Source organism: Lottia gigantea (genome assembly GCF_000327385.1).
Source record: "Lottia gigantea unplaced genomic scaffold LOTGIsca_85, whole genome shotgun sequence".
In the NCBI taxonomy this organism is placed as follows: Eukaryota; Metazoa; Mollusca; class Gastropoda; family Lottiidae; genus Lottia; species Lottia gigantea.
Genome location: NW_008710807.1, coordinates 658,403 through 712,294, shown reverse-complemented (window position 1 = coordinate 712,294; position 53,892 = coordinate 658,403). Strand labels below are relative to the sequence as shown.

At 34.9% G+C, this 53,892-nt stretch overlaps 4 protein-coding genes across 4 annotated transcripts; all 4 read right to left on the bottom strand.

The window, feature by feature from the left end:
* Positions 1-25,684: 25,684 nt before the first annotated feature.
* LOTGIDRAFT_236692 (hypothetical protein) lies at positions 25,685-28,136 on the bottom strand (the record flags this gene model as incomplete). The annotated part of the gene is made up of 4 exons (XM_009067731.1): positions 27,984-28,136; positions 27,279-27,419; positions 26,855-26,961; positions 25,685-25,783 (listed from the first exon to the last, which is right to left on the bottom strand). Exons 1-4 carry the CDS (start codon positions 28,054-28,056, stop codon positions 25,685-25,687), a joined length of 420 nt encoding a protein of 139 aa, XP_009065979.1. The 5' UTR covers positions 28,057-28,136.
* Positions 28,137-28,836: 700 nt separating this feature from the next.
* LOTGIDRAFT_169443 (hypothetical protein) lies at positions 28,837-31,533 on the bottom strand (the record flags this gene model as incomplete). The annotated part of the gene is made up of 1 exon (XM_009067730.1): positions 28,837-31,533. The coding sequence occupies one exon, from the start codon at positions 31,531-31,533 to the stop codon at positions 28,837-28,839; it is 2,697 nt and encodes an 898-aa protein (XP_009065978.1).
* Positions 31,534-32,945: 1,412 nt separating this feature from the next.
* Positions 32,946-42,488, bottom strand: LOTGIDRAFT_236691 (hypothetical protein; the record flags this gene model as incomplete). The annotated part of the gene is made up of 6 exons (XM_009067729.1): positions 32,946-33,613; positions 34,479-35,244; positions 37,374-37,790; positions 38,670-39,812; positions 40,507-41,145; positions 42,365-42,488. 6 exons carry the CDS (start codon positions 42,486-42,488, stop codon positions 33,595-33,597), a joined length of 3,108 nt encoding a protein of 1,035 aa, XP_009065977.1. The 3' UTR covers positions 32,946-33,594.
* A 569-nt stretch (positions 42,489-43,057) lies between these two features.
* Positions 43,058-45,563, bottom strand: LOTGIDRAFT_236690 (hypothetical protein; the record flags this gene model as incomplete). Its single annotated transcript, XM_009067728.1, has 2 exons — positions 45,268-45,563; positions 43,058-44,268 (listed from the first exon to the last, which is right to left on the bottom strand). The coding sequence occupies exons 1-2, from the start codon at positions 45,377-45,379 to the stop codon at positions 43,058-43,060; spliced, it is 1,323 nt and encodes a 440-aa protein (XP_009065976.1). The 5' UTR covers positions 45,380-45,563.
* Between the last annotated feature and the right edge of the window lie 8,329 nt (positions 45,564-53,892).

The following is a 53,892-nucleotide window of genomic DNA, read 5'->3' as shown; positions in this document are numbered from 1 at the left end:
TCATTCTCATAATATTTCCAATAATCTTCATAAATCTTCATCATTCTCATAATATTTCCAATAATCTTCATAAATCTTCATCATTCTCATAATATTTCCAATAATCTTTATAAATCTTCATCATTCTCATAATATTTCCAATAATCTTCATAAATCTTCATCATTCTCATAATATTTCCAATAATCTTTATAAATCTTCATCATTCTCATAATATTTCCAATAATCTTCATAAATCTTCATCATTCTCATAATATTTCCAATAATCTTCATAAATCTTCATCATTCTCATAATATTTCCAATAATCTTCATAAATCTTCATCATTCTCATAATATTTCCAAATATTTCCAATAATCTTCATAAATCTTCATCATTCTCATAATATTTCCAATAATCTTCATAAATCTTCATCATTCTCATAATATTTCCAATAATCTTCATAAATCTTCATCATTCTCATAATATTTCCAATAATCTTTATAAATCTTCATCATTCTCATAATATTTCCAATAATCTTCATAAATCTTCATCATTCTCATAATATTTCCAATAATCTTCATAAATCTTCATCATTCTCATAATATTTCCAATAATCTTTCCAATAATCTTCATAAATCTTCATCATTCTCATAATATTTCCAATAATCTTCATAAATCTTCATCATTCTCATAATATTTCCAATAATCTTTCAACCTGTAAGTACATAAAAAAAAAAATTGTTTAGAAAAGGTAAAAAAATTCACTACTGGGGCAGGCTAACTTTCAGTAGTAGAGTGAGTGTTCCTAGTATGACAGGACAGTTTCTACAATAAAGCCCATAGTTTGCCATTCTTTGGGGTCTTGAATATGTAAATAGTCTTCATAACTATTAGAAATGTACGAAATCACATAATTACTTTAAAAATACTTCAAACTAGAAATTTCACTCTTTTTTTTCTATAGATTTCTTTTCTATATATGGTGTAGTACCAAGAAAAGACGATTATCAAGAAAATTGTATTATAGGTAATTTATAAGCTTATACTTTTCTTAATTACTTAATCACACATTATGATTATAATCAAAATTAATTAAATCTTATAATTAACGAGATGATTAATTAGAATAAATAAAATTATGCATGAATTGACTCCTTAATACAAGAAACATAGCAATTACCAAAATATATTAAACTATTTAATGAAACAAATATTGAACACCAGATATATTATTTTTTAATTTCACTTTTAATTGCTCTGAGATGTTTTTTTTTAAAATTATTTAATATATATCTTTATATATTTTTATATATCTCTTTAGACTTCAAATTTCCAGAATTTAATTTTTTCTGACTCTTAAGGAAAATAATCATAGAAATAAAAATAATACTGGGGATAAAAATAATACTGGGGATAAAAATAATACTGGGGATAAAAATAATACTGGGGATAAAAATAATACTGGGGATAAAAATAATACTGGGGATAAAAAAGTGAATAATATCTCTGGTAGAATATAGCCCCCGTCCTCAACCATACAGCTTGGCTTTCGCTAAGATTAGACACTGGAATATCTACCGTCTGATAAAATCCACAGGGACAAACCTAACCATGACACTCTAGTCTTGATTTGAACCCTCTCAAGGAATTGATAAAATGAAGAATGTCAGATTTATATTCCAATATTTGCCGTAGGACTCATGACACTCCTTCGAGGATCATGCAGCAAAGTGGTCCCCTCACCTACTACATGACCACTTCCAGAGTGCCCACGCTGACCGACCATCCAATTTTGTCATTCTAATATTTGCCGTAGGACTCATGACACTCCTTCGAGGATCATGCAGCAAAGTGGTCCCCTCACCTACTACATGACCACTTCCAGAGTGCCCACGCTGACCGACCATCCAATTTAGTAAGTGGCAATACCCAATTCATCCCTACTTTAAGAGGGGGGTTTCCTAAAATAAGACTTTACAATAAGTGTCGTTACCTACAATTTTTAACAACTCCTCTTATCCTAAAGAAGTTGTTTTTACACAGAAAACTTCCTGAAGACTTTCGAAATACACACAAACTTGAAGTTGACTTCATGTTCAGTGACTAAAACATTGTCCACATGAAATCAACCTTTATAAATCTGATGAGCTTTAACCAAATACCAACTTTGTTTTAATTTAGTTTTAAATGAAATTTTTAAGATTCTCAATGAAAGAAATCACTTTTTAATGATTTTGTTGGAAAAACAGAAATAATAGACATTTGGCATTTTGTTAAAAAACATTCATTCTTTACATCTTATATGATACACAGTTCATCAGATTATAGACCACAGTGGGGAATAAGACTTGAATTGGGAAGAGAAAATTTGGCCAGACTTCCCTCAGAGCCTAAAGAAGTCATTTTTTCTCTTCAAGAAGTTGGATAGAGAGAAAGTATCAGATAGATAAAAACACATTCATCCTTAAAGTTCATCAGGAAGTGAAAATAGCCAATAGGAAATCAATAAAGAAGATTTTATTATTCAAATTCTCAATGCTTCATTATTCAAATTGTGAATGTTTATTCAGTTTATTTTCAATGTTTCATTATTCATATATTCAAATTAGTAATATTTTATTATTCATATTCTCAATATTTTATCATTCAAATTAGTAATATTTTATTATTCAAATTAGCAATATTTTATTATTCAAATTCTCAATATTTTATTATTCAAATTAGCATTATTTTATCATTCAAATTAGCAATATTTTATTATTCAAATAAGCAATATTTATCATTCAAATTAGTAATATTTTATTATTCAAATTAGTAATATTTTATTATTCAAATTAGCAATATTTTATTATTCAAATTAGCAATATTTTATTATTCACATTATCAATGTTTTATTATTCAAATTCTCAATGCTTAATTATTCACAACATTTTATTATTCAAATTAGCAATATTTTATTATTCAAATTCTCAATATTTTAATATTGATATTTTCAAGTTTTTATCATTCATATTCTCAATACTTTATCTAAATTTTCAGCAAATTTTTTTTTATTAACTAATATGCTAAATTGTTAAAAATCTTTATTTCAAACTTGTGTTTAAAGAATACACCACTCCTCAATTCCAATTCTTATTTCAGTCAATTTATTTCATCACTTTAGAGCTCACCTAATTCTTAACTTCACATGTATATAAGTTATTATAACAATCCTTCACTATAATATAATAAATTGTACTTACCAATTCTTCAAAAGATGCCAAGTAAAATCTTCAAAGACTTTAACTTCTATTTTATTCATGAAGACCGTTACTGAAAATAAAATACAAAATTTTCAAAATTAAATACAAAATTTTCAAAATAGAATAATAAATGTTCAAAATAAAATACAAATCTCATTTCCATAGTATCAATTAAAATGGAGTAATGAGTCATTGCACTGTAGAATATTCCATGTCAATTTCTCACTCCTGTCCAAAAGTTTTCTTTCTTTGCTCTTATGGTTCAAGTCATACATTGGAAGGTTAATAGCCACTTCCAAATCAAGGGGTCCTGAAGAGGATTGTGTATCAGAAACAACGAAAGAATGCAACTGGGGCAAATCTTAAACCTAAAAGCAACAACCTACAAGTGAATCCAATCTAGAAATCATCAAATGGTTGAGGCAAAAATTAAAGACCTTTCCATTTAATACCTGAGTAAAGAAGTTCATTGGTGCCAAATCTAAACCTAGTGCTTAACATCCTAAAGAAACAACTCTGAACAACAAATCCAAATGGAAATGGTTCAAGCGAAAGTTGAAGAACTTTCCATTTGCCCTAGAAAAGACTTACACCACCCAAAGTAATTTTCAATTTGATTCTGATAAACAAATCAATGTTCCAGGGATGTTTATCTAAAATTCACACCATAAAATTACAAAACTAGCCAAAAACTTACCTAAGTTTTCAACTGAAAACATTGTTCTTCATTTTCCATCAATGTTTGGTCTGCTTTCCTAGCAACAAGAAGTGAACCCTGGGACATCTGCAGACTGAATGAGGCTGTACACTGTTGTTGTCAACCTGACTATAACCCCTGAATTCTACTCACCCTCAAGCTGGGGTTGGTCAAAATATCTTGGTCTCCATACCCACAGTTTCAAAACAAAAACTGACAATAGAGTGAACACTTTTCATCCCTTGGTCATGGTTTTAATCTTTTGTTTAGGATCAAATTAGTAATCAAGACTTGTTCCCATTGTTAAAGTCAGTATTTTGGTGGCTAGGTTGAAATTGAATTGTAGTCAAATTAGAGGTACATTACCACTGAAAATTTTGTTATCCTTAAAATGGCTTGCAATTGAAATATTCACATACAGGGTTTTGTTAACAATTACGTGTATTAAAATTTTAAAACTTTTGAAAACTGAAAGGAGCAAGGGTTTTAAGAAGTTCCTTTCCTACACAGGACCTTTTCTCAATGATTGGACCTCCCCCTCCCCCTCCCTAAAACTCTTTCTATCATTGAGTTTTTATATGTCCAGTGTGTTGATTTCTCCATCTAGATTTCCATCTAATATAAAGAGTCCAGAATGTGATATAGGTCTGTACAAGTATTTTAATCCAGCCAAAAAAAACTTAGGATCTCCAACTTCCAATTTGTAGTAATAACAGTACTTGACAATAAGATCAAAATTTATTAGTATAAATACTAGGTTCAGTTAATAATTATATATATATATCTTTACTTCTGATAAATAGCTCGGCTTAACTTGGTTTAAATTGTTTGAATTTCAATTTGGTACTAGAATTCAGGTCTAAATCAGAGATGTTGATTTGACTTTATTTGCCAGTCTTGTTCCTTGGAATCTTTGATTAGGACTTACGAAATGAGGTATTTCACTCCAGGAATAGCCCTCTATCATCTATCTTGTCACAATAATTAAATATCAGATTTGAAGTTTGAAATGCTGGTTAAAAATTAAAAACAAAGACAAAATGGTAGCAGAACTATACATTTGGCTAAATTACCAAGTCCATAAACGCTGAAAAGCTGGAAGTAAAATGAATGGAGTTTTACATCCAACTTTTCTGCACCATGTGGGCTAATAAAGACGGGCACCGCCATGCAGGGTGCAATGAGGGAAATTTTGCCATTAGCCTGCTCTTTTTCGATTTCCAACTGTCGAGGGATCTTGACGTGCACAGCCTGTAGAACATGGGGCCTCCGTTTATGGTCCCATCCGAAGCTGAAAAGCTGGACAACTTAGCTTCGAGCTATAATTCTGAATAACATCTATATCAATTGTCTCATTTTATATATAATTATAACATGTAAAGCTAAATACAGTCTTGTCTTTGTTAAAGTTTAATAACTTTCCCATTTTGATATCTTAGTCTTCTTTCTTCTTTCCTTAACTCTCTCTATCTTGTCTGATTACTTCGTCTTTCTCCATTTCACCCTGCGGCCATACTTAATAATCATCAACACGATGATCACACGATAAAGAAATATGGTGGGTTGTTCTTAAGAAAGGTTTATGACAAAATTATTAAAAATTAATTTATCAATTTGTTGATGCCTGTGGACCACAAGTGATGCAATTTGATTTAGATAAACATTCCAACAAGCCACCCACAAATTTCCATTAAGTTGTTATAAACTTCGTCAAATCAAATCAAAGCTAAAGATTTGGACAAGACCCAGCTGTTTGATGGGATTCTCATGAATCCAATGGCGATGCAAGCCTCCTTTGGGTACAAAAGCACAAATAAAGGAGCAGACAGACTTCAATGGAGGAGAGACAACTGTTGAGGTTGAGATTCAAAACACTGCATAGGCAGAGGCAGCTCTGTGAGAGCGCACAGGCACCAACGTCCCACGGAGTGTCTGAGAAGATTCTTCTTGAAGGGGCATGATAACTTGGTGTAAAATTAAGTTAAAAAGGAAGCAAGTTTGTGGCCCCGCGGCCAGGGCTCAGACATGTTATACAAAAAACGAAGTTATGAAAGTTCATTTAATGCTGTAAAGTTCGGTTACCTCGTAAGGTAGATTTACTGTCAAACTGTGACTATAGTCTGCTTATTTCCATAGTGATATCTATAAAATACAGGATGAATATAATCATGTTTTTCGCAGATGGTAGAGTTTATCTTGTATATCCTGTCAAAAACTTTGTTGTTAATTTTTAAAGTTATTAATTAGCTTAGAAAGGGTTGCGGACAATTACGTATCAAATTATAAGCCACACCATTAACTGACCGATATCCTATTCCTTTACCCTCAAAAGTTCACCCAAAAGACCACAAATCCAAACTTTAATATGTTTCTTACCTGTACCTTCTTTCCATGTAGATTTCATGTAAGGTTCTATAGCACAGTTTGTGAAAGCGTTAGTTTTTGACGTGATATCATTTGCTTGGTTACGTCGAATAAGTCATCTTCGCTCATAATTCCTACCAACCCAACTGTAAATGGGTACTGATAATCCAGGAAAAATTTCATGCCAAGAAGTTTGGTCAAGGACTTAAATTGTTATCCTTGTAAAATATAGTTGTTTCTTTCTTCAGTCCTTTATTTTTGTTGATTTTTTTTATTTGTCAGTTACATCCCATTTTTAATAATATATGACAAAAATTGAAACCACAAGCCTGTATTTACCCACCATCATTAAAACAAAATCCAGACACCAAGAAATCTCCCATCCCATAATTTTAATTGTTCTATGACGTTCGATGTAGCTATATTTGGGATATAACTGTTTGGTCAACGTACCTACGTAAGAAACAGAAACTGTTAAAGGGCCGTTCTGTTAATTTTTATAGGTCAAGAGTCTTTCTTACGGCAAAAAGCCAAAATTTTGTGTCCACAAAAATGAACGATGTCACAGTAGTTACTCAGAGGATTTGACAAAACATAACAGAAATGAAAAAAAGAGTTTTTCTAAATTTTTATGTGTATCAGAGACACAATGTCATCAATTTGCACCATTCTTAGTCAGACATTTGTTGTTTTTGCATTTCACTGAACTTAATGTTTTATGACGTACAAATAAAAAAGTTGTTAACAATTTAGTATCCTTCATTAGCAGCCGATGCAAAAGTGACGCATATACAGCCCCTTTGTTAGGGTCGGGTCCGTTGGGGCCGTGGTGGCTGGGCCCCAGCAAGCGACAATTAAGCCACAGCTAAACTTTCATCAGTTCAGAAGAGATTGATTCATTTACAGTGTCTTTGTACAAAATCAAAAAGATATAGATTTATGATACGTTTTTGGCACCTCAAAATTGTCAGAAATGAGTTCTCTGGGCATTTAATTCTTCAAATTTTCTGCGTAAAAAATTGGAGTTCCAGAGCCAATCATTCCTGGCGACCAGGCTGATATACAGTTAGGAAATTCTATACTAACATGAAACACAGATGTCGACCAGAATAATAAGAGAAATAAAATAGAAGTCCTGATGTACATGTAAAAAGATAAGAAAAACCTCTTTACAACCTCTTTTAACAATTCAAAGACCAGAGGCTGCCTTGGCATCTGAATCAAATAGAAGCTATAAATGGTCCTGAAACAAATGTTTAAAGTTTAGAAAAAAGTTTTTTCAAATTCTTTCAAAATTACCAATTCAGAGACATAACAACACTTTGTATTTTGCAAGAAGCGCTGGCGTCTGACTGAATTTAGGAGGCAAAATGAAGCCATAAAGGGCCTGCCTGATACACATAAAAAGTTTCACACAATAATGTAATAAACACTTTGTTTTAGCAAAACCGGGAAGAATCAGAATCTAATATAAAATAAGATTGATGAAAAGAAGCGCCATAAAGAGCCCTGATACACATAAATGTTTAGAAAATGTCTTTACAACCCCTTTCACACAATTCCAAATCAAGTGAAATTGCAAGAAAAACAGCCACCTGACAGAAATTAAGGGGAAAATAAAAGTTGTGACCAAATAAACATATCAAGTTGTGAAAACCTCTTTACAATCCCTTTTCCTTTAGCAAAATTGCAAAAAACCACAAGCATCTGAGTCAAATAGAAGGCATAAATCATTTATTTAATGGCCCTGATACACATAAAAAATGAAGAAAACATTTACAATCCCTTTAATCTATCAAATTATTACCTGTTACCTTTTAAAGCTATGAGAAAATCTTCCATTATGTCTATAGTCTGCTCTTATAACGCAAATCTTAATCATGGGATGAAAATTACGAGTCGATCATTTAGCAACATTAGACCAGCTTAATTATTTCATATAATGGAATCTTGGAAATGTTTCCTAAATTGAGGGAACTTGTCATATCATTGTCTCCAAGTTAATTATAAATTTGATGAAAGAAGGTAAACTGATCGTTCGCAGGCCATAATTTCATAAATCCTTTTAATCACTCTCTTTTTCAGAAATTGACAGCAACCGACTTTATGTGTTTTTTCTCCATATAAAAGGCGTAAAGTTTTATCAAAGTCAAACCCAATCAACCCATCTTAGGACCCGAACATTTAAAAGATATTCGTGGGTGACGTCAAATAAAAACGTAGGTTGATATTACCTAGATGTGTTCCGATTGGTTCAAATTCTTATAAAAGAAACCTTGAGTTCTGAGTGGTTTCCTCTCAAATCAATTGTATCATACATAGAGTGTAGAATTGTTGCTATCGACGACAGACGACAGGCAGTACCGGTGACAGTATATAGTAATTGACTCCTACTAACTTGGACTCTGTTTTTAACTTTATTCAACAACTCTTCAGGTAATATCCAATATTATATTTCTACCTTTTTTTTTTCTTTTTTTATGTTTCTTTATTAATCACATTTTGAATTTTTGCCTTTTTTGAGTTTTTCTCTTTTTTTTTTATGGATTTAGCACATTTTCACATATTTCAAACTTCTAAAGTTAATTTGTAATTCAGCACATTTGAATACAAAATCATTTTTTTTTTATTTTAGCACACTTGTTAAACTTGTTATATAATTTAGTAGCATTCATACATTTCAAAGTTCCAAAGCTTATTTGTAATCCATCACATTTTTCGGAACATTTTGAATACAAAATCTTATTTTTTAAGAATTAGAATTTTTCTTTATTTTTGTAACACTTTTTTTTATACATTTGAAAAATTAGATTTTTCATAATTTAAACCATTTTCATAACTTTTTCATTATCTAGAATCATTTTTTAACATTTGAAACATTGAGAACTATTTTAACAGTGAAAATATCTGATAATATTTTTGTAATATTTGAAGAATATAAAGAAACAAATTGATCCTACTAAGTTAAAATTTCATCGTTAAGTAATTTGTTAGGATTAAACTATAACTAAGAGTCCATTGTTGACCAATTCAGTAACGCAAAATATTTAAAAAAAAACAAAAGATTCAGAGTGAATGGAATGCCTTAATATCTATTCATGTTTTAAAAATATTCTATAGATTTAGATATTACTCAACAACAAGTATCAATATCATTCTGTAGAATAAAACTTTAAGTCTTTAAGCCGCAGGATTACCACAAAGAATCACGACTTTTGAACAAAATCTCAAGGCCTTTTATAATTCATTTCAGAGAACACAATTTTAACTTAAATTTATATGAGGAAATTCCATTTTCAAGTCTAAAGTAATTTTATATTTTAAATAATTGGTATAAGCAAGTTATCAATATTTAGTAGGAAAAAGAATTCTGTTTTAAATTAGAAGGAATGGCCAAATGGATAAATTTGAATATCAAACCCAATGTAATTCTATTTATTAAATAATTGTTAAAAATGAAAATGAATGGAGTTTAACATCCAAATAATTGAAATAAGCAAGTTAATAATATTTAGTTATGAGCACGAATAGAATTGAAAGGCATGACCAAACTTATGATCTGATAGCAGGGAATAAGTAGATTAATGAATATAACAATATTTTGAGATATTTACCCAATGAGAATTACTATAGAGGTCAATGGTGATATAATTATATAATTATATGAGATTCATTATTAAAGGCAAAGTTTCATCTACTTTTATTTTTTACATATATAAACCAAGTACTAACGATCTCAACGGCAAAAATAAACCTGAAACAAATTCAAACAACATATTGGCAATACTTTGGTAGAAGCCAATGACTTTTTCACATGAGGAAGTATAAATAAACCAAAACGATCCCAACCGCAAAAGGAAACCTGAAATTCAAACAACATTCTGGCAAAACAATGGAAGCAGCTAATGTTTCTTTCACATGAGGAAGTTTATCAATCATCTTATTCAAAAAGTCTTAAAAGTCAAGCATTTTTGAGGCTGCGATATCAGTTTCTGCTGGAAGCGAACGCTGACTTGTAATCTCAACAACCTTACTTTAATAACTCTAGCTCTTCATTTTAGAGGGTAATTTGAGCCCATGGCAATAATTGACGTTATCTGCAATATTAATGTTAGGAAAACTGAAAAGCTGTTAAATTTGGTTTTTTTAAAATCAAAACAAAACAGAAAGTAATGGCATGGCTCATCAAGGAATAGATAAAAACAAACAAAATCACTAAAAAAAATAGACTTTTCAAGACCTTTAACAATTAGCCACAACAAAGGTAGCTATAATTCAACACTAATTCAATATCTTACTCTGGGCTATTTAGAATAATTTCCAAATCGGATTAGTTAGTCTTCAACGCTTTTAATCATTTCATTAATTCATTTCATGCTGCGTTCTCAAATTCCAACCATTTCCGTCAAATTTCAAAGTGATAATAATTATGTGTCGCTGGAAGCGTTATTTCTGCTGCAGTGTTGAGATGATGTAATGATTGTATTAAAAAATTAACACTAGTATAAATCATTCTAGGGCCAATTAGGTTATTTTTTTTAAGAAATTAATTTTTTATTTTGATTTTTTCAAAAAACTGTTTTGAAAAGTGTAAATCAATTAAACCCTGCACTTTATACTTTAACTGTACTAGAAAGATTAAAATAAAACCTGAAACATGTTGTCATGCTGACAACTGACCTATTTTCAGCCTCCCTCTCGAATGAAGTTGGACAAGTTGGAACATTTACCAATGAGAGGTATCTGTAGCCCCTATCACTTTCAAAAGTTAATTCTGATGTTCTAGAGTTTTGAGGCAAGGCAAGATTAATAAACTTTCCTATATTTAAAAAGCCAACTCTACTGTAAAAACCCCAAAAAATTGTGTTGAAAAATCAAAGATATTGTAGAAAAGTTTCTCAAATTTGTTATGTATTAGGGCAAATTATGGCAAATTTTCAATCAGATATTTATGGTTCCTGTTATTATAGAAATGCTTATCTATATGACTTTACTATTCCAAAAGCTACTTTTAATATGTTCGGGATATCAGGCTAGCTTCCTCACACACAACTTAGTTTCATTGGAATTGCGAGAACCACAGACGTCTGAATAAAAATAAAAATGATGCAAATCGATGCTGATTTAAAATAGCTTTCAATTTTCTTGTCTTTTTTTAACCTTTTTTAGAATAATTTTCATTTCCGCGTGTCTAATCTTAAAATAGGCTGGTAACATTCCGGAACTATCAGATAGATATAGTAATGCAAGGTCGATTACAACATCGGAGGAAGTCGTCTTTGAAATATTCACCAAGTCTTCAAGAAGTTTTTTTAAATAGTTCTAACTCTCATTGATAAAACAGATAAAAAAATTCTGAAATGGGAGAATTAATAATAAATGAGTTTTTAGAGTTATAAAAAGTAATTAAATCAATGGAGAAATCCTATCAATATTTCTGAAAAAGATTTTTTTTTATCCAGAATTTGATGTCAGCAAACTTAAAGGATGCCTTCCATCACTTCAAAGTGGAATTGAAATGAAATTGTACTAAATCTACACTTCCTAGTTAAATGCCATTAAACTTAATGGATGCCTTTTTATCAATATATTTCCATTGTTTTTAAGTTGTCTTTTTATCACTGTTTATTATGCGTACCCCAAGCCCTTTTTAGAGTTAAAAATGTGCACTATACACATTGAACTGATAAGAACTTTTTCTACTATTCTTATATCATCAAACTTAAAGGATGCTTTCCTCAATTTTATTACCAGTAATCTAATTTTTCAAAATTTGGCCAATTGATCTCTTGTCAATTCCATTCTAGACTGTTAGCTTTGTGGATTCTCTGAATGTGATGTCCAGTTCAACAAATCCAGTGGCATTAGGTGTTCTAAAAGAGTAGACATGCCTTTCCAGATAGAAAGGAAGACTCATACACCAGTACATAAACAACATAAAATAAATGAACATGAAACAAGAGCTAAAATGGCTCATTTAGCAATAATCGCTAATTTAGTGATAATGGCTAAAACTACTTTATTACACTGAATATTGCTATTTTCCATTTGTAACTAATTCAAAATCATTTTATAATAGATAATATCTGCATATTGGTCCAATTAATTAGGATTCAAGTCATTTGGCAGTGGAAAAGCTCTGAGAGCTGTAAAAATAAGCAATTAGTCTTTAAAGTAGTATTCCCTCGTAGGTCAGTTGTTCGAAATATTCATGGTCATGAAATCAAGGTCATTAATATTCTTGACAGCGTATAAAGTGCCTAACTAGTGCACTAATAAGCATTAACTAGCCAAAAAACAAATTCAGCAATTGTCATTAGAGTCTAATTATCTGAGTCTACTTCCTGCATTCATCATTATTCAAATTATGTAGTCTTGGATATCTAGACACTTTCAAATACTGTCAAAATCAATAAAGGATGGCTTGTAGTCAATTTTTCAAAATTTCTTAATTTTTTCTGTTCATTTTGAAAGGGACATAAAAGTACATGTATTTGTAGATCAGCAAAATCTGCAAAGTTTTTAACAAAATCTGCAAGTTGTTATCACAATCTAAAAGCTGTTATCACAATCTAAAAGTTGTTATCACAATCTAAAAGCTGTTATCACAATCTAAAAGCTGTTATCACAATCTAAAAGTTGTTATCACAATCTAAAAGCTGTTATCACAATCTAAAAGCTGTTAGCAAAATCTAAAAGCTGTTAGCAAAATCTGCAAGTTGTTAGCAAAAACTACAAGCTGTTAGCAAAATCTGCAAGCTGTTAGCAAAAACTACAAGCTGTAAGCAAAAACTACAAGCTGTTAGCAAAATCTGCATGCTGGTAGCAAAATCTGCATGCTGGTAACAAAATCTGCAAGCTGGTAGCAAAATCTGCAAGTTGGCATCTTTCGTATCTGGTATGTCACCTTTAAGTACCAGACTTAATCGAAATCTATCTGTAATTGAATTCAATATGCTTCTCTAACTATAGTTATATAAGTATTGGTTAATTCTATTGGTAATTCTATCGAACATCATTTTATTTTGAAACAATTTTGATGTCATCAATAAATGAATTACATTGTTCATGTATATTTGGTCTGACATAAGCTCAAGTAAAACGTAGTAAAAATTCTGTAACATAACGTTATAGAGTGCACTATCTGTACTAATGTACCAAACATATAGGTATGTGGATTTTTTTTCTTAGCACGCAAATATCATCTGTCCCGTAACTGACAAAAGGTTTATCCCCAGTGGTGAAGTGTCAGTTTCATTAGAATTTTTTATAATTAAAAATCTCATATGACATCTGAACTTTACCCACGATTCAAGAACTATAACAAAGTATACTTTATCTTGATAGTTAAAACAGTAGATTTCTATATCTCATTAGGTAGAAAACGCAGGGAGGGGGGCAGTAGGGTGTTTATAGGAAATTCTTTCTCCTCGTAAAATAAGAAGAAATTTGAGAATGGGTGGGGAAGGGGTGAACTGAGCTTTGCCCCAGTCTCAATTCTTTGGGGGAGATGCCCATGAGTGTAACACCAACTCTTCTGGAATTTCTAAATTGCTGGTCTGATCTTAATCACAGAATTAAAAAAATAAGCAGTTTGGAGTCTTGAAAGTTACGGTTTAAACATTGACGGACAATAACCATGAACATTTTTAAAACAACATGATATCATATGCCATTTGTTTTTTTTTCACATTGACACAAATAATTTCAAATATCAGTACTTTTCTATGCAGGTAAATTAACCATCCTTCATTACCTGCTCTTATTAATTACAAATATTAATTAAGAAATTAACAGTTCTTCGTTAGCAAAATATTAACGATGCCACCTGTTTGAATAAGAGTAGACAGAATCAATGAATCAATTCTAGACTTATCTTAAAATAGAAATTTTACATGATAAAATGTTAGAAATTCTGCATCAATATCACCAATAATCTAAATCCTTAATTAATTACCTCGTTAGGCTAAAAACAAAAATGTCAGGTCTAATATGGAGGGTCCATGGTTGGAAATATAACTTTAAAGGTCATAGTTTTGCCATTTTCTAAGGTTGATTTCGGTTTTGAATATATTAAAATAGTCTTCAGAAATACTAGAAATGTACGAAAATGTTTTAACCCTACAAATATTCTTCAAACTATAAATTATACCTCCTAGTTATATATTTCTATTTGTTATATGGAAGAGTCTCTTAACTTTCAAACGTCGATAATTCTGCACACACATAGATTTGAATGCTAAAAATTTGCTGGTGACCTGTGAACACTAATACTGGTTCCTGAATCTGAATCTAAGGTACAATTGGTCAAATGGATGGTGAAACTGTCCCTTTAAACTGAAACCATCTGCAATCATAAGACTATATTACATGGTGAAGTTAGTTAATTAAACCTTTATCAGCTAAATTCAATGCTTCTATTTGAACTTATTCGATTCTTACATAATAGTGTTGGGGTGTATTGAGACAAGTGTCAATGAAAGCACTGGCCTAGGCTACACAGCAATAGTGCAATTTTGTGTAACAGTGTGATTCTATTTCTAGCGTATTATAGTAGAAATAGCATACAAATATCTCCTAATATACACTTAAATCTTCCGTGTCATGAATTTTTAATTTTCATGTTGATATCCAGTTTAAAATGTCTGCCTTACATGACAGGGAATTGAATTCTTCAACTATTTTCAGATATTACATGAGAAGTTGAATCTAACGTAATTGATATCTAAATAAGACCTACTTGAAGATTGAAGACATCTTAAAAATGGCATATGATTCAAATAAGGCCTAATTTGAACTAACCAATCATAAATAACCAAAGGTGGCACCCCCCATTCCATCCCAATTATACAGCACTTTATTTCTAACCAACTTGAAACTAAGATTTTTTTAATGTTTTGGCTCCAATATACACCAAATCAGACTTATCCTTAAAAATTCCTTGAGGAGCTGCCAGACCTCAACAATTACCAAACTCAGACCCCCTTCCTCCCTCCCCACCCTGCTGGCGCTGCTGGGCATAACCTGAAATAACCAATCAGATGATTTGTTACAGACAGGGGTAGACAGAAACTGTTAAAGATTGGCTTATAAAATCCTCTATGCAAAGTTAACCCCCCTTTCTAAAATTAGCTGTCCTGATGAGGATAGCATATCAGTAACATGACTCGACAGTATGAGATGAACTCTAGTTAATTTAAATCCAACAGGCTTTACTTGAGTTGGTGAGTTTTTCTAGTCTCTTGAAATGAATAAATTTTTAAGTTAGGGCAATGAATGGCACGGCAAGTCTGAAATATGACTTGATCTTTTATCTTCGCACTCTCTAGACTTCTGTCTAACTGCAGCTAGATATCCCTAAGCACTCCACAATTCACTTATATAACCATAATGACTTCCCTAGATACTGCTTTCAGACCATCCCTATCAAGTCAAATCAAATTTAGTTTCATTTTAAATTTTGATTCCTTTAAAGGGATTGTACAGAGTATTTTTTTTAAACTTTTCATATGTTTTGGTAACACTGACTTGTGTGGTTCCTACAATTCCACTAAAGCTGCCTTTGTGATTTAGTGATGTCATAAAACACATAGTTTAAGTAGAATTGCAAGAACCACAGATGTCTGATTGAAAATTACAGTGGAGAAATATCAATATTAACCTTTCAAATATTGAAATCAATGCAATGTAGTACGTCCAAAAAAAAAGAGGCATTGAGTTTAATATCCTAGAGTTCTCCAACTATTTGCTGTGTGCAATGATGGAAATTGTTGCTTGCTTTCTTCATAAGGGCCTTTGAAATATTTAAACCAATAAGTTGTAATTAGTCAGAATAGGGAAATAGAGTTTAATATCCTACTGTTCTGCAACTAATATTCAACAGAAAGATATGAAACAGTATTAAGTGTACAGTGAACAAATTCGAGAGTATTTTTCTTGTCAAATTACCATTAGCATGACAACAGATGTCAAAAATTTAGTGCAGAAAAACACCCACAAGCTCAATTATCACCAGAATTAGACTTTAACCATCAACATTTCAAACCTTCTCTTTTTCAACTGAGTCAACCGAGATGCAAAAAGTTTGGCTTAAGGCATCAAAAATTCTCTTTTATAAAAAATGGAAAATTAACAAAAGTCAAATTAGTGTAAAACAATAGACTTAAGGCATCAAAATTCTCTTTTAAGAAAAACCAAAAACTAAATGACTATCAAAAATAGACTTAAGAATTCAAACATTTTCTTCAGAGAAAAATGTGAAAACTACCAAAATGGCGAATTTGATGATTTAAAGTATCATTTCCATGACATATTAATCTTTTTATCAATATTAAATTACGAACTAAATAACACAGATCCTTTAAAGTTTATGTCTAAAACATTTTGAAGGATTTTGAAATGTCAATTATAACTCAAGTAGAAATAATCTATAAAACTTTCAAGACAACCTTAATCCATTGAGGATCTTAAAAGTTCAGTGCCGTATCATTCAATCAAAGTATCGCAGCAAAAAAATAGTATCGATGAAAATGTTTTAAAGGGAGATAATTTATGTATACAAACGTTTCCTATCTCATCATCTGCTGCAACTAAATTCTTGGATATAGATCGGAAATTTTGATAATTTCAAATAATTTCCTAATATTCGATTTGAATAATTAACTTTTAATGAAACTCTACCACATAGAATAATGATAAATAAAAAAAATATTTTGTTTTCTATTTGATAATCAGTTTAAAGCAGCTGTACCCTTTAAAATGTTCCTTTAAATAAAATTATCAAAACGGCTTCATTATCCATAAGGACTCGATGGAGTTGACAAAGCCAAATCCTTGATAAACATTATTAGCTATGTGGACTCCCTTAATAACAATTATTACCTATGAAGACACTCTGGAGGAGATGCAATATAATATATGTGTAGGCAGCTATGATGGTTATGGTGGCAGGCAGGGTATGCTTACTCTTCTAGACACCTGATACCACTTTTCATTATGAAATACTTACTCAATTATAATTGATATACTTCCTAATATGAAAATTTATTATATATAACAGATGTGGTACTAGACAAAGTTTACTTACTCTTCTAGACACCTAATATCACTTTTCATTATGAAAGACTTACTCATTTATGATTGATATACTTCCTCATATGAATAGTTCATTAGTTTTAACAATGTACTTTAAAGCAAATTTCTACCAAATAACCATTATTAGTGATATGAGCTCTCTGAAAGAGTACCAGAGTACAAATGATGGTCCCCTTCCCAAACATTCTCTTAGCTCTAATTTAAGCTTTATCAGCTCAAAATTGGACTTTAAGCAAAATATTTTGCATTGAGTACATTTTAATTTGAATAAAATTTGATGTTATGCTCCCAATCATTTGTAAAAATCTCTATTTGCTGATGCTAAGTCATGTTATTGGTAATTAAAAGTCTTGATTGAATTATTCTCAAATTCGAACTCATCCTTGCTTTACTATTTTGACAGATATCTTATACAATAGAGTGTCATTGAGAAAACAAGGTGTTTGAAATATAGTACTTCAAAAAAATCTGATTACACCTTCGCTCTTGAATGATTCTAAATTTGGCCTCATAACAAAAAACAAAAACTCTTTAGCGAAAAAACTTGATTGGTTTGTACAGAGCTAATAGCTACTACTGAAAGCAACGAATGGGAAAAGTTTAATTTGATTTCAGTTGGATTTGAACAATTAGGACAAAAACATGAACGACTGTCAGTTTGAATCAAACCCCATCAATTCAGTTTAGCCTCTTGTCAGTCTTCCAGATATCTTCTTGAACCAACTCAAGTATATGATGCAGGGATGCTGATTTGGATGTATTTGCCAGCCATGTTCAGGGAGGGTTCTAATTCAACTCAAGAATATGGTGTAGGGTATCTTTTTTGAAAAACAGACTTCAAGCAAATTCTTAAAGGCATTGGCAGTAGCATCATCAATCATTTTGCTTTCAGGAGCAAGGATTCTAACCTAAGGACGCCAAATTACTAATTAAACAACTCTTATCACCTAAGACAAGCCTTGTTGTATTAGACGGACTAGAGGGTATTTAGATATTAGTCCTATAACCTATAGTTAATCGCTACCTCATCAATATAAGACAATCAGTTAATAGTCTGCTATCACTATTATTTAGACTAAACGTCACTTTACATTAAGTACGGTATTTAACATTCTCTTAACTGAAGGGATTTAGCCATCTAAATATTGACTTACTCCACTCAGTGAACTTATTGTGTTGGGGCCTCTTCCACGAGGCTCTTTGCATTCTGAGACCCCTCTGTAAGTCAATTCAGTATCTGTTAATGGAAGATTTGAATATTTTCAGTCTGTAGTTAATGCTATTTCACTCATTTATATATTACTGGTCGCTTAGTTTGATAATAATTCTATACTTTGGTACATGGTTAAACCAGTCTCTATGGTAGTTCAGCTGGTCAAAATTTGGCTAACATTAGCAGAATATAACAGAGGCCATCTGTGTCACTTTACAAAATGTAATTCTGATTAACATAACCAATTGATTTAAGAAATCATAAGCTTCCTGTATCCAAGAAAGAAGTTATGAAGTCAGGCTGTATCGCAGTCAGATAGAGTGTCAGAATCTTTATATGGCATCATTGCATTGTAAAGTAACTTCAATGCTAAACATTAATTTTTTTTTTTTAATTTCCTTGTAGTCAAACCTCAATCAATGTATCTTTGTGAAAAGTAATACAGGGAGATAAACTACAGTTAGATATTAAAAACAAAAAATTGAGGATATCATCCCTTTAAGAGTGTCTTATAGTGGTTGTGGATTCTAATCTCAGTCAGTATGTGAAGGTCTGATGACATCATCCCTTAACATTGTCTCAAGATAATTGGGGCACAACTAACCAACTATTATGTTAACTACGGTACTAAATGGAGTCCATCTCCTAAATTGGTCAAACTCTTCAAAACCTAATGCAATATAGTCAAGGTATGGTAGTCTTGTCATACTGAATTACGAAGCTTTCATGGGTATATGTTGGTTTCATTATGATGATATAGTCACTGTTAAATAAGTTATTAGTACGAACACCGTCCATTCTGTACATCTCTCCACCTAGAATTGGCAGGCTCATCATAAGGCATCCTATCTACTTCTATAAATGGCACACGAAGGAGAATTTTACTATCCAAATTTGGTCTCAAACAATAAAGACCTAGAGCCTATTTTCAAAAATTTAAGCAAGATCGAATCCAAATAAATAAAGCTATTTCATTGGACAATAAAACTAAATTTTAGTGATTGACCAATCAAATAGCTCGAAAATTAAATCATCTTAACTTAAGTAACAGAGAATCTGCCTCAAAGTTTCTTTTTGCATTGTACTTTATGTTAAAGGATGACAATCCAAAAAATCCATTAAACTAAGTAATTTTGAAAACATGCTTAGAAGCGTTTTTCAATGATTATTTAGTTTAATGGATATAACCTGTGTTTAAAGTTTTCTATAATTAATGCCTTTAATCATACTTCCTGAAACAAACGTTCCGAACTTGTCTTGAAGTGTACACATGAGAATCAGTTCTGCTTGTCTAACTTCAATAGGACTGAAAACAGGTCAGTTGTCTGAAGATCTCAAAGCATGAAACTCTTGTAACAACAACATATTTTTTTTAGGTTCTGTTTTAATATTTAAAATAATAATTACAAATTACTATAAATTTAATAGTTTAATAGATATATCGTCTCATAATACAGAGATTCTATTTTTAGTCATGGCACTTGGTAAGTCCAACTGATAAATAGATACACTTATTGACCAAGTTTGAGACTATTTCTGTCTGCTGGAAAGTCATTGACATGTGATTTATGAACTTTTATGGTCAAATTTGAGCTGGGCAGATGTTTTGATGTCAATTATCTACCCAATATTGTCTAAATAATCTGGAAAATGGACAAACATGGCGGACATTTATTTGTTATCTATGATTTATAATGGCCGCAGGCTAGTTGTATAATTTAACTCCTTTCTTTTCAAATCAAAAATTCAATTAAAACGGAATGCTAATGTCAGTCTCAATCTTCCAGTATTTTGTACTTTACATGAAATTTATCGACCTCGCTTATCAATAAATAGGTGAGACCATGGTTTACTTTATCCAAACAGCTTTACATGCCAATTGGAATGGCAGTTGATTGTCATTCTCACTCTTTAAGTACAGTATTTTGCATTTTACATGAAGATCCTTTTAGATGGGGTCATGGTTTACTTCAACCAAATAGCTTTGTATGAGGCTGTCAATATTTATCAATTATAATAACATTTTCACCCCTGGGGGTGGAACTAGGGTGCCAGGGGTGTGGTCAACTAGTGTAGAAGAATTTGTTTTGAATTGAGAAAACACCTCACATCGACACATGCTGAAAATGTGGATGAGACAAATTTTTGGAAGGAGAAAGGTCCAGGTGATTGCTCCAGGTTTGTGAAGACTGAACCACTGTTTTAGAGAGTTCACAAAGCTTGAGTTTTTTCAGTTACAGGGCTTGTCAACTTGGCATAGATCAAGTTCTCTGTGTTCTTATTTGATAATCTTCAAGCACATAGCTAATGTTGTTTGGTTTGTCAACTTGGCATCGAACAAGACCTGACTGTAATTACCAATGTTCTGGTACACACAAATTCCTAAAAACCTGATTAGTTCCTTTAAGTACCCAAGGCATTTTAATTATAACATGGTCATTACACATACAGAAACCAGGTCTAGTGTGCTTAACGAACTAGGTCTAGTCAAACAAAGAGAACTGACATAGAAACCCAACAAACCACATAATCACAGAAACAAATCAGAAAAACACAGAAATAGTTCATTGCTGACATCATTTCTGGAAGCATTCACAGCTCATTCGAATAAAACCCTGCAACTATGACAGTTTATTGACCTGATAAGAGCCCAACAAATCTAGCCCTACTTGTTCCTAATTGCTTGTGATTTTGGCTATTGTCATGGTGAAAATTCTCAAAATCTAGCGATCCAAAAATGGGTTTAAACGACTCCCATAAAGTCTGACCTTTTGATTCTGGCCTTACAATATTATATCTGTATATTATGACTGGGAAACAAGTAATGCAAGATTTGTTAAGCTAGGCTGTTAAGAGTTCTAATATACATGCCTATAAAATCTGATCTTAAAGGGATTGTAAAGAAGTTTTCTACATTGTTTATGTTTATCTTGGTCACTGATAGCATCAATTTGTACCATTATAATTTTCTTCAGTCAGACATTTGTGGTTCATTCAATTCCACTAAAAATAAGTGTTTGATGACGTCACTTATCACAAAATATGATTGTATCACATAAAGCACTTCTCTTAAGTTTAAAAATCCTCTTTACAATTACTTTTTTTTTCAAATTCTGGCTGGGCATTTGTTTACTTAAACTCAAACGAGTTCCAATATCTTTGTTCTGAAGACTAACCCAGAAACCCAGTCCTGGCATTGTTCTGTAATTATTCCAGGAACAATATGGCATTGTCCAGAACGAGAAATAAAACTAAAGATAGTTCTTTAAAACAGGATGTCAGTCCTGCTAAGCCTTTCTGCCAACAGCAAAATACACAATATTACCATATATTCTATTCTAAGCTGGGATTTAACTTTGAGATAAGAATGCATTGAAACTTTTTAACAATTGTAGGAAGGGAATGACGAAGCTAGTCCACCTTCTCATTCTAATCCCTGATATTTGTTATTTGACTAGATCAAACAGTCTAGAACTATTGTATAGATGATTATGATGTAAGATCCTCGATTGTATATCTAGGTATTTGGCCAACATAATGACGTAACACACATGGCTGATGATCTTATCCTACGCAACTGTTTTTTTTAAAAAGGTATTACGAATTATAACGTCATGAATTTATGAACATGCGGGGGCCAAGAGAGAAAATCTGTGATTTATGGACATTTTTCAACATAACATTTAGTTTTAAATCTACTTGGACTAACATGTTTCTGTTCTGTTTTATATAACAATAGAACAGGAAATTCCTAGTTTGAGATATTTTTGAAGGGATTATGAGATTTTGATGCAGTTCTTATGTTTTTCAATACTACTTATATATATTCAACGCCTTTAATAAAAAAAACCAATTATAGATAGCAATGTACAGTCACAGTGATTCCACCTGTAATAAAAACCAATATATCATTGGCCAATGGGATAAAGGATTAAGCAAACTTCCTGTTTTAAAGAAGCTACCAAACACTCCCACTCTCAACCTAAATACACTCAAAAATGTTAAGCCGATTAAAGGCTTAGTTCCCGTCTTTATTGTTAAATAGTTACAAAGAATTCTGTTGTACAATGGTCTTTGAATGTTAATAACTAAAGTAAAGATAATTACCAATTATAGACAAATTTAAATTGTTTGAGTTAAATTCCAAATTAAGCTCAAAACAAAACAAATCAACAAAGCAAAATGCCTACAGATATGTTTTCCAATATGTTTGTGCAAAGGAGGTTTTCTAAAATAGCATCGATTTGCACTATTCCAATTTTCAACCTGATGTCCATTGTTTTTGCAATTCCACTATTTAAACTAAGCATTTCATACTTAGTTTAAGTGGAAAAAAGGTCTGACTAAAAATCGTAATGATTCAAATCAATGTTGTATGTATCCCAAATGAAAAAAAAAGTTCTACAGTCTCTTTAACAATAACACTTTTCACATTTATTCAATTTTGTTTTTGTTTTTCTACTTTCAGAATGTCTTCATCATCAGTGTATCAGAATATTCTCTTTGGTCTGCTATTGTTTATTATTGGTATCACCATGGCAACCAGAGCTACGACGAAAAGTGTCCCAGAACGACCTCACGAGAATCGACTGGCGTACATCCTGTCTGGACGTCCGGGACAAATGCCAGTTATTCCTCCACCAAACGTTTATCAAAAATATTCATCCCTTTTTAAGCCGGCTGCGAAAAGATCTGGCAATATGGACGAAAGCTACTGGATCTGGATGCCAGCTCATGGATACATCCCCGTTCTCAAAGAAGAATTAGAAGATGATTCTCTCCAGACTGAAGGCGTCAACAACTTGTTACGTTATGGCCGAAAATAAATTTATAATTTTTAACGAACTTTTGTCATTGATGAGCAATACACGTTAAATAAAAATGTCTTATTTTCTTACACGACTGCTGTATACTTTACCAGTGAACAAAAAGAGATAACCAGATCAGTTTATGCTGCTGTCCTGGCAAAATTTCCCTCATTGCACACTGCACGATATGGCCTACTTTTATTACAATGAAAAACAAAATAAGAATTTTGTACATCTTTAAAAACCCAGTTCAATTTATGCTGTTGTTCTGGCAAAATTTTCATTGATGTACACAGCAAGACTTTGTATATCCTCATTAGCTCTATCTATGTACACAAAAACTACAATATCCAATAAAATATATGCCACTTCTTGCCCTTAAGTAAATGTCAATACACCATAAAATTGTGAGTGCTATACTCGCAAATATACAGTACATGAACAATCTAGTTGTCAAACGTATAAAAACAATTATAACTTCAAATAAAATGTTCGCCCCTCAAGCAAATCTGAAAAAAATATTGGGCAAATGGTGAGCGCGATTATACAGTTAATAGACTTATCTATTGCTCTATGACCTAGGCCAGTGCTTTCATTGAGACTCGTCTTAATACACCATAACAGAATACGAACAACCCAGTTATCAATGAAAAATAAATTAACGTGTTCTATTGAGAAATAGATGCTGTAATACTGATATAAATTCTACGGTACAGACAGCAAGCATGCTAATAACAGTTCAAATTAGTCTCATCTATGATTCTTCCACCTTTTAAACGTGTACACATATACGCACTAATGGACATATTACGATAAATAATGTAGCAAAACAATTTTGAAAACCATTAACATATTTTAAATGGCAAGTTATGTTCTTCATTTTTATAGACAGTGAAGCATTTTTTCAAACTTAAATTTTTTTTGTTACACATGTCATGAGAATACAACATAATTTTTGCTGTCAATGAAAAAAAATTCCTGTTTCAACAGTTTAAATAATACGATAATAAATGACATTTTCACTTAAAATACCCAAAAAATTACAAAGTGATAAAACAATTAATTTTGTGTTTGTTTTTATTATAAAAAATTCAAAGAATGTCTTTATTAGCAGACACTTCAAAATAGAGACAGATATTCCGTCTATAAACAAACAATCAAGGTCAAGGATTACACAATCAAAGTTGTTATTGTTGTTTCAAAAGTGAGGAATATACCTCATATACTTTCAATTACACTACAGCCTTGCAGACATTTGAAAGTGCGATTGATTGCCCTTACTGTATGGCGTTGCCTTCTACAGACATCTAATCGAAAACTCTTTTATTTCTAGGTTAAAATGATTGTAATACAGTGTCATTCATACTATGTCCTCATAACAATACATAGAGACATAAAGGGACTGTGGTTCACTCTATCCCCTGGTTCCCAACCTGCGGTGTTTTCACCCCCTGGGGTTGTGGGACTGGGCTGTAGGGGGTGAAGACAATTGTTGTAAGAGCAGTTTTTTTGGGGGGATATTATATTGTTCCAGTACTTCTGCTGCATGTTTTTGCCACAACCACTGAGCCAACTAGACCTAGTTCAGAGACCTTCCACTATAGGTGCACCAGTGAATAGGTTGGCTTTGCCGTCTTTTGAGGATTTTCCCTACATTGCCATCATACCATAGCGATTGCATGTTGTGTTGAATGGTTGTGAATAATGAAAGAGATTATGAGTACCGAACCCAGTTTATTATGGTGATGGCAATAGCCCCTTTAGAGATGGGATTGGTGCTCATCCCAAACCTAAAATAACTTGCTAATTATCGAAGATGCAGAAACGATTTGTTATTTTGATATGACAATTAAAAGTATTTAAAAAGAACCTGAAACATGTTATTGCTCGGAGTTTAGTGCTAATTCAATTATAATATACCATACTATCATATAAACTGATAAATACCAAGTTGTTGCCATGGTAGCATCAAAAATATATTGTTATTTGTTATCGACTCATTTTTAATCCATTTCCTGTACAAATTTTGCACACTATTTGGGAATGATTATACACAAGATAAAACAGGGTTAATGAGTCTCGGTCTACATAAGAAAGTTTGGTGGCTTTCAATAAGCAGAGATGTAAGTTACCATTGAATTCATTTCCAGAATATGGAAAGTCTTACATATCTGAATAAACCATCTTTCGTCTATTCCAATAGACTGAGGACCAGCTGGTAGACAGGATCCTAATGAACCTTATTTGTTATTCTTGTAAATTCTTTCTTTTTGCAAGAATAGCTGTTCACCATCCCAAATTACCATTGAGAGCATTTAGGATCGATCCTTCCTCCTTATCACAACCCTTGGTGGCTGATATTGTAAAGAAATATGGTTTATTACTCTAGTGAAAGAATATTGTTTTCTCACCTTATATTTACTTTTATAACCTCTCTCCCAATCTTCTACTTTAGCCAATCTCTTTTCTTCCTCTTTCTGAAATGATTAATAATAAAGATACTAATAATTGCTGATGTTTAAAAAATGGTATTAAATATATATTTATATATTCAGTAATGCTTGGAACTGCCCATCATGTTAGGATACAGTATGTATCGAGATTAGCGCTGGGTATCACCAATTATGCCACGATACGAAACGTATCTCAATACATTAGTCACGAATCGTGACTCACAATACCATTTATTTAGGGATATGGGGTAATGGGATTAAATTTGACTCTTAATCTTAGAAGTTTCAATATATTTTAATTTATAACTATGTAACTGTGATATTTGGTAATGTACTTGATAGGAGTGGTTAATATCCACTGCCTTATAAATAGTTTCCATAAATTAAATGGCTAGTTAGCAAGTTTAAAATACTTTTTTAGCAAAGGAAACATGACTTTTTCTTGTTGATCAATTGTAATTGAATATATACAGAATTTTAAAGGATATTAGTTCTATTTCAGCAGGTGTGCTGGATATTCTTTTTACTGACCAATTACGGAGTTACTGAGAACATTTAAAACATAGATTAATTTCTTACAAGGTTTATTTCTGGCTACAATTAGTATTAGTATCTGCCAATCTGATTGGATCAATGCAAGAAAAATACCAGATGGTGTTTAGCGATGTCCAAAATGGGTGCTAATATAATTTATAGCCAAGAAATAACAAACCAAAAAAATAAATAGATAACTTTGGTCAACAACTTTTACTTAATCACAAGCTAAATTTGGCATCAAAAATTTCTTGGTTATATTTTAGGGTGAAACAAAATCTTAAAAAACGACAGTAAATGTCAGTAAATGGTTCATTTATGCTTCATGTCTTATTGTCCAAATGTAAAGAAGATGAAGATCTCATAACTGAATAGAGCACAAAAGGCTGTGTGGGATAATTGTAAGACATCACAGCCCCTAAAATCAACGATCATATGTAGTATTTTGAGAATTTAATCAATTGCCTACTTTTTTTTGTTCTTCTGCAAACACAGCAGCTTCTTGATTGAATTTATCCTGCAATTTCTTTCTGGCTCTCTCCATTGCCTCAACTCTTTCTTGTGCTGCATCACTATCTAAAAATACATCACTAAAATTATTGCCTCTTTTTGCAAGAATTACCCTTAGAATGATCTGGTACTAGTCATCCGATTATGAGTATCAAATCATACTACTATATTACTTAAAACCTGGGTTGATCCTAGACAAGTTTTTCTATGTATATCCCATTGGTTATACAGTATAATTTCAAGTATAACGCACAAGCTTATAATGAATAGCCCTTCTTGACAAAAGGTACACTTAAAAGCTTCCGTACACCATAAAGAGGCTTTTTGAAGTTTTATATGGCTTATGAGCGTATGAGGGAAATTCTCGCACAAGGATTTCTTACCATATTTTTTGTATTCATTTCTCTCTTCTCGTTGACTAGTAAATTGCTGTATTTTTGGGTCAAGGAATTTCTGTTTGATGTAGATTAACGCTACTAGTCCAATTAGAATAAACCAACCATATTCTTGTAAAGTTCCAAAAACTGAAAGTAGAATTATGATTGATTTTCCCATGTGTGGTATATATTCAGGCCCCACTAAAGAAAATTTTGCCCCCCTCCCCACCTGAAAAATGTAGATGACCTAAAAATGAGCCCGCCTTAAAAAAATTTGATACCCTGGGCTAGATACGGGCCTGGTAACTGCATTGAGTCTAAAAACTTGGTCAATTATATAATGATCAGAGACTATGACCTTAGCTGTTGAAATTTCAAAAACGAACAGTTTACTAGTTCTTCAATGCTATCTTTGGCATTTCTATAAATGATTAGGTGAGGTGTGGGGCCCAAGTAGGGGTCACTCAATTGTCTAGTTCAAGTTGTCTACCTTGTCATTGACAGGTTAAGTCAGAGGGTTTGATGAGACTGGGGAGGGCTGATTGGAATTAATTTCATTGTGACACCTGGTTCCAAATGATATTCATTCACCATATCGGTCCCTGATGCAAATCTTGAGATGAAAGCTGAAGGCAAAAAGGGTGACGTTTTAAGAATATCAACACGAAACTGAAAGTTGAGATCCACGGAAGTGGGTTCAAAATAATTCACCTGATGAGATCGCCGATTGTACAGATTCTGGGGTCTGATTCTGTATAGGGGGAGCTTGCCCCGTTTCAGCCATTCTTGTTTACAAAAATTCTCACAATCTGCACCCAAATAATCAATTTATTGACAACAAAACAAAATTTAGCACGTCAGCGGAAGTTTATGTATGGAGGGTATTTATTGCCTTAGAAATTAGAGAGTTAACTAAACAAGGGAGGTAACACTACTGAGATTTGTTTCTTCAAAACATATTGGATTTTCTCACTTTTTAGCATGGATATGATGACCATATAGCGCTTAATGTCACTGTTTCTTATCAAATGTGGGATAAATGTTTGCCATTTTCTTATAGATTACTAGAGATAAAGGATTTTGTGCACATCATGTAGTATCGTGTCTTATTCGATGCGACAGTTCATGTCACGGACAGAAAGGACGTGCCCCTCCGCGTAAAATAAAAGACGTTTAACATGTGATGTGAATTTTATTCAATAAAAAAAACAAATTGGATTTCTGAAACCCAAAGTTTAAAATTCTCTTTACAATCCATTACAAGTAACAGGCACAGTGGAATCGTTGTGAAAAAAATACTGATAATATGACCACAACAAAAGTTTGCTGTAGATGCAACATGCGGCAATTAGCGAAAATTCTAATGCCCGTGAGAAAATGTGAGAAATTACCCTAAGCGTAGGCTACGGTGTTAGCGAAATTAGCATCTTATTGGAATTCGGGGTTCGAAATCACATGCCAACTATTAGCTCAATCGAGCTATCGAAAACTTCCCTAAGCGGTTGGGGACAACAAATGTCAAAATAACTATCCGAGGCTGGATAAGTTTTGGACTGTGAATACATCAGCGCTTCCATCGTTCTGGTTTGAAAAGACACACACTTCCATTGATGCTACCAGAAGCTAGGATCGGTTTGGCCGGATGATAGCAGACGGTCGAAACAACGTCTGTATGTCCCCGTAATCGTTCACAATATGTCCCAGTTCGTATGTCAAATATATACGTCAGCTTGTCCTCGGAACCGGAAGCAAGATACTGTCCACAAGGACTGATAGCAATTCCGCATTGGAGAGCTTTGTTTTGATGTCCTTCAAATCTCTGAACACACCGTTTCGTTCTGATATCCCATAGTCGGATGCAATCACTTACAGCTGTGGTTGCGAAAACGTTGTAAGCAGAAGATGGCTGCGATACATAGTTAGACCCTCCATTAAGAGACACTGCGTGAATTGGTCTTGCGTGTGCGTCTTCGACCACAGTAACACTACGACCTTCATTCAAATCAAACACTTCAAAACTGCGATTCGAACCGGCACAGATCGCAACGTAAGAGTAAAACGAGTTCATGGCCGCAAGAGCGGTTAGCGATTGACTCTCGGTTGCCCAGGATTTCACAAGTTTGTATTTGGATTTAGTCAAGTAGCGTTTGATATCGTCTTTAGTTTGGTCCAAGAAGTATTTATACATATAGAACGTGTTACCACTTATCAGCAAGATAAATTTGTCCATGTAATAAAACTGAGCCTGGCGTATTTCTTTACTGAAAGACGGATTATTTTTATTCGTAGTCTCGGACTCCAGAAAGGAGAAATTGTTATTTATAGTCGCCATCTTCATGATCGGTTCGGAAGCAGCATTCCACAAAATCACAGAACGATCATCCGATGACGTCAACAGGAACTTATTATCGTGACTCCAATCCATTGAGTTAACTGCTGCGTCATGACCCTGAAAAACGCTTCCCGCCTTTTTCAAGGGCATAGAAAACGTCATTGCCAATTTGTTGGCGAGGCTACAAGCAAGATGGTTCCCATTTCCAGAGAAACGCAATGAAAGTATCGGAGTTGGGGTTTCAGATAGACTCTCTTGGTGGACAAGTACATCCGGTGGACCACATTTAGTTGGATACTCTTGAACTAGCAAAACAGGATCGCAGGATGTTGATCTCTTCATCAATGTTGTCTGTTTAGGTTTCCCAACATTTGGCTGAAAGAATTTAGCTTTGGGTCCTTGCTGGGCATACCCCGAGGATTTGATCTTATTTTTGAAAGTTGTTGTGTGGTTCGAGTAGGAGTTCCTTCTGTTCGTCGACGATAAAGACATTTGCTTTCTCCGCATCAGAGGATTCACTTTTGTTTTAGATAATGGTTCTAATCTAGAATTCAGAATAGAATTTTCGCGTAAAGGATTTACCGCAATGAAACATAGCTCCATGGTTTTTGATCGCATGTCTCTATCCGGATTCAAATCCGGATTTAACGAAAGTAAATCCATCGCTGTGTCTAGATTCTCCACAGTTTCCTCATCGTGACACATCGTTTCGGACAAAGTCCAGTCAAGCACGTGGATTCGATTCTCAAACAACGTTCCTGCTACGATCCAAACATCGCCAATATTCTTGCCATAAGAAAGGCAGGCATAGTTCAAAGCATTGATAATAACACTATTAGACGCAAAATTTCCCTCACTTCTGATAGATTCGGTCAAATCGACATATTCCAGAGTTTCTAAAGTCTTGGGGTCAATCTGCAGCAAACCGGAAGTTATTGATACCATCAGAATTGTTGGCCTGTTGGATATTACGTCCGTTACGGCGTTTCTCAGAAACTCGGGTTTGTCTGCGTCTGCGTTCGTCTGTGTGTTGGAATACGCATACCAGAGCCCGACTATCCCACAATACGACTCCCCTCCCTCATTTTTGTACTCCATTTGCGGAATGAATTTTTCAGTTTTGTTCCATGTCGCCCGACTGCTGATAGTTTTAGAATCTTTCGGTTTCGTTGCATTTTGTAAAGTTTTAGTTGAATTCATCTTCCGAACGATGCCTTCAATGTCCACCTGATGCAATTTTCGGAAATCATTTCCGTCAGTCAGGTCGTAAGTTCTTACGACTCCGTCTGAAGATCCGACACTAAACGTAGGATCTGCCCAATTCATACACAAACTGACTAGAGAAAAGGACGTAATGACACAGCTTTGATACACAAGAGTTTTGTTTTCGAGGTCCCAAATTTTGAAAGTCCCATCCTCCGAAATGCTGACCACAGTTGAAGAGTAGTGAGGACAGAATTCCGCCCCTATAACTCGACTTAAATGTCCGTCCAAAAGAGCTACAGTTGTTTGTGAATCCGATTTAAGAATATGGACATCGATATCTACACAGACGGCCACCAATGTGTCGTCTGCACTAAACGAACAATGAATAGTTTCGCCGATTGTAGTTGCGATTATCTCCCCTCGTATGGATTTCCTTTCATCGAAATGTCGTTGACATTTCGGAATGTCCCAGACGATAACATAGTCATCAGCACACGAACACAAGAGTCCAGAACCGCAACTATTTCCAAAAGCAAGGGCCGAGATGCTCCGCCGATGACCCTGTAATTCGAGAGGCTTGTGACGATGTTCGAGCTTGTCGAATGACCAAACCCCGACTGTGGTTCGTGTAGTCGGCAGAGCGAAATAATCACTATTTACTGCTGGCACCACTCTGTCGGGATTAAATCCTGGTGCCAGAGAAAATCTCTGAACTAATGACATCCTGAAATATCTATTATCCCCTTCGTTAATCACGAAATTAATAATTTAAGCCGGTAATGTTTACAGTCTATCGACTGGTTGCGATACACGCTGTTAGTGCTGTCACCTATGTAAACAAAAAAGAGTTATCTCCCATCTCATTAGGGCTGAACTTGACTTGTGTAAATTACGACCGTCGTTAAACTTAACGTCAAGGGAGATAATGATTTATATAATTAAATCAAGAGAATTTCACTGCAATATATTATTTCTAGCCAAAATTTGACAACAGATTTCTGCAGATTTCGTCTGACTCTGGTTGATTTTTTTAGATTGACTTTGGTTGAAGATTGACTTTGGTTGAGTTTTGTAGATTGACTTTGGTTGCGTTTTGAGTTAGATTGACTTTGTCTTTGTTGGTTGAGTTTTGTTGATTGACTTTGGTTGAGTTTTGTATATTGACTTTGGTTGAGTTTTATAGATTGTTTTGGTTTGTTTGAGTTTTATAGATTGTTTTGGGTTGAGTTTTATAGATTGTTTTGGGTTGAGTTTTATAGATTGTTTTGGGTTGAGTTTTAAAGATTGATTTGGGTTGAGTTTTATAGATTGTTTTTGGTTGAGTTTTAAAGATTGATTTGGGTTGAGTTTATTAGATTGACTTTGGTTGAGTTTTAAAGATTGATTTGGGTTGAGTTTTAAAGATTGATTTGGGTTGAGTTTTAAAGATTGATTTAGGTTGAGTTTTAAAGATTGATTTGGGTTGAGTTTTAAAGATTGATTTGGGTTGAGTTTTAAAGATTGATTTGGGTTGAGTTTATTAGATTGACTTTGGTTGAGTTTTATAGATTGATTTTAGTTCGGTTTTAAAGGTTGACTTTTGAGGACTTGCTTTGACCATTGACTTTTAGCTCAATAGGCCTACTTCCAAACCATCGTCAATAATAAGCAACATTACAAATAGTCCGAAACTAGTCTCGCCCGATAGATCACCTTTACAATATCAAACTATCACAAACAAGCGTCTAACACCTTGACCTCTTTAGACACCATTCTTGTATCACAGAATTCAGTGGTTTGATTGGATTATATGCTAGAGAAACAGTATAGAGTGGGTATTGCAGTCAAGGTATAAGACGAAGTTGGTAATAGTTTGATATTGTTAAGACGAATAGGGCCTATGAATGATTACCAACATCAGGCTACTATGCTAGTCATAGTCAGCTACTTTCGGACTTGGTTTGACATCAACTCTGTAGAAAAGTAGCCTCGTAATCTACTTTGGACCCCAAATCGCCCAGGCATAAGCATAATTTGCAGAATTTAGTGGAATCTAGGAAACATCAGGTTGAGGGACCACAGAGTTATCAAGATGGGGCAAGAGGTTAAACTAATGGAGACTTTGACCTTTACAAAAAAAAAAACCAAAGTCAATTATTGTTTTAAGGGTTTGGTCAAAGGTCAACATACCGAATTATTTCTGCTTTCTTTTCTTAATCGGAATACAAAAATTGATCTCATAAATATTCATAAGGGTCAAAGGTTAATTGGTAGAAAAATATAATTTCCAAAGTTTCTTATGTACATAATTTAATATACCGACATCGTTATTTTTGATGAATGTCCTTTTTTAAATCCCATTTTTTAGAGTATTATAACACATGACTTCCGAATTGTACCTTTTTTTCAAAAACTGTATCATGATGTATGTGGGGGTTATTTTGTGACGATATTTCAGTTGACTTTTTGAACTTTTTTGAACTAGTTTCAGAACAGAAAACCATGGTCAAAATGGCGACCATGTCATCCCCATTTCCTTTATTAACTTATTACATCTATTATTTCTGAGTAAAAATGTCATATCACCCATGTAAATATATAAATCCATCTATAAATAAACATAATGTCAGCTATAAACATGTCTGAAAACACAGCGACTTCAGTCTGACGTGTGTGACATATTACGTTTAAAAACGACTCTTCAAGCGGACAGCCTGTCTCACGACACATCCTAGATGATTAATGTCATTCTTCGACTGACACATTACTGGATTCAAATACTGCCTGTCCTCGGTCAAGGTTATCTTACGCCGTTACCATACCCCTGAAAAATATAAATTTGAAATTTTAACAATACCATAGGGGACACATTTAAAAGGGGGTCATTACTCAATGAATGCGATATGGATCTTTAAAATTTCCCACCGAATCGGTCATCATAGTCTACCAAACCAGAAGTAGTAGAGTAGGCCTATATGCTCAGAGAAACTCGCCCATTTTTGTGTCTCGGGTCACCACCCCAAATACTCAACTGTTAGTTTTATATCATTAAACTCCCAACCTCACAAAGAAGACAATAATATTATGCCGTCTTTAGTAATAAAATGCCACATTATGTATTCCATAATAAATATTAGCCTAGATTAATCAACTCGAACACCTTTGTCATTATTGACGTCTGCTGACGTCCGTTTCCCGCCAATTTGATTGTAGCTTTGTTTACAAAAGTCAGCTAATAACACATAATACAAGCAGACGCACATACAGCTGCTAAAAGTAAGTCACAGAAGACGCAAAATTTTCTCATGATTGATGTTTTTTTTTCAAAAGCTAAAAAACACGCCTATAAGGCACACTCTTGGACATCTGCCCAACCAAGAGCAAACCTTGGCCAACGATCTCCAGGGGATGGGTGCCGAGGTCTCAATTGGCTGTATCAAACACGATTGGTCAATCAGGAAATACATTATCTCGTACCCAGAGTCAATATAGTGCGACTGTTACGTCATGGGTCAAAATATTTTGAGGAAAAGGGAGATTTTCTCGGGGGTGTGCTGCTACCATTGACAACGACAAACCCAATTGCAAAGTAGCAATAGGTGTTTCTTTAAGTACCTTGGGAAATTATATTTGCGTCCTTCGTAAAGCTACTAAGGGCCAAAGTGGAACAAACTAAAATCGTATCTTACCTTGAATTCGTTTGTTTATTGGATTGTTTTAGATTTGACCAAAATAAGTAGATATCCCATAGTTTACGGAAGATAGCATTCCATTTATTCTTCTCTTCGACTGTTTTAGTAGGTGAGGTGGAGTGGGTCTGAGCTTGTCTTATTTTGGTTAACAATTCTTGAATTTTTCCAGACATGGGCGCCTGGTTTTGGGGTTGTTGCGATCTGGGTGGGGCGTAGCTTTGTCCTGGTGGTGGGTATTGGACAGCTTGTTGAGGGTAGGGGTTATTGGATGGGAATTTAGCAGCCGGGCTTGAGAATGGGTACCCTTGCTGCTGCGGTGGTTGTTGTGGGTAGGCTTGTTGTTGAGGTGGGTATCCATTTGCTTGCTGTGGCTGCTGTGGGTACCCGGTCTGAGGTGGGTATCCCGGTTGTTGGTAGGATTGCTGCTGAGGTTGCTGTGGGGGATACCCAGGTTGTGCTGGTGGCTGAGCTTGATATTGCTGTTGTGGGTACCCGGGCTGCTGTTGCTGTTGTGGGTACATAGCAGCTGCTTGCGGCTGTCCTGGGTAACCAGTGCCTTGTTGAGGTGGGTAAGCACCTTGTTGGGGAACGTACTGCGGCTGCGGTTGACCTGGAGCTCCATAATAAGGCTGCTGTTGTTGTGGTTGTGGTTGTGGTTGTTGTTGTTGTTGTTGTGCAGGATCATAATATTGGGTTTGCGGTGGGTATCCTTGAGGAGTTTGCGGTGGGTATCCAGGATACTGCGCCGGCGCTGGCGGCTGACCTGAAACATTACCAAAATTATTTTAGACTTATCATTATGGAATAAGCTCAATACTTGTTCAATATACATTTCTACAGCCGCTTACGCTTAATTTTGAATATAACAAGAAGAATTCATCTACCTAGAAAACTGGCATTGAATACCATTCAAAAGGTTGTCGCATTTCCAGATTGCATTTGCCATAGATTTAAGAAAATAACTCAAATGCCAACTGTTATGCATATTTATCAAACAGTGGAAGGATTACATATAGGCTTAAATTGAATTCGAACGCTATGTACTAAACTTCTCAATAAGAATTAAAAAAACGTAAATAAATTGAAAGGAGCTTGCGTTCTACGCACTAAGCGCGCCTTAAAAATAGTATGTATTTGCGGAGGATACACACACGTGCTTTCAGCCACGTGATCAATAGTCAATTGATACAACGGGAGATCGCACGTGTATATACAACCGCGGAGAAACCAATAAATATGGGCGTGCAAATTTGATTATGTTCCAGATTAAATAATTAAACATGCATATAGTTTATAAATAGACAATTAGTGTAAATGAAATTAAAAATAAGCTGACATCATGCACCCTCATGCAAAAATTAACACAAAAGGAAACAGAAACACACAGATAACGAGTAACGACTGTTGATTGGATAGCCGCGGCAGCAATTTGCATGTGACGCACGTGGTAGGCACAATGTCCACATAAACGCACCAGAATGATCAGTTCAAGGTAAACTTTTCTAAAAGAAAATAGAGTTCCATTTTTATTCCGTTCTACATTTCAAAATTTGAAACCAAAGTCCAGTTCTCCTGATGGAATAGCCGCAGCAGCAATTGCTTTAATTTGCAGCCGGTGTGAAAACTCAGATGTCTAACGATATATTTGTTAACCTTTTAACACAATAGGCTTTACAGTAGCTTTATTGGCAATAAGAGTCTTAAAATGACAAAAAAGCATACAAATCATCAAAAATGTAACTTAGTCCTAAAATATCTTTAACTGAACTATTTGGGTTGTAACAACGTCTCAAACTATTTGGGTTATATCAAAGTTTTAAACTCTTTGAGAAGTCCTTAAGTCTCGAAAACACAAAGTCTGAAAATATTTGGGTTGTATCAAGGTCTGGAACTATTTTGTTTGTAACAAGGTCTCGAAGTCTCAAAATCTCGAACTATTTGAGTTGTAACAAAGTCCCAAACTGGGTTGTATCAAATTTTTGAATTATTTGAGTAGTCCTTAAGTCTCGAAGAACAAAGTCTGAAACTATTTGGGTTGTATCAAGGTCTGGAACTATTTTGTTTGTAACAAGGTCTCGAACTATCAGGGTCGTAACAAATTCTCAAACTATTTGGGTTGTAACAATATCAATATTTGGATGGCCAAAGTTGTCTCAAACTATCTTGGGAGTTTCAAACTATTTGGGTTGTAACAAAGTCCAACTATTTTGAACAGTAAGAAAGTGTTGGAACTATTAAGGAAGTCAAATTGTTTCAAGCCATATAAGTAGTCCCAGAGTCTCGAACTATTTGAGTTGTAATATAGTATCGAAATATTGAGAAGTCTTAAACTACCCAAGCAATGACAGAATATCTACTTGATGCGCTGAAACTATATTTTAATAGTCTCAAACTATTTGTTTGCCTCGGAAGAATAAAACTCACTTCACTTATCAATCAATAGAATTGTAATTTGTAATTTCAGTCCTATGAAAACAAACGCAATTAGGCATATGCATGAGTGTGAAACGAACGAATTTGGAGGCGCTTGAACAAATACCAATGGCATTAACATTTCACGTATATGTGCATGAGTATTGGCAAAAGTGTTCGCGTGTTTACATGGCATATCTATAGATTGTCCTGGCTTAAACAATAGATAAATAAATATGGTATTACTAAGAAGTCTCTCAATCTATAGAAACAATATAAGAATACTGAATGCATGCTGGAACAATGCATGTAACTTGTAAGTGGATGTTACAACAAAATAACATATTTTTTTCAGAAATATCAGCACCTGTGAATAGATAGAAAAGAATTAGTCCGGAACAGAGCATGCAGGTTCGATGTCATTCCAATAGTCGCATGCAAACCGACAGCCAGTCATGCAAGTCACTAGGATGGTCTTACGTCTATAATAATGCAGTCGTTGACGCTCCAGTTCCCGATATCGTTGTCTCTGAAGCTTCCGTTGACGCTGAAGCGCAAGAGCCTTAGCTTTTCTCTCCTGGGCTTCTGCTTGCATTTTCAAAGCCCGCTGTTGTAAATATCTCTGATAGTTCACTTGGGTAAGGTACAGTCTTTGCGGGGGTGCTGGCACATGCGATTCGATAGAATAATTTATGTGGTTATTTGTTTTTTTGTTCGAATTCGTAGACACAGTCTTTGACTTTTTCACGGCTTTATGAGCAAAAGCTTGCCTCAATTCTTGCAATGTGATTGGTGCTAGAGTGGTCGTTTGTGATGCCGGCGCCCCACCTTCCATTTCCGGCGCCTCGAATTCACCTGCCGCAGCCACCGTCGTTGTAGCAGCTGTAGTAGTAATTGCTATAGAAACGAAGAGTATGAAAACGTTGATGAAAAGGCTGAAAATAAAATGCGCCATAAGCAATGTTTTCGCAACGCTAACGCATGCAATATACAAGCGCATGAAACACTATAACTCGGTAACGATAATTATTTGCTCAGTAAATTTAAAACGAAATGATTTCAAAAATAATAATACAGACGAAGTTGTAATGGGAATGCACAAAAAGCAACATATTGAAGCCTTAAATTAGAATAAAAAGCCCAGAAACTTAAAGAAACAACAGTACCAAAGCTCTAAGCTATGTCTACATACACCACGAAACATAATAACCATGACAAAACGACACTTGATTACAAGAAATATACGATTGAATATATTGATACACGATATAATGAATTGCAGATATTGAAGATTATATATCAGCTTTCATGCATCGTTAGAAGACCAGTTTCGGGCCAATATTGGACAAGTATAGCTCATATCATAACACACCATACTTACTGATTTAAAAAAGCTAAAAGCTAAGAAACTAAGACACACACTGAATGAGTACCATGCTTTGCCATACTTACGAACCTTGGCAAAGGCAAATCATCATGGTCCGAAACAGCTACCTCTATTACAGCCCCTGATAGCTCTAATCGATAACTTTCATAGGGTTGAATAGAGGTAGATGTTTCGGACTAGAGATGGACTTACTAAGCACCCGAAACTGGTCATACAAAATATACTTATAGGAAAAGCAATATATAAAGACGTTACATTCACGTCTCAGCAGCCGAGTTTAGAGCTTGATACGCTTTATAATATATTTATAAGAGAATTATAAAGATATATATTTGTTTCAGCGATAAATTAAGTTTAATATATATCACAGCAAGCGTCGGTTCGCTTACCCTGACCTGGTGGTGGACCCATGTTATTGATGGTCGCTGATTGGGTATTCTGTAGTTGTACTTGTTTTGGTGGCTTATAGAACTGCTGCTGTCTGTTCCCGAGGAAAGGAACGTAAGGGTTTCCCCCTTGCGATCTCCACGGACTAACAGTGGTCGGGGCCGGAGTTGTAGTCCCTGGCGTGGTAATCGGTCCCTCAATTTCTATTTCTCCAGCCATGGTTGTAGTTGGTGAAACGGTAGTAGTTACCGGAGCAGCGACGGGCATCATCATTGCCGGACCCGGATATGGTTGGAAGGCGAACGATCCTGGCATCGGAGGGGGTTCATTTGGTGGAGGTGCATATGGATACGGAGATGGTCCTTGGAAGATTGAGGGGAGACTGGGATTGTGTGGTGAGGGTCCTGGATGTTGTGGTGGTGGTCCAGGATTTGGTGGCGGTGGTCCAGGATTTGATGGTGGTGGTCCAGGAGGGTAACCAGTTGGTGACGGCGGGGCCACGTTTGAAGTAGGAGCCATATTTGCAGTTGGTGGGGGTGGTGCCGGGAATTGACCTGGGACAGGATTAGTCATCATCATAGCGGGGTCAGGGGGAAAGCCCATTCCATGTTGTCCCATCAACGGAGGCGGAGGCGGTGGTAAGAAATCGTAGGCTCCTCCAGGGCCACCCAAGTCAAATGGCGGAGGTGGTGGTGGCAGGAAGTCCATTGGTGGCGGTGGACCAATTCCTCCGAGGTCTGCTGGAGCACCGGTAAGAGCTGGGAAATCACCTGGGGGAAGAGATCCCGGTGGTAGAGCCGCAGGTGGTTGCGGAGGAGGTGGTTGCAAATCTGGCGGGAAATTCAAAGGTGCACCTCCTTGTGGGGGGAAATCCACTGGTGGTCCTCCTCCCGGTGGGAAATTCATCGGTGGTGATCCTGGCGGCGGAAAATCCATTGGTGGTGCTCCTGGTGGCGGAAAATTCAAAGGTGGTCCTCCTCCCGGTGGGTAATCCATAGGTGGTCCTCCTCCCGGAGGGAAACCGGACGGTGGTGCTCCTGGTGGTAGGTAATCTACCGGAGGTGGAGGATAGTCGTAGTATATCGCACTCCCAGCTGGATCAAACGCTGCCTCGTACAATGGTGCTGGTATACCGTTTATTAAATCTTAAAGAACATCCCAAAATTAAAGTCTTAACAAAAGTAAAAACATTTTGCATTATTCAAATGAGTTTTCTTTTCAGAAATATGACCTTCCTTCGTGATTCATAATTTTTAAGATTTTTAAACTAAGATTTTCAGAACGATATGTCGACATTTATTATTTTATGGAACTAAATAAATTTCAGTAGATACCACGGTATTTGCCCAGCATTTCCAATACAGTGAAATGAATGAATGCTTTTTCCACATGCATACATATGCAGTTTATGAAAAGCTCCTCTAGAAACTTATATTTTTATATAGATTCCATACATTTTTAAGTCTAACTATTTTCAACCTATGAGTTTTAATGATTATGAATACCATTTTTACAACGGTAGAGTGCATCTTTATCTAACCATGTACCGTTTTAGGAAAAAGTCACACTGTGTACAGAAATAAGAAAGGGTTCTTCTCAACCCTTTGTCATACCTTGTCATCTTACTGTATCATCAATTGCCCTGCTGAAAATTGGACAATACATAGAGGCCTCCTGGTTTTTTAAGAAAAACCACTTAAAATGTTTCAGTTAACAGTACAAAGAACCCTACCACCATATTAATGTTAATATAACAGGACCACAACACAAGACAGAACAAAACTAGGCTAAAACTACACGAGTGCAGTGCAATTCAAGATGGTCATGCATTTTTCTTACCATAAGGAACGAAAGGGGCCGTAAGATTTGGAGCTGCAGCAGTTGTAGTCGTAATGGGCGCTGGTGTAGTCACAGGTCCCTCTACCTCAACTTCTCCGGCAGGAGCAGCCGCAGTCGTAGTAGTCGGAGCAGGGGTGGTAGTGGTTATTGCTGGGACAGTAGGTGCAGGGTGAGCATGGTATTGACCCGGATAATGTGAATGAACGTGAGCACCTTGTGTATGTTGGTGGTAAGGGGCGCCTGCTTGCTTGTATGTAGAGTAAATGGGACCTGCTGGTGCTGGAGCGTGCTGTGGGTACTGATATTGAGCTGGTGCCTTAGGATTCGTTGGGTATACTGCCGGCTGCTGGACATACACTGTCTGGACTGGAGCCCCCCTCCCAGCTGGCTGAGGGTCGTACACAACTGGAGCAGCATTTTGAGGTGGGTAGGCATTTGGTTGCTGGTAGTTTTGTTGTTGTTGGACTACTGTTTGGCTTGAATAATCATATGGGGCTGCTCCTTGTTGCGCAGGGTACGCAGGGGATCCTGCGCTTGGTTGAGCTGGGTAAGCAGGGGCTGGGTTTTGTTGAGGCTGAGGCTGGGCGTATTCATAAGGGACATAAGCTGGTGTATCAACAGGTTGCTGGTTCCAGGAGGCTATATTTATACATTGAATTTAAAGCATGGTTAGAATAACAAAGTGTTATAATAGGTCTAAAATTAGGTCTAATATTCCCATTAGAACTTCATCAAGATTATTATTTTCTGGTTTTGAGTTCGATCAGTGAGCGGGAGCAAGTAAATATAGTTTTAGAATGTTAATGTTTGATACAATACAACAAAGAAAACGACCTGGTCGATGCCATGAGCTGAAAACAATATTTGGAAAGCAGCAAACATGTACCATACAAAAGATAAAACAGCACAAAAGTTTCCCCTTTAAGGATTGTAAAGAGGTTTTCTAGACTTTGTATGTGTATCGAGGACATTTCTAGCATTTATTTGCTCTCTTATTTATCCCTGATTTTGTTCACTGACGTTAGTTGGAAGAGAAACCGAAAAGGTGCAAATAAAAACAACGTGTCCAAGATACGTATACATAGCCCAATGTTTTCCAATGCTTTTTTCTTTTAAAATAACCACAAAAGCGAAACAGAAGCTTTCATACGAACGACCACAAATATGGATGCAGATAATAAGCCATCAATACAACGATGATAGGGCCAGCTTATGCTTCTGTTCGGAATCAAATCCTACACCTCCTGCATTCGGTGTTGACCTCCTAATCACATTTGGAATTCTAGAAGACCTTTAAGGCTTCTCTAAATTTAAATTGCGAACTAGTAAAATTCAGCCCTAGATACTTCGATTCGAACATCTTCTGTGAGTTCCTTGGTTATCAATACATTTATTCGAAAAGTTCGTCTAATAGCACAACAACTCAAAGCCCCCTTTCGTTCAGTGGGAAACTCACAACCACTTCTGGTGAATTTTGGAACATTTATTACTAGACACTGACTAGGAGTGTATGCCAAATTATACTGAAGGTTTTCTTTATTTAGTATTAATAAGTTCAACTTGAATTATTTCTAGAATGAGCTGCCCACAGAAAAAACACAAAACGAAATATCACGAACTGTATTTTGATCCTATTCTAGATCAGATATTCTAAAATAACTGCCATATTGTTAAGGTCTATAACCAAAAGGGTTCTATCCATTATTTTAGGGCAAGGCTTGTTTTTTAGCAAGGGGTGATCATTGCATAATTATTAAAAAAAATTACTATTGTGTTGTAAATGGTACATACACAATGCACAGGTGCTTTACATGGTCCATCTTAACAATGTCAAGCTGTTACCAACTTCGTGTTATACCTTGACTACAATAGACACTTTTTGTAACACGGAAGTTTGTAAATACAGTGATTTGATTGGATTGTACGTTTGAGAATACAACCAATCGGAGCCCCCGACAGAATGCCTGTAGATAATAAGGCATAATGGTTACTTTCTTTCGGTCGAGGGGTCTGATTGGCTGTATTCGCTGTCGTAAAATCCAACCAAATCGCTGCATCCCTGAGACAAGAACACTACAGTGGCTGTTGTAGTCGAGGTCTAAGACGACGTTCATAATACCTTGAACATTGTGAGATGAACATGGACTAGTGAGAAAAGCAAAATGCCGGGTTTCAGAAATAGCAGAATGCACAAGCATGGGGATACAAGCCGAAGTATGTGTCTATTTACTTGGTGTTTGGAAATATTTTATTATAGTCTTAACGTTATGATGAACAAATTTGGAAGATCGGACTATTATTTAAAAAGTTACAAGAAGACAATCATTCAAAGTCACCAATGACTATTCCCTCTGTTGAAATTAATAAACAACCATAATGATTTTACAATGTTACCGAATTTGATATATCTGAGTACCAAAGGGAGATAATTTCGGAAACGGGCACATACTTCCACTTTAAGGTACTTAATCTAAATCACTAGCGAAGCTTCTGAAGGATTGCCACGATCCCGTGTAAAGTATAAAGGAACTTGTTAAGGATTGGGTAGAAGCTAGAAAAGAAATGTTAAGTACTTGCCTGGTGCTGGAGCAGTAGCTGGGACTCCCTGAGGTTGAGCTTGTGGGTCGTAAGGTTGTTGCTGCCCTGGCACTCTTGGAATTGGTACACTAGGATCCGCATACGTTTGGGTAGGCTGTGCAGGGTTTGCAGGTTGCTGGTATTGAGGATATTGTGATTGGCCTTGCTGTGTCTGGTATTGCTGATTTGGGTCAACGTATGACTGTTGGTATCCGCCAGTTTGTGGCTGACTTTGCTGTGTATATGCTCCTGTCTGCGGTTGCTGATAAGCACCTGGTTGAGCTGGTGGTTGCTGGTATGCACCTGGTTGCGCTGGTGGTTGCTGGTATGCACCCGGTTGAGCTGGTGGTTGTTGATATGCGCCAGGTTGAGCTGGTGGTTGTTGATATGCGCCAGGTTGAGCTGGTGGTTGTTGATATGCGCCAGGTTGAGCTGGTGGTTGTTGATATGCACCCGGTTGAGTTTGCGGTTGTTGGTATGCACCTGGTTGAGCTTGTGGCTGTTGTTCATACGCAGGATAAGATGGCTGACCAAATGCATCGTATCCTTTACCATTTGGATCGTTGAAGCCGGGTGTTTGGACTGGACCAGCAGGAGAATTTAAAGTCATTGGTGGTTGCATACCAGATTGTGGTTGGTTGTATTGTGGGAACTGTGATTGATATTGAGAAGAGAAATGAGGTTCTTGCATTTGTTGCTGTGGTGGATACCCATTTTGTTGGGGTGGGTACTGATTGTGTAGGTCATAGCTCGGCCCAGCCGGTAGGGAGGGACCATTGTTGGGAACCTGCATGGATTGTTGACCAGGCATGGGTTGTTGGTAACCACTCTGAACTGTGTTTTTCGGTGCCGGCTGGTAAGAGATTCTATCAGCTGGGACAGGCCCTGCCATGGTCGGCGGATTATTATTGTTTGAGTTCATCGAATTATAGGGCCCTTGGTATGACCCTGTCTGATAGGGGTCGGGTTGATTGGGATACATTGGTTGATTGCCTCCCGACTGTTGCCCATTCTGAAAAGATGGTTTGTTGGTAGGCTGGGCACTGGGTTGTGGTTGGGCCTGAGCAGTTTTGGACTGGAACAGAGCCTCTTGGTCAGCTGCTGCCGATGGTAGCCTCTGTAAAAACGGATTTGGACGTCGTAGTGCGGTGGGGATTGCGAAATTACCACTGGGTTTCGAAGCTGCTGAAATGAGACAAAAACAGTTATGATTTTCATGTACATCATTAGCAAGAACTAAATGTTTGAGTTAGATTGGATTTGGATTTCAAGTCGTAACGTAACACAAATCATTTCCATGAATAAAATTTCATTAAATCTTTATTTTTGCATATTCTTTCTTAATATTTCCAGTTCGTGAGTGACTTATATGCAATAACAAAGGTCATTTTCATTTTACAAAGAAAAAGAAACTGCTCAACATACATTGTTTGAGTTTATTTCAAAATATTTAAATCAGTAAGTCTATCTGAAATTGTAGAATAAATCTACTTTCGTTTTCGCATAAAAAGTCTGTATATAATTATGATATAAACAAACTTAATGTAAATAATACTATAGTTGTGAGTATATAAAATTACTCTCTCAATAATAAATAAACAGATATATGAATGAATGAATGAATGAATGAATGAATGAATGAATGAAAAAATTGAAAAGATAATTTGAAATTAATTCATTATAAAGTAATGAATAATAGATAAATAACTTGTTTGACCGATGACCTTCTAATTTGTAAATTTGTGTGTCTTATGGCATACTTTCAATGTGCGGCATATTGTACCCTAAGCAATCGCTGATAACTTAATTTTAAGTTATATTTAATTTGAATACGCTGTAACAAATTATTTTTTGATTGTTAATATATATGTCCTTATTAGAAATTATTAGTTTTCGGTAATAGCCAAGAAGATTTTTAATCCGGAAATGGTAACAGTTTTTGTAGTTCCTGCAATTCCATTAGAAATAAGCATTCTTTGACGTCAAAAAGTAAAAGCTGCAAATTAGAATGGTGCAAATCGATGATATCAATGTCCCCGATACACATAAAACGTTTTAAAGCCTATTGCAATTCATTAAACAAACATTAATCACTCTTCCTTTCATTGATCTTAATGACAGTTTTTCTTCCAAATGTAAAGAACACAGCAATGTGCAATGTACATGTTCGCATTAAAAACTTACCACTTTTAGATGATGACGTTGAACTCTTATTTTCAATATTTACTCCGAATTGTCCGTTCACAGTTATTAATAATACTGTTAACACAGTCAAAATTAATCGAAACTTCAACATTTTAAATAATTAAATACTTTGACTAAGATAATATCCACGAAATTTAATGATGTTCGCCGGCGAACATTTCGAAACGTTTTGATCAAACATTCATTTTGTGCGAGCGCGTTAGGCAACCAATAACGATCAACGTTTAATGACTTGACGGTTTGGGATGTTACACTTAGCTTGTCTTTAATCTTTGCCCGTAACTATTGTTATAGACTTCAAAACGTCGCTCATCATGATATATAGGGTCAGAAAAAAATCGAAATGACACCCAAACTTAGATTTACTTTGTCTACCCTCGGATCGTTAGTCTGTTAATTGGGGTCACAAAGATCGTCCGAAATCCAAATACATACGTCGATAAAATAAAAAGGAGATAGGCATGACAAAAAAAATGAAAGTTTTGTCTTTCGTCAGATCGTTAGTCTTTTTAATAGGGGTCACACTTAGATAGTCCAAATCACAAAGAGGCTTACGTTCTTATCCAAGTTACAATTAACGTACATACATCGACAAAATGAATCAGAAAAATCACAATGACCATCACAGAAAGGGAGAAAGAAGCTATAATCAACAACTTAGGTTCACATGGCTCCTGTCTACCAGCTGGTCCTTGACCAAACCTTTTGGAGTAGATCTTTCCCGGATTATCCTTATCCATTCTTACAATTGGGAATAGTGAACAAAAGATGACATATTCAAAGTCACAAGACTTTAAGATGCCAGCCCTGATTAGAAACCACAAACCATTTTTGGGTATTAGAATTGAATCTGTGATCAATATATGGAGAAGAATGTTTCGGACTATGAGATCAATAGCGTCATGATTAATTTTGGCGCGACAATGTATGAAAGATGACGTCTGGCTTTCGATTGATTTGAATTTCCTCCGAACTGACCTTCAAATTGACGTAATAATCATTTGTTCTTTAATGGATAAAATTGTGACATACGAAAAACCCATATATAAAAATAACATACAGATGAATATTAGCAATTGATATAGCGTTTATTCTTATTAGCCTACTGTTATTAGTGACTTGGATGGGAGTTTTACGTCCTACTTTTCAGATCGGATTGGGTTGATGAAGACAGGCAACTTCATGCAGTGTGCAAAATTGATTATCTATGTCAAGGCAGTGGCATTTACCTACTCCATGCTGCCTTTGCGTGAATTACGATCTTGATTGTGCGTTCTGTCAACGATGATCATGAATAAGTTATGTTTACTCATAATTCCAGTCTACCCAGCTGTACATGGGTACGGATAATCCGGGAAAGATCAATGCCAAGGGGTTTGGTCATGAACTAGTTGGTAGAAAGGATCGTTAACTGTGAACCTAAGCTGTTATCCTTGTAAAATATATTTGGTTCGTTGTTTCTCACTAAGCCCGTAACTAGACTTGATTGTTCGGAGGGGCAAGTAATATATCCGGAGAGGCAAGTAATATATCCGGAGGGGCAAGTAATATATCTGTAGGGGCAATAATGTATGATATTTAGTTGCAGTAGTGGAATTGGTCGGTTGTCATATTCTTTTCAGGGGGCAATCCAATTTTCCTTGACTGTAGTATTCTTTCTCTCCTCGTGAGTAAATAGCACTCTTTGAGCCCTAAGCAGTAACAATCTATCCGCCATGAAGTAACAATGTACACAACAGCGATAATGCTTGTCAACATTGATGCATCATGTGTTTACAAGAGCACAGTTTACTCCTAAATTGCACAATTTGAAGTTAGGTTGACACCTTACATGACATATCGTGTAGTTCTATTGTTCCCGTGAGAATTTATAATTTCATTAAAAACCACATCAATTATCTGTATTCCTTTGAAATTTGTAAGTTCTAATTTGCTTTATGTCAAGTCAAAAATCAAGATATTTACGTTGCGTTTCAGTCAGGTTTCTGTGCCGTGTTCGCCAATATCGCCGAGCAATATCAGCTATTGGAACTCTCTGAATGAATTATATGGTCGACCCAATGTCATCGAGAATACAAATTTAATATATAGACACAACTTTATAGAACAACAATCACTGGTTAAAGTTTTATGCAACGTTTCGACGTCGTCCTCAAGAACATAATACGTATTTAAGTTTTCGCATAGTGAAAATCTCTAATTATATTTGTGATGGAAATATCTTAAAATCTAAATTTTCGAGAACTATAAAAATATGTTTATCAAAATATCATGGACATTTACAATTTCAAAACGCATTAAATTATCATATTCATCAGAAATGAAAAGATTAGTTTCTCATTTTCACAAATATTGCATTCTTATGCTACTACCTGCATTTGTGATGGAAACATTTAAAATCAAAATTTGCGAGAACCATAAACATATTTTTATCAAAATGGCATGGACATTTACATTCTCAAAATAACATAAAATCAAAATCTTATCGCAAAATTCAGCATTTAATAAAACATACGTTATTAGCTTAACTTTGATAGTGATATTTAAAATCAAAGTTTGTGAAATCCACAAACACATTTCTATTAAAATATCATGAACATTAATTTACATTCAAAAAGTCATATAAAGTTGATATAATATCACTTAATTTCAAAATAAGATTTAAAATAGATATTCTTACTATTTTTCCTGTTGTTCCAAGCACCGTCAGTAGAAACAAGGATGAATACGAAAAGGAAATGACTCCACATACTGAGAAAACTGGTTAGGAGGCCTGAGCTCCTTTTTCTTAGGATGCGACCGAAAATATTACTTCATGCATAACCAGTCCGATATCATTAATTGTCCCATTAAAAATATAACACCGAAAATAAACCGGTTTCGACGCGATGATCGTGACTATTGTAAGTTATGGTACGTGTCTGAATTTCGACTTGACATGTTTAACCTTCAGGGGCACGGGACTAGAATAATTAAATGCCATTGTTTTTTTTTGAAAAATTATATTCTAATTTTGAATATTGTCACAATGACAGAGCAAATTCAATTCAATCTGAAAAGCAGCTTTCGTAAAAATGGTACCAGATTTACAAGACTTTTCATCTTAATTAGAACATTTAGGTGGTAGAAATACCAATAATACATGGAACAAAATATATTAAATATAATATTATTAATTTGTACCCCGTGGAAGAGATGCTTAGGTTTTTTCAAGGCGTTGTAAACGTGTTTTTCTATACGTTTTATGTGTAGAAGGGACACTGATAGCATCAATTTGTACCATTCCAATTTTCTGTCAGATGTCTTGGGTTCCTGCAATGCCACTATAACTAAGTTTTTTTGTCATCACTATTGCACACGCTGCTTATAATATCCAAGGGAGTTTGCAATATTGACGCTTTTACAATTCCTTTAAAACCAGGCGTTATTTTACGAAAAAACACAAATTAATGATAAAAATGAAGAGACAAAGACGTGATAGATTTTAGGCATTCCAGTCTTTTTCAACTTTTGACATATTATGGTCATTTCGGTAACTGTATTTTTAGTAAAATGATAATTTTGATAATAAATTTATCTTCTAAGTTGATGTATGACAGGCCATTTTGAATAAGGAAATGAAGGCCGGTTAAATCACTTAATAAAATCATTCATGTTTTCATAATATCCCCTGGGGCGAACAAACAGGTTAGGGTCCGCACACAGTTCACGATGTGGGATTAGCGAAAGAGTCGATCACCAAAATTATAAGATCAAAAGGAGAGGATATGCAGTCACTGGTTCTTACAGAGGAGCACTGCCAGAAACTATGTATGGGCTCTGGTGTGTTTGGACAGTTAATATAAATTATCCGTTCAACCAGGAAATACAATTTCTTTTCCGCTTCTCGTAACATTTTTCATCAAAGACACGATATTTCTTTCGCCTACATTTCTTTTTAGGTCTGGGTAATCTTTCTTCTAACTTCTATTGGAATATTCTAACAATTGCTTGTAGCAACCAAACGTGGCTTTGGTGTTCAGAAGAATGAAAATTCAAAAATTCAGCTTTTATGATTAATAAGATAGAACTAAGAGTGCAACCTTGCTGCCTACCAGAGTATGTATTTTATAATCAAGCTCATGTAGCTAATAAGATCAGACTAAGAGTGTAACCTTGCTGTCTACCAGAGTATGTATTTTATAATAAAGTTCATGTAGCTAATAAGATAGGACTAAGAGGGTAACCTTGCTGTCTACCAGAGTATGTATCTTATAATCAAGCTCATGTAGCTAATAAGATCAGACTAAGAGGGTAACCTTGCTGTCTACCAGAGTATGTATCTTATAATCAAGCTCATGTAGCTAATAAGATCAGACTAAGAGGGTAACCTTGCTGTCTACCAGAGTATGTATTTTATAATCAAGCTCATGTAGCTAATAAGATCAGACTAAGAGGGTAACCTTGCTGTCTACCAGAGTATGTATTTTATGATAAAGCTCATGTAGCTAATAAGATAGGACTAAGAGTGTAACCTTGCTGTCTACCAGAGTATATATCTTATAATCAAGCTCATGTAGCTAATAAGATCAGACTAAGAGGGTAACCTTGCTGTCTACCAGAGTATGTATTTTATAATAAAGCTCATGTAGCTAATAAGATAGGACTAAGAAGGTAACCTTGCTGTCTACCAGAGTATGTATCTTATAATCAAGCTCATGTAGCTAATAAGATCAGACTAAGAGGGTAACCTTGCTGTCTACCAGAGTATGTATCTTATAATCAAGCTCATGTAGCTAATAAGATCAGACTAAGAGGGTAACCTTGCTGTCTACTAGAGTATGTATTTTATAATAAAGCTCGTGTAGCTAATAAGATCAGACTAAGAGTGTAGCCTTGCTGTCTACCAGAGTATGTATTTTATGATAAAGCTCATGTAGCTAATAAGATCAGACTAAGAGTGTAACCTTGCTGTCTACCAGAGTATGTATTTTATGATAAAGTTCATGTAGCTAATAAGATAGGACTAAGAGTGTAACCTTGCTGTCTACCAGAGTATGTATTTTATAATAAAGCTCATGTAGCTAATAAGATAGGACTAAGAGTGTAACCTTGCTGCCTACTAGAGTATGTATTTTATAATAAAGCTCATGTAGCTAATAAGATAGGACTAAGAGTGTAACCTTGCTGCCTACTAGAGTATGTATTTTATAATAAAGCTCATGTAGCTAATAAGATAGAACTAAGAGTGTAACCTTGCTGTCTACTAGAGTATGTATTTTATAATAAAGCTCATGTAGCTAATAAGATAGGACTAAGAGTGTAACCTTGCTGCCTACTAGAGTATGTATTTTATAATAAAGCTCATGTAGCTAATAAGATAGGACTAAGAGTGTAACCTTGCTGTCTACCAGAGTATGTATTTTATAATTAAGCTCATGTAGCTAATAAGATCAGACTAAGAGTGTAACCTTGCTGTCTACCAGAGTATGTATTTTATGATAAAGCTCATGTAGCTAATAAGATCAGACTAAGAGGGTAACCTTGCTGTCTACCAGAGTATGTATTTTATGATAAAGCTCATGTAGCTAATAAGATCAGACTAAGAGGGTAACCTTGCTGTCTACCAGAGTATGTATTTTATGATAAAGTTCATGTAGCTAATAAGATATGACTAAGAGGGTAACCTTGCTGTCTACCAGAGTATGTATTTTATAATAAAGTTCATGTAGATAAGACTCAGAGGGTAACCTTTATAATTAAGCTCTGTATTTAATAAAATGTGATTAAAACGGTAACGTTTCCGTATAATCATTTCTTCAAAAAATATTTTATTTCTTATTTCTTATGAAATAGCCAGTACACTGTATTATCTGAAATGCATTATTTAGATAGGGTAGGATTTAGACCTCTATAAAGGTCCAAGCAAAAACGAAATTACGAAAATACATTTGTTTTTTTTATAAGGTTATGAAGTCAGACGTGGCTATAACTTTATGTCAAACTAAATCATAAGGTGACGTATTCATGTCGTTTTCGGCGACTTAAAAGTTGCTAAAGCCACCCACCTCATTATTAACAAAGACATTAACAATTAAAAAAATAAAACATTAACCCTTCGTCGTCACGTTGCCATATATTAATATCCTTGACGCAGATTAACTCTTGAGTTTGCTAAAAAAAAAAAAAATAAAAACCTTGTCGGAGACAGTTTTTATCATGAACGTTTTATGGTATTTCAGGCAGTCTGAAGTTGATCGTGTTTATGTGGAGAAGAAATGGACTTTTACTTGTATGTCATTTCCTGCTTCTGATTGACAGGCAGTGATTCAGTGGCCAATGAGGCAAATAATTATATCGTCACACTATTAGTAGTAATGACCTTAGTCACACTTTGCTGTACATATTAATGCCAATCAAACTCTTCATTTTTTTTATCACCGACAGATCACGACCATACGATTTGTGACATCGTTAGTTTCATTGTCTGTGAATGTGTACATTTTTTTTAGAGGACCTCATAATTTTTCGTATCATTTTTGAAAAGAAAATGAAACAAAAATAGAACCAAGTTCTAAGATTTTCAATCATTTACTTAGGAATTTGACGCAATTTTAGCATTTGATCTCTTTTTAAAAGAATAAATAATCGTCCAGCTCTATAAGTACAAGAGTACTTTTAAAGGTACAGGTTCGCCATCTGTTTACAAAAATAAAGACCCAAATCAACCCACGAAAATGGCGCATCTGTCTCTTTAAAAGCGGAGATGGATGGCACAGGATATTGGCATAAAAAAATATCAGTCGACAAACGTTTAACACAGATAGACATAATAAAACAAAGCTCTCAACTTAAAATATACTCAATAAAATTAAAAATGGTGTCATATTCAAATACACCAACTTTCTTTCACATAAAAGTTTACGATCAGAAGGAATTGTCTGTCGTACAATCCCATTTCAGACGCCATTCATCTGTTCGTCATGTAACGTAAGACAAATAAAAAAGTGCTTCGGATTTGTCACAATTTTTAAGAGAGTACAATCAATGCGATAGACCAGTTGCCGATGCAGACTTTTGGATTGTAGGGGGTGAACTGTATTTTTATTTAAGAAAAATGAAGCCACTCTAAACAGGGAGGGCAGCATTCTGGCAGAACCAATCACGGTGGTATTGATTATTGATTGTGACCAGAGGTAAGGTATTCTAGAAGGTCGGTTTCGGTTTGCTGATCCTTGACAAAACCGACTTTACCAACCACTGGTGATACTTAATGTCATTTCAGAATAATACACTTTATCTGAGGCCAAGCTTTGTGTTTCTGTAGAAATCTTTAAAGGGCATTTGTTAGCCAATTCATGGCTTCAGAGTACACCATCCCAATGTTACCGTCAGATGTATGTGTTTCCTGTTATTATAGAAATGTATATAAATCACAAAATTATCAGCAGCTTTTGCGATTAGTGACGTTATTAAACTCTTACTTTTAGTGGGAATTTTAAGACCAACAGACATCTGATAGAAAATTGGAATGGTGAAAACCGATACGAACAGTCTCCGATACACATATAAAGTTTAGAAAACCTCTTTATATTCCCTTTAAGATAAAAGGAATACCATCTTACCTATAGAGCTAACTGGTGGTTCCTGTAATTTGCTGATGTCCTTAGTCAGGAAGCTGTAAGTTGGCGCCAGGTCTGAGAGTGTGGAAGATGGTAAAGAAGGTCGTCGACTACCCCCTGAGGTTTTACCATTCAGATCTTCTATAACGATTATTTGACCAGAAATCGAAATGGCTGTAATAGAATGAAAATGAGTTTAAAAAATGAAATGAATGGAGTTTTACGTCCTACTTGAAGACGGACAACGTCATGCAGGGTGAAATGAGAAAAAGTCAGCGGTATTAGCCTACTCTTTTTCGATTTCCAACTGTCGAGGGATCTTAAAAGTGTAAAGCCTGTAGCTCACGGGACCTCGGTTTATTGTCCCATCCGAACGACTTGGCGCTTTTTCCATGTCAGCCCCTCTCACCTGCATCACTGACAGGGGGAAACCGAGTTGAAAAATCCGAAGGTGTTATCTTGACCTATGCCGGGATTTGAACCCTGGACCTTCAGGTTAGCGGGCAAGCGTCTAACTCATTGAGTCACCGCGGCTCCGAAAATGAGTTTACGGCCTAACCATTCCAATCTACTTTGCCAGAGATGTATTGCACTTATAAGCTCCATAGATAATTGGGTATTAAATAATAAAAATAAAACTAATGGCGATGTATGTCCTGGCAACAGTCATGTTTGTATTAATTTACATAAAATATCGGGTTGAGGTTTATAAATGGGGACAACTAAGTAACACCTTAATTTGTAAAAATTAGTGTTTTGTCAGATATTTGCATCGACTGTACGAGTAAATTGTTGAAATGTATGTAAGTATTGCCCCCTTTTCAGTCTGTTTATGATCGGCAAATGAATACAAAGAAGTCAAGTGGAACAGGCACTGGCGTTTATAATTGTCAAACAGTAGGAGGGGGGGGGGGGGGGGGGGGGGGGGGAAAAAACCCCCCCCCCCAAAAGGTTTTAAAATTTTTAAAAACAGGGGGGGAAATTTCCCAAACTTGGGGAAACC